General features: G+C 41.0%; 1 protein-coding gene and 1 long non-coding RNA gene across 5 annotated transcripts; one reads left to right on the plus strand and one right to left on the minus strand.

Annotated features, from left to right (window-relative positions):
• Window positions 1-27,342: 27,342 nt before the first annotated feature.
• On the plus strand, window positions 27,343-54,890 carry LOC309614423. Its single transcript, XR_014236169.1, has 2 exons — window positions 27,343-42,729; window positions 43,067-54,890. It is a non-coding gene; the product is annotated as an uncharacterized lncRNA (long non-coding RNA).
• Window positions 54,891-59,484: 4,594 nt separating this feature from the next.
• Window positions 59,485-68,928, minus strand: PFDN4 (prefoldin subunit 4). Of its 4 annotated transcripts, none has more exons than XM_082362744.1 (4): window positions 68,674-68,928; window positions 62,491-62,598; window positions 61,521-61,661; window positions 59,485-59,876 (listed from the first exon to the last, which is right to left on the minus strand). In XM_082362744.1, exons 1-4 carry the CDS (start codon window positions 68,695-68,697, stop codon window positions 59,745-59,747), a joined length of 405 nt encoding a protein of 134 aa, XP_082218870.1. In that variant the 5' UTR covers window positions 68,698-68,928; the 3' UTR covers window positions 59,485-59,744. The 4 variants fall into 4 exon arrangements, with proteins under 4 accessions (XP_082218870.1, XP_082218869.1, XP_082218868.1 ...); XM_082362743.1 differs by lacking the exon at window positions 68,674-68,928 and adding an exon at window positions 67,963-68,246; XM_082362742.1 differs by lacking the exon at window positions 68,674-68,928 and adding an exon at window positions 67,508-67,637.
• Window positions 68,929-72,089: the final 3,161 nt, after the last annotated feature.

A 72,089-nucleotide genomic window follows, 5' to 3' on the forward strand; every position in this document is an offset into this window, starting at 1 on the left:
CAAATTGCAAGACATTAAAATTATACTTTATTAGAAGAACAAGTGTGGTTAATACCTGATCACATTTTCCTACTGTGAGCTGTGAACAAAGGATAAATGCTAATTTGTCACAGTAGATCCATATTGAGTGGATATACGCATTTTCTCTTGGAGGAAAAAACGTCCTACAGAACTAGAAATTAATTGGATTAATATGTTCCTATTGACAAAATTCTTTACTTACATCAGCCTAAACAGATGTTAAGAAAAAGAATCAAAAGGAGAGATTAAATTATGTCATCACTTCTTATAGGAAAATCTAATAAAACCTGTGTCTATAAAATCGACTTTATGTAAATTAAAATGAATATTTGCATCCTATCAGATTTAATTATCATTATGGAGTTGAGTACTTACAAATAGGAAAGAGAATATAATTTAGATATTTCAAATCAATAAGTTTACCTTTATCTGAGATATTTTTAAAACATTATATTTGATTTCAGCTTTTAAAGTCAAGAGGTCTAATCCAATCTCTTTCTGCTTTAAAATTCCCTGCTATCCTTTCTTTTCAAATCCTTTGTTTAGGCTTGGTCTAAAAATAGTATTCCCAAATATTAAATTGCAATTCCTTGTCTCATACCCTCTTTGAGTTTTGCAACAAAGTGTAACCCTTCTAAAAAACCTTTTGGTAAGTATTATTGTCCAAACCAACTTATCCTAATACTCAAAACAGCTGGAATTCTGAAAAAAAATTCATTTGTTCACAGCTGTGTCCCTGTCCCCAGTACAATGCCTGGCACAATTAGTCAAGAAAAAGAAATAAAAGACTTCCGAATTGGAAAGGAAGGAATAAATTGACTCTGTGTACAGATGATATAATGTTATATATAGAAAATCCTAAAAACTCCACCAAAAACCCTATTAGAACAAATTCAGTAAAGTTGCAAGATACAAAATGAACATGCAGAAATCCATTGCACTTCTATTCACTAACAATAAAATATCTAAAAAAGAAATAAAGAAAACAACTCCTTTTGTGGTAGCATCGAAAACTTAGGAATAAATTACTTAGGAATAAATTTAACTTAGGAAACACTTAGGAATAAATTTAACCTAGGAGGTGAAAGATCTGTACACTGAAAACAATAAGAGTTTGATGAAAGAAATTGAAGAAGACTAATAAATGGAGAGATACCCCATGTTCATGGATCAGAAGAATTAATACCCAAAACCATCTATTGATTCAATACGATTCCCATCAATATTCTAATGGCATTTTTCATGGAAATAGAAAAACAATCCTAAAATTCCTATGGAACCACAGAAGACCCCAAATAGCCAAAATAGTTCTGATAAAGAACAAAGCTAGAGTCATCACAATTCCTGATTTCCAACTATATTACAAAGCTATGATAGACCAATGGAACAGAACTGAGAGCTCAGAAACCAAACCATGCATATACAGTCAATTAATATTTGACAAGGGAGCCAAGAATATTCAATGGGGCAAGGATAATGTCTCTAATGAATGAGAAAACTGGATAATCACATAGAGAAGAATGAAATTGGACCCCTGTCTTACATCACTCACAAAAATTAGCTCAAAATGAATTAAAGAGTTAAATATAAGACTTAAAACCTCAAAACTCAAAAAAAAAAACAAACCTCAGAACTCCTACAAAAAAGATAAGGAAAAAGCTCCTTGCCATTGGTCTTGGCAACAACTTTTTTGGAAGAACATAACACCAAAAGCACAAGCAACCAAGCAAAAATAAACAAGTGGGACTACATCAAACTAACAAGCTTCTGCACAGCAAAAGAAGCAATCAACAAAATGAAAAGCCAACTTACAGAGTGGGAGAAAACATTTGCAAGCCATCTATGGGATAAGGAGTTAATACCCAAAACATATAAGGAACCCATACAACTAAATAGCAAAAAAAGGGAAAAAAATCCAATTAAAAAATGGGCAGAGAACCTGAATAGACATTTTTCCAAAGAAGACATACAAACGGTAACAAGTACATGAAAAAATGCTCAACATCACTAATCATCAGGAAAATGCAAATTATATAATAATATAATTATAAAACCACAATGAGATATCACCTCACACCTGTTAGAATGGCTATTATCAAAAAGACAAGAGATAACAAGTGCTGGTGAGGGCGTGGAGAAAAGGGAACATTTGTGCACTGTTGGCGGGAATGTCTTTTTGTACAGCCACTATGGAAAACAGTATAGATATCTGGGTATACACTCCGCCCTCTGTATCCATGTATGCAGAACCTATGGATACAGGTGTCTGTTCTTTGGATTCTTCTTTGAATGAGCTGTAACTTCTTTATTTGTTCCATAATTAATTAATAAGTGAAATAAAATCTTTGACACATCTTCATTTAATATTTGTATGAGAATAAAGATTTTGCCTTTTCAGGGGACTTCCCTGGTGGTCCAGTGGTTAAGAATCCACCTTCCAATGCAGGGGACGTGGGTTCGATCCCTGGTCAGGGAAATAGATCCCACATGCTGCAGGGCAACTAAGCAACTAGAGAGAAGCCCATGCGCTGCAACAAAAGATCCTGCGTGCTGCAACGAAAGATCCTGCGTGCTGCAACTAAGACCCAACGCAGCCAAAAATAAAATAAGATTTTGCCTTTTCCAAACATTGTCCTTGAACAGCAATAAACACCCTCCATGGTAGCATGATATGCTCCAAGCATTCAACCTGTCACCCAACTTCAACATTCATTTGTTGGGTTAATTAAACCAATTGCCATAAAGCTAACCCTATAACCTTGCACACAAACAACCTCAGAAAGCAATCTCTAAACCGATATTTGTAAGGTCTGAACTACAGAACAAAGCTGCAACAATTCCACGTTATCCTCTTTTATAGAAGATGCTTTATGCCTACAAACCACTACTTAATCATTTCTCACTGTCCACACCCAGGATGACACACCCCCAATCTTGCCTGCTCTCTCTAAGGGATCTTAGCGGAATATAGGAAAGGCATACCTAGAACAAAGGTGTGCAAACTACCAGAGAACAGCACATACGGAAGAGGGTCATGCAGAAGGTTGTTTACATACAAACACCCAAGCTTCCTTTTCTCAGTTTTTAGAGAAGAAAAAAAGGCATGAATAAAATGTGCTTAGTACATTTTGATAACTAGAGTCCGCCTCTCTGCTTCACTGTCACCTGACCTTGTATCTCTTTGCTCATGGCCTCTCTAAACAGCATCTGCAAAATGTAAATTACCCTGCTGAGGAAGGACAATTTTCAAGTTTTAACTTTTTTAGGGATGACTTCAGAAGCACCTAGACATGCAGCAGACGTTGGTCTAGCCTCCAAGGACGTTAAAATTCCCATGAGAACTTTTTAGTGTGTTTTACAACTACAGGGTCTGCTAGAACTTCTGAAGGTAGGTCACCCATATAGCCTAAGTATATTCAGGGCTCTAAGGAAGTGTAGATTACAGCCAATTACAAACCTATTTATTTAAAATGTGCTAAGAATAATGATATTCAGCAAAGATATGTTTGAATCACAGTTGGCCCCTCTGCACTTCTGGGTATTTTCAAGACCTTCTCCTGAATCAAGTCAGCACAAGGGGGGCTGTGTGACCTCATCACATTCCATTATTTCCTCTCTGGCCCCCCACTTCCACTGCAGACTGTTATACTAAATTGGATTTACGATCTCCACAGGTATTTAAGAGAGAACCACAGGTATTTAAGTGAAATTTTCTGTATTCTCCTACTAGAAAAAGAGATGTAAAAATTCCCCCAAGAACATGGTATATCTTTTGAGCACTGGAAAATTTTTAAATTAAGGTAAGTAATTTGTTTCAATTTTCTCATTACCTGCTGGAAGCTCAGAGCCAAATTTGTACCTCGGCTACAAATGTGTAAAACGGTATGGATCAATAATAATAAATGAATAAGAGTATAGATCAGTATGTTCTAGGGCTTTTTTTGCATTTTTTTCCTGGCTTCTTCTTACCACAGACTTTTAGGTTTTGCTATTTTTCTTCACCCTTATACCTTAAATCTTTTCTGTAATACGATAGTGTCTTAGGAAAACAGGTAGGGAGGGAAATAGTTAAAATATTAAGTAAACTGACAAGTTCATCAGCTGTATTAAGCAATAACCTTGATTCTGCTTGCACTACATAATCCTGAAGGCATACGTTGTTATTTTCATTGTTAATTAAAGATATAAGTGTATTATTTAAATTAAGATTTCAGATGGATTTTTTTTTAATGACGTAAGTATACATTCTAGCCGCATATATGCAACACCTTTTTTCTCCTGTAAATTTCACTTTTCAGACTGAATTAGATAACTTCAATGTTAAAAATGACAAAAGCAGATTATGTTGCGAAAATGTACTAATAAGGACTCTTGATGGCAAGTAACAGAAATCCGGCTCAAAATGGCCTAAGAAAAAACTGGACTATATTGGCTCATGTAGTAAGAAATAACCAGCTTCAGGTATAGTTGTATCCACAGGCTTAATTATGTCATCCAGTGTTATCAATCTCAAGGCTCTGCTTTGCTTGTATTGGCTTCATTCTCAAGAAGGCTTTTTCTGTCTAAAAATAATGTTTGCCAGCAATTTCAGGTTTATATCTCATCCACTGGTTTAACAACCCCACTTCTAAACACCAAATTACTCGTAGTAGAACACATTTATAGAATCCTCATAAATTAAAGTAACTCTATTAGAGAAATCAATGGTCTTATTGTCATTAAATACTGTTTTGATTGTTAAATGAATATTTAGCAGATTAACAGACAAAAAAGCATCATAATATATTTCCAAAATCAAAGTCTCGATGGAGAAGAAGTTTCTTTTGAAAAGCAAATTATCTCCGCAGAAGTTCTACACAAATGAGGTAGGACTTCTTTTTTCTTTAGTCAGTTTCACTTAACCTCTGGGCATTTGGCCACCTCTACACAATCAGTGTTTTTGTTTCTCTTATGTTTTCAGTTTCAAGTCACTGAGCCAAAGCCCATGATGAATGACTATTCCATGACTTCCTGGCTTCAACTTTGGGGAGATAAACAATACTAGGATTTATAGTTAATATATTTAAGATATTATAGGAAAGCACAACAGTGTGAGGAGGGCCAGTGAGTTCTGACAATGAGAGATGAAAGAACTTGGCAAATTCTTTGGGTCTTGGCCAGGAGGTATTTGGCTCTGAGTAGGGCTCATACCTGCCAGGCTAAATCAGGGCAATCACAGTGATGCATTTATAACAGCAAAAGCAGTTTCAATTCACAGAACAAAATCTGGGATAATACACATTGCCCCTGACAACAATCATTTTATAATTTTCACTTTTACTAGGTAACTATGGAAGGAAAAAAAGATTTATTTGTATGTATATATACATCCATATACACATATTATACCTATACCTATATTGTATCTACATCCATATTTATTCCATTTTCTTTTGGCATTGAGGTAAAAACAGTAGATTGGAGGTAGGGCAAGAAAGGATCTAAAACCATTTATTCTCTGAATTTCGACCACATCTCCCAAATCTGAACATGCCTGCTTCTTATCGAGACCCCAGCAAAAATATTCTTATTTTGGAGAATATGAAGTGAGGGGAAGAGAAAAGAGGGAGAACGCAAAGGTGGGAAAGAGTCAACAGAATTGTTTGCGCTTCTCAAAAAGAGGGGAGTGGAACTGAAGATGCCCCAAGCAGCAGTAAGCAGGTATACCGCGGGTATTTTTTGAGCACTCACTATGATATGTATCTGGCTTTGTAAGCTTGATCTGATCGGATCCTCATGGCAACGTGTGACGGACATTATTGGTGCCCCATGTCACATCCCTTTGGCTTCTGATTACACCTGCAGCTGCAGTGGCCAGTTCTATGCAGGCTCAGGTTCACCTTGTTCCAACAGAGTCCAGCCTCAGGGACATCAGAGTCTTTGCTTCTGCCCCCCGGGAGCATACTCAGCACAAGCCATTGCAGAAGAATCAACGCTACTGGGGACATTCTTCAACCAGTGGGGACCCTGCCTCCCATCCTCCCACTGGACAATTCTGGGAGGTATTCCCTGTGCTTCTCAGGAGGTCCTTCATCAAAGACCCTTATAATGACTTTTCTTACTCTTCCCACCACCTCATTCCCAATATCAAGGATCCACCCCCAGGGACTTCCCTGGTGGCGCAGAGGTTAAGAATCTGCCTGCCAATGCAGGGGGCACGGGTTCGAGCCCTGGTCCGGGAAGATCCCACATGCCGCGGAGCAACTAAGCCTGTGCACCAAAACTACTGAGCCTGCGCTCTAGAGCCCACGGGCCACAACTACTGAGCCCGCTGGCCTAGAGCCCGAGCTCCGCAACAAGAGAAGTCACCGCAATGAGAAGCCCGTGCACTGCAACAAAGAGTAGCCCCTGCTCGCTGCAACTAAAGAAAGCCCACACACAGCAACAAAGACCCAATGCAGCCAAAAATAAATAATAAATTAACTAATTAATTTAAAAAAAAAAAGGTATCCACCCCCACTTAAACTACCTCCACCCCTGTCCTAGTGTCTCAGGCGCTGTTTTCAAGGGAATCCAAGCTAAGACATAATCTTATTACAACCTCCACTGGACAGTTAGGGAAACTGAGGCCCAGAGAAATTCAGTCCAGTGTTACAAAGCTGGTAGGAAACACAGCCAGGATTCAAGCCTTGATCCGGGAGGGCTCAAAAGCCCTGTGTTCACCCCTGCCCAATGCTGCCTTCTGAGACACAGTTAACCCTGTGCTTCACCTCTTCCTCTTCCTCTACGAATCTTCAAAAAGATAATAATTCATCAGGCCTCTGTGCTACAACACTTCCTCTCTATGTCTTTGAGGAGCTCTGTGAGAACCCACTTGCCCTGCTGGAAAAATCCAGCTCAGTGCTGGCTTCTATAGAGCTAACGACGTTGGGAAATTCAGGTCCATTCAGTGGGTCAATCAATATTTATTAAGAGCTCACAACATGCTCTCTGCCACGGGGCAGCTGCTAAGTAAGGGTAAATTAACGAAGGGCGGCCCCACCTCTCAAGGAGATTGCAATAGAGGAAAAGACATATGTACATCAACAATGTTGAGCGTGGCTACTGCATGAAGCAAGCAACTAATCCAGCTAGAGAAAGCTGGAGGTGAGGTGGGGAGAGGTCATCAGGAAAGATTTCTAGAGCAGCGCTTCCCAAACTTTTATGTACATTCAAATCACCTGGGGATCACGTCCACATGCAGTAAGTCTGGGCCAGCAGCTGAGCTTCTGCATTTCTAACGTGCTCCCTGCCGATGCCGATGTTGGTGTTCCTGAGCCTGGACCACACTTGGAAGAGCAAGGTTTCAAACGCCCCCTGGACTGTGACATTAAGAGATTACGTTTTCTTAAGGAAATCTAGTTAATTGTGGTTTTCAGGAAGAGCCATCCTATCGTCAAAAACACTGGGTAGAATGAGATTAAAATCTGTGAGAACGTAATTCAAATAGTTCATGATTGGGTATTAGCTTGGAAATAAATTTACAAGGAAGATAATAAAAATCTAAATATGATGCTCATGCTAAGCACTTCTTCACAAGAAAGAAACACATGAAACAGAGGGGCATGAACTGCATCTTTCCTTTTCTTGTAGTGATAACTCAAACTGATTTGCAAGGGGAAAATTTCTCAGAGTAGCCGGCAGACTTTAAGTCCATGCGTCCAGAGGCCATGTATATTTTGTTCCCTGCCTGATGTCAAACACAGGGATGTTGTTCCATAAATATTGATAATTAAAAGAATAATGGCACCTATTTTTTTCAGAGCTTACTATGTACTAGCACTTTATATATAGTACATGATTTAATCCACACAATCCTACTAGTTAAATGCTATAATCATCCTCATTCTACAAAGAAACAGAGGCTCATACTTAGGTAGACTGGAGCTAGGTAACTACGTCTATCTAAGTAAATGGTAGAGCAGACAACTAGCTTTGAATCCGGGCAATTAGACTCAAGAGTTTATTTTAGCATTCAAGGATAACTTAAAAGGAGATATAATCATGACATACAGTTAAAAAGTAAACAAGTGTCAAAGATTTTACTTATTAGTGAGAGAACCAATAGCTTTTACAATGGTTCAAAAAGAATCAAAGTGCCACATTTTTATAATCAGATAAGGAAAGCTAGTCACAAAACTAGCAAAACCGTTCTATATCCACAGCCTAATAATCAACTGCATTCTACCAAACACAATTTGCTTTTTTATGGACAGGAGTGCTTTGCATTACTATCAGCTTTCTTAGCTGATAAGAGTTGTGAAATGGATGAGACAAAGACACACAAAGGCAGGGAGAAGCTTTATGGATGAGCTAGTTGGGACACCCATGAAATTTCAAAGTCTTTCACAATATTCCTTATACTAGTAATCATGTTGCTATATTCTGTCTCTCTACATAAGAGAATGAAAACTAAGTGGCAAATATTTAGAGGGCAGAGCTCAGGGTTCTGATGGGAACAGTAATTTCTAACACTGTCTTCCAGTGCGTGGTGAAACTGTACAAAGCAACCTGAGGTCTAAGTAAATACTGGTTGATGTTGCTTTGTTAATTCAGAAACCAACTGACCAACTGCCCCAGGCTATAATCTCTCCGTCCTTGGCCCTGGGATGGGGTATAAGAAAACGGTAATTGTGATGACAGAAAAACTGAGCATAATTGGCAATTTCACAAGTATTTTTGGCCCAAATATTAACTCGTGGCAAATTTCTAATTAATTATTCTAGGTGACACATTCTGCTCATAACAAAACTCCCAATTTAACTTAGGTCTGTCAGTTATATTTACTTTTTACATCTTGTTAGAGTACAAAGAACTTGGTCCAGTGAACCACTGAAGGTCAGACTTTGGTGTCACCCCAGTGGACAGTCACCTGCATTGTGATTGTGGCAAGTGGTCTTCAGAGTTAAGGGGTCACATTGCAACAACGTCCCTTGGAAAGCCTTTGTTTCCTTGGCCCATTTCAAAGATATGGGCAATCTGACCTGTTAGAAGCCTCACCCCCCTTTCCCGGATCTCACAGAGAACAGCTTTCTTTCCATGAAGGTATTCCTTTCCACGCACACAAACAAACATGGTGCATAGAAGTCAGGTGTTTTTAGAACACTGATCTCCCAAGACTGGAACAAAAAGATTCAGGAGGCTCTCAACCTTCCCAGACATTGCTTAGTAATGTTTCCCATTAAGTACGCCATCATTGGACACGGTCGTTAGATTTTGTAATTAGTATTTTAAAATGCCTAACTAGGTGACAAATTACCTAGCTCAAATGCTCTTCATTTACAACCCACATTAACTATTTAGCCACAAACAGATGCAACACAACTTGATGGCGCCAGCTAACTACTGCCCCCCACACGATTTTAGATGACATTTGCATGGTCCAACTGTAAAGAATTAACTTCAATACTGACATTGAAAGTAAGAAATATTCACCAACACAAATGCCAGTTTATGTTGTCCTGGAATTTACAAACTATAACGATTGAGTCACTAAAACATATGACAAAACAGTACATTAAAAGGTAGAAGCTAAGGGGAAAATATTTCAGAATTCTAGCTCAGTCTAAGGAAACAGAATCCAAGGCTAACAGAGATCTTCTAATCTAGTCATTCTTTTGATGCATATGTTCCTTCTATAGCAGGTTCCCAGATGGGTGCTTGGGAGGCTGGATGTAGGAAGTGAGTAGTTGCGCAATGAGTATGGATGTGTGTATTGGGAGGTGTGAAGGGGAATACCCCGTACTTAAGTTGGGGAAGCTCCACACACTCTGCAGTGCAGTTATTTAGATTCTCTACTGCTCAGCTCCCTGGAGCGTTGAAAATGCGAACAGGTTGTGAAAATCTCAAAGAACAACCAGGGGATCAAGTATTTCCCAGACTAGATTGGTCATTTGTTGGAATCATTCATTAACTTTCTTCTCCTGGAATGAGTGTCCTTTGGAACACATTTAAAAAATGATCCCTCAGTATGCCCAATAAGAGGAAACAGGTAAGGGCTGTTAAAATATGATATATGGTTAGACATCATAGAAATCTCCAAAGTGCCCTCCAAAATGGGGCTGTCAATTTATAGTCTCACCGCCAGAATATAAGACTACCTGTTTCCCAAACCCTCATCAACACGACAACTGTATATCTTCCAAGAGAGTGAATCGCCCACCATAAGAACTCGACCCACCATTTTCACATCACCTTCATTTTTCTCAGCTCATCAGGTGAATCTGTTTTTCACTGAAATAAACATGACAATTAAAAATTAACCTAGCCACCTGGTGAGCTGCTGCTCATGTGTCTTTCTGACAAGAACAGACTAGCAGAACTCATCTGGGAAGAACTCAAACTGGGAAGCAGTTTATCAGAAATGATAAGTGGCGCTTAACTGGCTATGAAGAGAATGGAGACTTTATTCCCTGTTCCATGATGGTGATGTCTAAGGGAGAGAACTCTATTGGCTTTCAGACAAATTTAACCAAACCAAAGTATGATCAAAACATAATAAAATTTAGGTTCTATTTTATATGTCGTCCCCACCAATGTATTACTAACTAACAGAATAAAACAGACTGTGGTTGAGTAAAAACAGCCACACTCCCTTTTTTGTAATCTTTTTTTTTTCATTTTTATTGGCATATAGTTGCTTTACAATGTTGTGTTAGTTTCTTGCTATACAGCAAAGTGAATCAGTCATACATACACATATATCCCCTCTTTTTTAGATTTCCTTCCCATTTAGGTCACCACAGAGCACTGAGCAGAGTTCCCTGTGCTATACAGTAGGTTCTCATTAGTTATCTATTTTATGCATAGTAGTGTACATATGTCAATCCCAATCTCCCAATTCATCCCATCCCCTCTTCCCTCCTTGGTATCTATAAGTTTGTTCTCTACATCTGTGACTCTATTTCTCCTTTGCAAATAAGTTCACCTCTACCATTTTTCTAGATTTCACATATAAGCGATATTATACGATATTTATTTTTCTCTTTCTGACTTACTTCGCTCTGTATGACAATCTCTAGGTCCATCCAAGTCTCTGCAAATGGCACTATTTTGTTCCTTTTTATGACTAAGTAATATTCCATTGTATATATGTACCACATCTTCTTTATCCATTCCTCTGTTGATGGACATTTAGATGCTTCCACCTCCTGGCTATTGTACATAGTGCTGCAGTGAACATCAGGGTGCATGCATCCTTTCAAATTATGGTTTTCTCCGGATATATGCCTGGGAGTGGGATAAAGCAGCCACATAAAGCAGCCACATTCCTTTGTAGTTCCTCTCATTAAGACACAGAAGCTATTTCCCCACTGCCTTGTACATGACTGGCCTCGTGACTTGCTTTAACCAACAGAATACAGTTGACATGTAACTGCCTGATTCCGGAGCCAAGGCTCCAGGAAGCGTTACAGCTTCTGCTCTCATTTCCTTGCAATACGGTTGCTACACGAACAAGTACAAGATGACCATTGGAGAGGCAACACACAGGAGCATGGGGAGCCCCAGCCAGCTGCCAGAGTGTGAACGAGGCCATCGGGGTGCAGGCGGCCCCCAGTTTACCTGCAAACTAAATGCAAGTGCCCGACTGAGCCAAACCAACGCCATGTGGAACAGAGAAGAACCATTCCAGCCAAGCCCAGCCCCAACTGCTAGCCCACAGAATAGGGAGGGGAAGAAATTGCTGCTTTAAACCACTAAGTTTTGGGGTGGTTGGTTATGCAGCAAAAAATAACTGATAAAAAGTGGATTTTAAGTAAATTTCAATATAATCCCACTAAGGGTTCTCCTCTCTGAAGTTTCAAATACTATTATGACAGAAATGTTTCTAAACATTTTGCACCTGATTCTTCTCAATTACTTGTAATTGAGAGAAACACTCATTTCAATAAAAATGTTAAGTCACTGAGTCACGTCCAGGTTGTTGCCACACATATATATTTTTTTCCTCTAAGTTTCAGCTAGGTAGGGCCATCCATGTAGAAATTTCATTTAATTCTTACAGCACGAAAATTCAATTTATTTTAGGAGATTTTGTCTTTTCTCTCAACTGCTATAACCCCAGCACCCTTGCCTGGTACAAAGTAAGCACTCAATAAATGTTTATTGAATAAATGTGACAACGCACTAATACTTGAATAAAGGACATGAAATTACCATTTTCACAGCAAATCCAGTCAATTTTTTGGTCTCTGAAGTAAATGATAAAACAATATTCAATCTGTTCAAGAAATTTCATTTGTTTCATGAGAGTGATTATAAGTTCTTCTGCAGGTAGTTATCCTAATAACCTGAGGAGTTAAGTATAATTAAGGTATATCACTCCGGGGAGCAAAGCTAATATCTTTTTCTATCTCTGCATTTATGTTCTATTCATTAAAACCTTACAGTCCATGAGCCCATTAATAACCACAGAGTGTATAAAAACGGTGATGTATGGGTGATTCGGTATTCCATATTACTTTCCTGGTGAAAGCATTTCGTTGGCAAAGGGACACAAGATGTAGCCACTACAACAGCAGAACGTTTGCTTAAAAAGAAAGTTAAAAAGTAGGCTTAAAGCTAGTGATTATTGGTATGCTACTGCACTCAGGAAAATAATAATATGTAATTAAAAGATGTGATCAAGAACCAAAATAGAGTCATATTCGGCTTCCTTTGTTGTTGTTACAATAAACACAAAGCTACATGATGAATATTATATAGCTATATAATAAATGTTCCAGGATACATACATTTTTGCATTGTTTGAGGGATATTTTATAAGATATTCCAAGAAATACAAATTTGGGACATTTTCAGTTTTAACAGCTAATGCCAAGTACCGTCCCTGAAGGATTTATTAACTTGCACTCAGTACTACAGAATATCACACAACCACTAAAAAGGTCCTCTCCATCTATTATCTATTTAAATACCAAGAAGTTTGAAGCTAAGTGGATCTAGGGTTTGTTTGGAGTAGGCTCCTCTGCTCCCTGTTCTGAGCAATTTAATCTCTGAGTCTCAGTTTCCTCATCTGTACAATGAGAATCCTAAAGAAACTTACTCCAGTGGACTGTTAAAAGATTAAATGAGATATCTAAGATGTGTTAGATAAATAATCAGCAATCTGCTAACTTTGTGTGTGTGTTATGTCCTGGAAATTTATTATCAAGATGGCTCTGTACTGCTTGAAACAAAGACTCTGAAAGCTAAGGAATGATTTTTGGCATTCTAGCCGTCTGAAATCCCAGTCTTAACAATTTCCCATGAAACGCATCTAGAGCACAGTACCATTTCATCTCTCTTTATAGAGAAAACAACAGCCCTTATCCATCAGAGGCAATTATTTGGGTGGCAATACCAATCAGATCATCTTGATAGATTTTAATAAATGCTTAACTGTTTAATCTGTCCAGCGCTATTCTTCAGCTCTGGCCTCCATCTGCAAGCTGCCCCTTTGCCTCTTTCTGAAGTGATTTCTTCCTCAAACCACCATCTGTATGACTGCAATAGGAACAGCTGTGCTATAGTAACCCATCCTCTGTTCATTGATCCAGAGGTGGGCTCCTGATCCAGACCACACCAGGAAGGACCTCCTGGGCAAACTGAGAACTGTAACTAAGAAAGAAGCCGGACACATGTTCTAGACTAGAAGCTCTAAAGCCCAGAAAAGCTCCTCGAGACCTGGAAATGGCCAGGGTTACCAGTAAAGGAGCGACCAAGAGAAAACTAAAGTCGATGAACCAGATGTACAGAGAGAAGCAGGACAGAAGACCAAAGAGCGTAACATCTACAGCGTATGAGTCTCTGATTCTAGGCACGCCTGAGGCAGAGCCACACCCTTGTCCTGAGACTGTGGGAGAAACACCTCAGGATCCTTACCATGCATTCCTCTTTGTGCTCAATTCATTCTCGATCACATTCTGTCATTTACAACCCAAAGAGACACCCAAGCTGTTGGAAGTCTCAGCCCTATTATTTCCCATTAAATACATCTGTACATCAGTGGCATTCCATTTCTCTTTATAGAGAAACAGCAGCTGCCATCTGCTAGAGGCGATATACTTTAGGCAGGACTTCAGAACACAAATTAATTCTTCTTGGTAGATATATTCAGTGTGAGAGAGAGATTTAAAGCTATCTTGGTATCGTCATAAAAATCAACAGCTACATAAGCTCGTTACTTTCCAAAACACATGCTGGTATTTGGATGCTTGGGTTTAGCACGTGAAAAATTGGGAGACAGATAATATGTCTGTGTGTGTGTGTGTTTTGGGAGTTGAGGGGAAAGGTGGTCAGTTCAATGCCAGGTCCAGCTCATTGATTATTTAGATGATAGTACCAAGGTTAAAGGTAAAACAACCCTAAGGAAGGTCAGGAGCAAACAGAAGTAGAGAAGACTAACTTCATTCATTCACTCAGGACACATTCATTGAGGGCCTTCTCCATCTCGGGCGCTGTACTATAGCTTAGGTACATCCATATCCTCTTCTTCAACAAATATTGTTGACCTCTTTGCATATGTAAGATGACCGTGTAAGTCACTTTGGAAAATAAAGGCTTTGGAAGGTAGAACCTCAAGGGTGTGAGGAGGAGGAGAATTCAGAAGAGTTATAACTAGCATTACCGTACACTGAACACATAGCATAATAGCTCTCCCTCCTTAATGAAAAACTGTAGCAAGGAAACAAAAGCTTCCATGTATGAAGTCCCCACCCAGGTTTCTCTGCTCCTCGGTAGAAGGGCAGGGTGGCATAAGAAGCTAAGAACATGGGCTGTTATTATTATCTACAGTTTACAGTTATTTTCAGTCATTTATTGGCTGTCTGCAATTAGGCTAGTTATTTGACTTCTCTGAGCCTCAGTTTCCTCATCTGCAAAATGGAGATAAATAGCAATAGAGTTGACCTCTTGTGAAACTAAGAACTCGTTGTGAAAACTAGAGGAGTTCCTCCATATAAAGCAATTGAAGCGTTGCCTAGAATACTGCTGGCCCTTACATAACATATGCTAATTATCTAGTGGTGTTGTTACCATGATAAATGCTCAGACCAGGTACAGTGCCAATTACTTCACATACACATTTCATTTAATCTTAACAATCCAGGACCGGGGCTGGGGGTGGGGGTGGGGGGAGGGGCGGTGGAGATTATCCCTTCTCAGAGACACTGACCTGCCCAGTAACACACAGCTGCTAACTGCAGAGCAGAGATACAAACCCAGATCATCCTAAACCCAAAGAACACACGCTTCTCCTGTGCAAACACATGAATCACAGAAACAACCAATGCTACCAGACAACAGACAAGAAGCATGAGCTCATTTGTTCTAAGACCCTAAGTGGATCTCTGAATCACCTAGAACACCTAATTTAGGAATTCCTAATCCCCACCCAAACACCTGAGTTTGCACATCATATTAAGTGAGCTGCAGAACTGTATGATTTTAACAAGCATCTCAGGACTTTTGTTGAAGGGGGTCTGCAATCAGATTGATCCGGATTCAGATGTCAGGTTCGAGGTTGGCCTGGCCCTGGGGTTTTTCGGAGGTAGCAATGCCCAACTCCATCCTGAAGGGAGGATGGACCTAGATAATGGAGAAGGTGGAATATTTCAGGCAGGACCCATACCCTGAGCAGAAGTAAGAGATACAAATGCATGAGGTCACCAAGGAGTATCAAGTGATCTTCATCCACTGCAGTGGTGAGACGAAGCAGAAAATCAAGCTGGGGAAAAAGGGAGGGATCAAACAGTTGAGAGACCTCAGGCCATAATGAGGTTTATCCAGTAGGATAATCATGCTTAGCTTCCAGGCAGCTGTTTCCATGCTTGGGGCCCCATCATTTACTATTGTGATAATGCATTAGCTTCCTAAATGCTCCTCCCACTTCACTTCTTGATCCTCTATGTCCATCACCCAAACAATAGCGCCAAAGTCAATATAAATAACCTAAACCAAATCATATCCCTGCCCTGTGATGGCCCCACACTGCCTTAGGACCAAAATCCAAACTCTTCACCATAGTCCGCATGCCCAGATTCCTGCTATCCAGCCCCCCTCATCATTCAACACCCACCCGTGTCAACAGGCTCCAGTCTTCCTTTTCCCCAGTCGTTCCTTCCCCTGTCAAGCCCTTCATTCAGTTCATCACTGGGGTCTCAGTTTAAATGTCACCTCCTCAAAGAGTGGGTATGCAACCTGCTAGCCTAAAGAGGATGGTTTAATAATGATGGTTTAATAAAATGAATGTTTATTCACACACCTCCCAGGCCCTCTGTATCACATCACCTGTTTTTTTTTCCTTCATAGCATTTAGCACCACCCATAATTGTCTTGTTTATCTGTTTCATAGTCTGGCCCCCACACCAGGATGTAAGTGTCATGTGAGGCGAGGCCTTGAATATTTCACTCACTGCTCTAACCCCAACACCTAGAACAGTGCCTAAACCCAGCACCTGCTTAATAAATATTTGTTGCATGGACAAGCGATGACAGTGACAGCAAATGCACTGGAGAAGTGATAGAAGCTGGGGATTAAAAAAGAGGAACTTCCATACTTCCTAGTTGCTATTGTAACGACCATGATTCTCCCTATTAGGATCCTTTTTAAAATTGAAGATGCAAACTCTGTTTTGTTATGTTAATGGAATTTAATTAAACTAATGAGGTATGACTTCCAACTATCTCAGGCCAGTCTACTAACCTTTTCCCGGCAGTTCAAATAACTCTAAAATATGAGAACACATTTACGATGATTCTGGCAAAAAGAGTTAATTAAGAGCAAACTTAATCACACTTTTTGAGCTCTAATATATCAGTGCTGGATGTCATTTTCATTAATATGCTCCCATATTTATATTTCTTAGGACTGAAAGAATGTTGCTAATGGGATAGAGAGGAAGAGATCATTTTCTTGCTGAACAATGTCCATATGATTAAGTACTCAGACTGCGGTAAAAAATGAATGCGGCAACCCTTAAATCCTTTCCATGTAGACAAATGAATGTATTTTTTCACAATAATGTTGCTGCAACTCAAGGCAGCCTAGTGGATCACAGAGATTTCACCTGTGAATGGTAGATTTACCTCGCAAGGCACCAGGTGAGGAGAGATGCTATGGCATGCTGATAAACAAACTAAAATAATATCATTTGCACTGTGTCACATGGACCCTGGAAGCCTACAGATCACTCCAAAAATTACCCTGGGTAAATCCATTATAAGCTTGAAAGGAGCTGCTATCAGAACACTGAATTCTGGTTTCGCCTGATTCTGGTTAGTAACATGTAACAGAGGGTTTTCCAGACTCAACATTGAAAGAGGAAAACCCCATTTCCAATTCCGATGGGAGGTGTTGAATTTTCAATCTGTCACCAGTGTTGCAGTTTCATCCTAGTTGCAAATTTTCTTGCAGTTTATTTTGCTTAAGTCTTAATTGCATGTTTAATCCCAGGAATTGCAAACTACACATGTGGCAAGGCAGACAGAACAACTGGTGAGCACTGAAAGTGTCCAAGAGGGACAAACAGAAATTCAGCATCTCTTTGGAAATGCAGAGAAGATGAAAAGCTGGGACCAATAAGGAAAAAAGAGGAAGACCGAAGCCATTTGGGTGCCCCCCACACACACACAGCTCATTGTGATTGCCACCATTTCTTCTGCATTGCTTCTTATCTAAAGACTCCTAAACCAACTTTATACTGAAGTTATGCACAAATGAAATTACATTCAGGTGAAAGTTATTTAGCAGAAGGCCATTTGTTTCCCCAGCAGGCAAATTTACCAAAGTTTATAACCACCTAGAAAAAGAATCCGATTTTTAATGATTTAAAAAAAAAAAAAATCCCTCAAACAGCAGGAATCTTATCTCTCAGCTCTCTGAACCTAAGCTTCTAAAATTTCTAAAATGTTCCAAGTCTAGGGTAGATCTGAGCTGGGACCAAAATTAAACAAAACCAAACCAAAAAACGGAACATGAAAGTTTTCTCCAAACCATAATTAAGCAAGACAATTGCATGTCTCTTATATCTACTCTTTCAACAGACATTTATTGAGTCCCTATTTACCAGGCACTGAAGCTATAACAGTTAACAACACAAATCAAAACCTCTACCTTTGTGAAACTTACGTTTTAGAAGGAGATAGACAATAAACATAAGTAATGAATAAATAAATGTCAGAAGAGGCCAAGTTCTATAGACCAAGAAAGAAAGGAAGAGAGAGAGGGAGCCAGAGAGATGGTAAGAAAAGAAAAAAAGCAGAGGAGGGAGGCTGGGAGTGTCAAGGGCAAAAGCAGGGTGCAGTTTGCAATGGCTGGTAAAGTATCTACTGCTGTGTAACAACCTACCCCGAAACTCAGCAACTTAAAACAACAAGCACATATTACTCTACAAGCAGCTTTGCTGGATGTTTCTGGCTCAGGATCTCTCACACGGTAGTTGTCAAGCTGTCAGAGAGACTACAGTCATCTCAAGGCTCAAATGGGACCAGAAAATCTGCTTCCAAGTTCACTGACATTTTTGGTGGGGGGGTGGTGCTCAGTTATTTGCTGGCTCTTGGCCAAAGAATCTGTACCGTAGGATTATTATTGGTCTCTTACACACTATCTTTTTCAGTAACTGACTCATAACACAAAGGTGAACTTTCATAGTGAACTAAGCACATGTTTTCAAGAAAGTTGACACACTCAGGGTGTAGCCTAGGATCACAGTCCAAACCAAGGACGGACGGCGGCAGCTGTCATTTTGACGGCTCACTACTGGCTAAACACTGAACAAGTCATGTATTAGCTCTAGCGAACGTGACCACAGAAGCCTTCCTCAGAGAACAATTATTTCACTTTAAAGTAAAGCAAACTGAGACTTAAAGATGTGAAGCTTATTTGCCAATGTCACATGGCAAATAAATGTTGGCACTGGAACTCCAAAACCATTGTAACATACCTCCTTAAAAGAAATGTATCTAGTTTCCATGGGATGCGACTGCTTTTTCCTTAAGTAATTTACCCCAACAGAGGCTTTTAGCCAACCAATAGTTAAAATAAAAGCAGTAGCAAAATAAAATTTCCACAATTAATATATACATAAATATAAATTATATATTTAATAATATATAATTTATAACACTTAATATACTAATATGATACACTGCTATATATTATATATTAATTACACATATACATAAAATCAGCAAAGATTCAAGGAGATGAAGCAAGATATTAGAATATCCTGGAGATGATACAAGTCCTGCAACAAGAATTTCAAATTAAAAAGGCTCAAGCTTAAAAGAAATTGAGCTCATAATTCATTGTGAAAGAAGAGATATGAAACCTTGTAGCATTTGTAAAGAACACTTTGGGTGACAAGTACAATTTAAAGGATCTTATCAATGATAAATTACTCTTGTTGACAATTAAACCTGCCTTTCTAAACAGTTGGCTGGGGCATGGTACCCACATTAGGTGACTGATTTAATTGTGAAATGCATCTGGGTTCAATGCAGCAAGAGGAAACATAAAATGGGCCCAACTACGGAGACATCTTATTTCTATTCTTTATCGATACCTCTCCATAAATCACGCATTGCTCTGCTCAGCTGCACCGTTCCTGACTCATGAGAGAATCAATAACTTGTGGAGATAAATCATTTCTTAGCACAACTCCCATTGTACATACGATGTTTATGCAACAAAGGCTGCAGATAAATAACCAGTTTGGACCTCCTGAGGCAACTTTTCCTTTAAATCATTTCTCAGTAGTTACCAATCAAAGACAGAATTTATGTCAGTGCAAAGATAGCAATAGAAAACCTTGAATTCACAAGGAAGGTAGTGCCGGGGAATCATATGTCACACTTGTGTCAATCATCAGACTACTTGGAAGTCTCTACAACTCAATTATATAACGAGCCCTAGACCTGATCCTAGGAGAGACACCGAGAAGTAGGAGATCAGTTCGAGTTAGCGTCATGGAAAGAGAGCAAGCTTTGCCGCCTGAAAGAGCTGGCTTCCATTCTGGTCCAGCCATTCACTAGCTGAGTGTAGCTTTATTAAATGACTACACCTCCCTGCGATTTCCTTTCTTCATATGTAAAATGGTATTCATACAAACTACTTTAGAGGGTATTTGTGAGGATTAGAAAAAAGAGAAAAAGACAGGCAGACAGAGCCTGGCCTAGAGCGTATGCTGCACAGAGGCAATCAGTGTCACAGGCCTCAGCATAGTCCTTGGCATCCCACATCTGGATATGCATCAGGTATTTGGGGGCACCAACTCTGTGCCAGGCAACAAGCTAGACACCGGAGAGGGTGGACCAGGCAGGTGACATCTTACGTTCTAGATGGAATGCAGCTTACATTCCAGCAAGGGGGCCTTGCCTTCCACACACAGGGATGTCAACTGGAGTCCCTTGCCGTCAGCAACCTAGAATAGGAAAGCTACATTGTTTTTTTCTAAATCAAGAGACTAATAAGCAAAAAATTCAGAATGGTAAATAAATTAAGCAGAGGAGAAGAGATCAAAGAGGGACACACAAAGGCTCTAATGATAAAGGTGGTGCTTTACCTCTTATATTGGGTGGTTAAGGTCGAGGCTGTCCATTTTATTATCAGGCTTCAGAATTCAAATATATTTTGCATATATGTTATTTTGTGCATTGTGTCAAAGCAACAGGTGACAGCCAATAAATGATATCACCACTGCTGAGAGGTAACATATCTTTACGTATATACAGCATTTTACAATTTATGGTGGCGTCAACTCTTTAAGGTGGGTATAAACAGGAAACTATTTTTTCCCCACAATCACTCCTTTTCTCTGAGTAGTTGAAACTCTCTTTCTAAATCGCTTAACAGTTTTGTGCAGATTCAAAAAGTCTTGGTCACTTTGGCTGCTAAGACTTTGTCCAGTACCACTTGAAACCTCAATCTCACATCAATTCCAAGTTCACCTCTCCTAGTGCGCGCTAGACTTGTGGCTAGAGGCGTCTGGGGTGGGAGAAGGGCTTGCGCACCGCCGTGCACGCCTCTCCCATCTTCTCTCATCGCCGTCACACTCTGGTGTCGGGGCTGGAACAAGGACTAGGAAGAAGGGAAGCCTCTCATTACTGAACCGCAGCCTCCATCCCCTCCTCAGTGGTGGTTGCTGCCTCTCTGACGTCCTTTACTGGCCGTCAGCGCCTTCCAGGTGGCAGCACCTAGATGCCGCCTTCCGTGGCTCACAGGGAGTTTCGCAGGGTTCTGTGGGGTCTTCCCATGCCACCCAGTCTACCTACCACTTCCTGTAGCTTCTTTGTCCAGTTGGCAGCCCTCAGGGAGACACAGCAGTGAGAAAGAGCCAGATGGGCTTCCTTACTACTTAAGAGACTTAAGAGAAACCTCCACATCTCTGCAGCATCACACACTGGACATAAAAGACCACCCCAGGCTCAGTCCAAGAGTTTCTTCCAAACCCTTCATGACCCTCTTCAGGTAGAGACACAAAACCAAAAGTTTACTGCCTGAGCAGCATCCAAACAAGAAATAAAACAAGGGACTCCTCTTAGGTGCAACCACACCTTTCATGATTCCCTTGAAGAACTCACTTGTTCAGGTTGAGGAAAGAATAGGATGGTATATGGCAACTCTTGTTCTCACTCTGGACCTTAGACACAGTTGCAGGGAAACAGGAGAAGTCAGCTTCCCTCTCCATAAAATGGGACATAATAAAGTCACCTTCCTTGTGGAAGTGATGTAAGTAATAAAAGAGAAGATGCCTAGAAATTTCTCATATATAGTGAACTGGGGGAGGGGGAGGGGGAGGGGGAGGGGGGAGGAGGGGGGGAGGAGGGGGGAGGAGGGGGGAGGGGGGGAGGAGGAGGAGGAGGAGGAGGGGGGGAGGGGGAGGGGGAGGGGGAGGGGGAGGGGAGGGGGAGGGGAGGGGGAGGGGGAGGAGGAGGAGGAGGAGGAGGAGGAGGAGGAGGAGGAGGAGGAGGAGGAGGAGGAGGATTTGTCCAAAAGTCTAAATTCAACTCTGTTCTCTTCAAATAGCTACAGATCCCAGCTTAAAGCAGAGGTGAGCGAAATACTAATTTTCATTCCACGCCACTCCAATAACTATAAATCCTAACAGCACTTCCCCCCCTCCACTTCTTCCCTCTCTAGTGCAATCTCCCTGACTACATGTCAATGTTCACTTTGAACTTGGGAATTGCAAGTAGAGTTAAATGGAAAAGGAGAACAACAACAAAAAATAAAAGGTAAATAAAAGTTGAGGGGTAAATATCAGAAGGAGAGGAGAAAGAGGTTTGTTGGGGATGATCTTGCCATTTGTTGGGCTGGATGCCTCATCTTTAAGGGCACCCAAATGACGTTAACTACATTAGATTAGTAAATACTACGTTTCAACTGATGGAAAACAAGGAGAGACAACACTCTTTATGAACTTCTATTTATGATGCCCACGTGCAGGGATCTCTCAGCAATTGGCTGCTTGCCGTGATTAAATAAAATGAAATGAGGTGAAATAAAAACACGTGTCACTTTTTATCCTAAAAGCAATCTTTCCCTTTTAGCAAAATGGCATATTCAATTATCTCATTCAACAGATAAAAATGATTTCCACCTTGAAAATAAATATTTGCTTCTGAAGATCACATTACTGAAAATCAAATTACAAGCTTGTTTTTTATTATTAACAAGTATAAGTTCCAGAGCCCTTTATGCATTGTACCTGTCACTCTCCATAACCTACAATCAAATTTCCCTTTAAATCTCATCAAATAACTCCCAAAGTCATTGAAGAGGCAATAAACGAGGTTATGACACAGTGCTCACAGAGAGCTAAATGTCTTTCTTATATCTTTAAGTGGTTATTAATCTCTGAGTTAGTTTAGAATACATTAACCTTCAAGGTAAATTAGATCAATCAGGCAAATGACTCTCGCAGCAGCAGAACTGTCTTTTTTTGGTGGTGGTGTTTTGTTTTTTTTTTTTGGTGGTGGTGTTTTTACATCCAGCTTATGTGCCAGGATGTGGCTATGGCACTGGTCCTATCAGCCACCCTAAACTGGTGGGGCTCCAAGGGAGTGGGGGGTGCTGTTTTGGGTCTATTTCTTCCTACGAGGTTGCCCACCTACACAGGAAGACAGGATGCACAGACGTGAACACAATATCACCACCTGAGTGTAGGCAAGACGATGTGACCACTGCCACCAGGGAACTGCTCATCTAGCCCCCCATTACCCTTGTGAGTCGCCATTTTACAGCTCTCCACCCAATAACTGCCCAATAATGGAAGAAAACAAGAAGTAACACCTTTTAAAAAATCAAAGTAATTGCTCTTTTCTTTAACTTTATTTTTTTATTAAAGCACAGTTGATTTACAATGTTGTGCCAGCCTCTGCTGTACAACAACCTAAATGTCCATCGACAGATTAATGGATAAAGAAGATGTGGTACGTATAGACGACGGAAGACTACTAAGCCATAAAGAAGAATGAAATGATGCCATTTGCAGCAACATGGATACAACTGGAGATGATCATACTCAGTGAGGTAAGTCAGGAAGAGAAAGACAAATACCATATGATACCACTTATAGGTGGAATCTAAAGTATGGCACAAAATGAACCTACCTACAAAACAGTAATTACTCTTTAAAAGTCCTGAAGAAAGTGAATCTGAAATCTTCAACCTTTTCTTTTGAGAGAGAGACAGAGAGAGAGAGAACCATCTCAAGAAAGTAATTAGAAGTGTAGCAAAATAGCAGAAATATTGCCTGTTACTTTTCTGTACAATAGGAGCCTAATGATGGTGATCATCATTTTAGCAATTATTCGGTCTCCAGTGGACAGATATGGTTGGTTCTCAGGCTTACTATAACTTGGGATTCTCAATTACATTGTCAGTGAACAAAAAGATACAGAAGCAAAACTGAGGCATGGGGAGGGCACCCTCCAAGCTCTTTACTTAAATGATACATTTTGACAAGACCAGGAGCCCTGAGTTTGGGATTTTGCCAGACATCTTGTTGGTGGTTTGCTCCCCTTGGGGTCCTGTAGTTACGTATTAAATTCAGAGTAGATGTAAGTCTAACAAATATTATTGTCAGGTGCTATGTAAGCTGTTGTGTTGTCACACAACATCTCAAATATACACTGAAGATCACAACGTATCTTTCCAAAGATTTTTTTTCTCTCTTTTCTCTAAACTCTACAATGAGAGAAATAAAATATCACGGAGACAAAAACTGCTAGAAGAATCTTTGTGGATGGTTTTTAGGACAGGGGGGAAAAAAAATAACACAACTCTTTGGTCAGTGCCTCAAAGGATGACATGAAGTTATCCATTAATCCTTCAAAAAAATACAAGATGCTGGTAAAATAAGCCTGAGGCTCATTAAGTTGCCTAAGTTTGGGAAATCTGAATTTTGGAAAGGTGATTGTGTCAATAGGTGTGATAAGACCTTCACATAAAAGCGATTACTGAGATTAATTTAGAGCAGTTAAAAGAAAGAAATTTTTAAAAGAAAAACAGGGGCTTCCCTGGTGGCGCAGTGGTTGAGAGTCTGCCTGCCAATGCAGGGGACACGGGTTCGAGCCCTGGTCTGGGAGGATCCCACATGCCGCGGAGCAACTGGGCCCGTGAGCCACAATTACTGAGCCTGCGCGTCTGGAGTCTGTGCTCCGCAACAAGAGAGGCCGCGATAATGAGAGGCTCGCGCACCGCGATGAAGAGTGGCCCCCATTTGCCGCAACTGGAGAAAGCCCTCACACGGAAGCGAAGACCTAACACAGCCATAAATAAATAAATAAAAATTAAAAAAAAAAAAAATAGAAAAAGAAAAGGAGAATGAATAAAGTTCAAGAGATATTTGAGAGAATTGGCGCTGCTTACATGCTACACTGATCAGCCTGAAAGAATCATATAATCACAATATCCAATACAGAAAAAGGCGTGGAGATCAGTCTTAAGTGGAAAGACAGTGAAGTGGGGCCATTTGTTAATCTCTTCATGAAATGTTTCTTTTTCTTTTGTAAAAATGAAGCCGCAGTTCACAAAAATGAGAGAGCAATTCAAATAGCCATATGGTAGATGAACCTCCACTTTCCAGAAGATAAGCTATCCCATTATTTTCTTTTCTCCCAGCTCCTCTCAAAGGAAATTGTGGGTTGGGGGCCTTGCCTTATTTAACAATGTATAAGACAAATAATCTTTTAATGATTTTGTTTCCAATATAAATACAATGACTGACAGTGTACTGTAATTAAAAACAAATAGGACATTTACTTGAAATAAATCATATTTTAATTGGCACTTTAATTGAAGGGACGTAAATATAATGACACGATGTTATCCCAGATTGTACTCTTTAGGCAAATTTCATGCTACTGTTTGTTTGTTTTAACATTTGAGCCGAAGATGTTTTTTACATTTGTTTTTATTCAAAAATAACTGTCAGTTTTTCACATCTGAAATGGAGGCATGCACTGTAATATTAGTAAACAGGTCTTGCTGAATTATTTCCTGTGACTGTTGGGTTTCTCACTTTCTGGCATGTGAGAAGCTTTTGTTTCAGACTATCTTTTCAAGGATATTTGTAAAGCAGAAGGGCTTAGAAGATAGAGACTGTAGATGCCTTGGGGGCAGAGGGCAGATTTATTTCCTCACCAGTATAATAAAGACAATTTCTCCCTCCAGTCAAAGGTTTGCTAGCAGCCCCCTTATAAAAGAATGGGGTTTCCTGGACTTCCCTGGTGGCGCAGTGGTTAAGAATCGGCCTGCCAATGCAGGCGACATGAGTTTGAGCCCTCGTCCAGGAAGATCCCACACGCCACGGAGCAGCTAAGCCCTGCGCTCTAGAACCCGTGAGCCACAACTACTGAGCCCACGCGCCACAACTACTGAAGCCCACGCCTAAAGCCGCTGCTCTGCAACAAGAAAAGCCACCACAATGAGAAGCCCACGCACTGCAGCGAGGAGTGGCCCCCGCTCACCGCAACTAAAGAAAGCCCGCGCGCAGCAACGAAGACCCAACACAGCCAACAATAAATAAAATAAATAAATAAAAATTAAAAAAAAAAAAAAAAAGATTGAGGTTTCCTAAGCTCAGGGCTCCTCAGCTGCGATGTAACCCACCCCACCCCCAGAGTACATCATCTACTTGGCCTGCTTCCTATCGCTCCTGTAGAACCTGGGGAAAGGGAACTTGATACGAACACGGTGCTCATGCTACCTGCTATGCTGTAATAAACGTCCTTTGTCTCTGAGCCAGCAGTCTCCTGTTTTCTGCCAGCGTCTAAGAAGTTGCTGCGGCTAAGCTGTTAGCTTGCAAGCAGAATAAAATCCCAGACTTTTCAGAGGTCTTGACAGAAATGAGAGACTTTTGCAGAAAATAAAAGGAAAAAAAAAAAAAAAAGAAGAAGACATCACTGGCTAACCTGAAAAGTTACTGTATCAAATATCCAATCTTGGGAACGAGCAGCTAAATCTCTTCAAGGCAGGCAAAAGTTATAGGATAGAATATAATTGTGTTTCTTTCTGTTTCCTTCTCTGATATCTGCAGAACACACAACCTAATTCAGCCCCCTGCAGCTGTCAGCAGAGCTATACACTATGGCAAAAAGGGCTGCTCTTGAGAGATGAAACTCTTGACACCCCAAATGGATAGGCACTACTTCCTGTTTAGAAGCACACTGGCCAAGATCAAGATGCCCATCCACTATATTCCAATTCTTTCAACCCTGCTCTGAAAATCAGCTTGGATGACATTAGTAGCTGAGATTGCCAGGTTGAATGAGGAAGCTGGAAAGAAGGAGGACGTGTAAATGAACTGATGAACCGCTAACACTCTTCCTGCAACTCTGGAGAATACAGGGGAAGATGCACGACTTGGTCTCCCATTCAGGGAAGGAGATTCCATGGATTATAAATGTCGTGTGTATTTGTCAGCATACTGGATGCTCACTGAGGCCATTTTCCAGATTTATGTGCCTCAAGGTCATGGACTCCTAAGCCATGAACCCTAATCCCTAATGAGTTTCCTCCCACTGCAAGACTTTGCCTTTCCTCCAAAAGCCATAGATTATATATTCCACAGATGGTCAAGGTAACTTCATGCAAGGAGAGACAGGGTGTTTCTCTTTGCAAACCTTGACCAAGTTGCAGAAACAAGTTTCACCTCTGGCACTGGACTTTTATTTGTTTATGTATTTATGTGTTTATTTATTGAAGTACAGTTGATTTACAATGTTGCATTAGTTTCTGGTGTACAGCAAAGTGATTCAGAGATATATATATATATATATAGCATATATATATATAGTAACAAACATGTGTATATATTCTTTTCTATCATAGGTTATTACAAGATATTGACTACAGTTCCCTGTGCTATACAGTAGGACCTTGTTGTTTACCTATTTTATATATAGTAGTGTGTATCTGCTAATCCCAAACTCCTAATTTATTCCTCCCCCACCCCTTTCCCCTTTGGTAACCATAAGTTTGTTTTCTATGTCTGTGAGTCTGTTTCTGGTTTGTAAATAAGATCATTTGTATATTTTAGATTCCACATATAAGTGATATCATATGATGTTTGTCTTTCTCTATCTGGTTTACTTCACCTAGTATGATAATCTCTAGGTCCATCCATGTTGCTGCAAATGGCATGATTTCATTCTTTTTTATGGTTGAGTAGTATTCCATTATACATATATACATATATATACCACATCTTCTTTATCCATTCGTCGATGGACATTTAGGTTGCTTCCGTGTCTTGGCTATTGTAACTAGTGCTGCTGTGAACATAGGAGTCCGTGTATCTTTTTGAATTATAGTTTTGTCCAGATATATGCCCAGGAGTGGGATTGCTGTATCATATGGTAACTCTATTTTTAGTTTTTTAAGGAATCTCCATACTGTTTTCCATAGTGGTTGTATCAATTTACATTCCCACCAACAGTGTAGAAGGGTTCCCTTTTCTCCACACCCTCTCATAGTTTCTTGGCAAGGATATTTTCAAGCCACTTGTTCACTGTTTAAAGGTTAAAATAGGAATTTAGGTATTTTGATTCATAAATCCACTTAAATAGCTCATATAAAGACTTTGATCTGTTTTGTTCCTGGTAGCTCTCCTGGTTCTAAAGCAGCCAGGAAAATAATAGGTACTGAATAAACATTTGTTAAATAAGTTTCAAAATGACTATTTTGCCTGCTGTACAGAGAATGGATTTCAATGGAGTAGGAATACAAATACAGAGAAAAGCCAGTAGGCAATAGCCATTGTTCTGGCAAGAAATGATGGGATTTGGACTGGGTAGTTAGGATGGATAAAAACGGAAGAATTCAAGCCATGTTTTGGAAGAAGAGCCAGCAGAATTTAGTGGTGGGGAATAAGAAAGCGGGTGGTGTCAAAGAGGGCTACCAGATTCTGGCTTGAGTTACTGGTTTATAGTGGTAGCATTTGCTGAAATTTGCAAGAGTGAAGAATGAGAGGAGAATGTATATATAATCTATCACAAAATCCCAATGGCTCTATCTTAAAACTCTACCCAAAGCCCATTTTTTTCTCACCAAAATCTCTGGTACCATCCTAGTTCAAAGCACCATTGTATTTCACCTGAATTTTTACTGCAGCCTCCTAATTAGTCTTCCTACTTTCACTCTGGCTTCTTATAATCTACACAGCATTTATAGGGAACATTTTTAAAGTCAGGCTTATTGAGCTCTGATTTACATACAGTAAAATTTACCATTTCCAGGTGTCCATTCCCATGAGGTTTGACAAACACGTACAGTTATGCAACTACCACGGCAATCAAGGTATAGGATATTACCATCATATCTAAAAGTACCAGATGGAGTATTTTAAAACATAAATCAGATCAACCCACTAAAAACTCAAAACTCTCTACTGGCCTCCAATCCTTCTAGGAATAAAATCCATTTCCTTTAAGGCCCAGAGTACATGGTCTTGACGCAAGGTATCTCTCTGCTCTAGACTCTTACGGCTTTTCTTCCTGAAAACTGCTTTAGTCAAACTGGCCTCTTTGTTATTCCTGGACATCTCAAGCCCATTCATACCTCAGGACCTTTGCACCACTTCCAATGATCTTCCCCCCTCAAGCTTTTCTCCCTGACTTCATTCTGGTTTCTGTTGAAATGTCACACACACCCATATACACACACACACCTCCATCAAGCTTTATCCCTTTAGCAAGCTTTATCTTCCTTCTTGCCATTTATTCCTACCTATATAGCATATGCTTATTATCTGTTTGTTCATTATCTCTCTCCATCCCAACCTCCACTAAAATGTAAGCACCAGGTAAACAGGACCTTGTAAATTTTATTCTCTGCTGTGTCTCCAGCACCAGGGACATTAACAGGAATTCAATTAACATGAATGAAAACATGGACGGGTGAGTGGATGGATGGATAGATGGATGGATGGACAGACAGATGGGAGCAACAGAGCAGTCAACTGCTTCGTTCATTAACAAGGCTGTATAAGCACTGCCACACTCCTCAGTCCAATGATGGGGTCAGAGGTGCACTTTGAAACCCTTAGGCTGCTGAATAGCAAGTCTTCAGTATTATTAAGACTCACATCAAGGCTATTAGCTGGGTAACATGCAATCTAAACATAGTGTCTTCGCCGTGAAAAAAAAAGCTTATGTTCTGCAGTACCAGATATTGTAGCTGTGGAAAAAATTTATCTTTAACACGAAATGTGCTTACACTTCATTTATCTGCTCTTCACAGTAACCTCTTTTGCTTTTAAATTGATCTTCTTTTAATATTATACCTCTCGGAATTTGCACCTCCAAAAACAGGCTCCCTTAGAAAAGGGAACCCTCTTGCACTGTTGGTGGGAATGTAAACTGATACAGCCACTATGGAGAACAATATGGAGGTTCCTTAAAAAACTAAAAGTAGAACTACCATACGACCCAGCAATCCCACTACTGGGCATATACCCCGAGTAAACCATAATTCAAAAAGAGTCATGTACCACAATGTTCATTGCAGCTCTATTTACAATAGCCAGGACATGGAAGCAACCTAAGTGTCCATCGACAGATGAATGGATAAAGAAGATGTGGCACATATATACAATGGAATATTACTCAGCCATAAAAAGAAACGAAATTGAGTTATTTGTAGTGAGGTGGATGGACCTAGAGTCTGTCATACAGAGTGAAGTAAGTCAGAAAGAGAAAAACAAATACCGTATGCTAACACATATATATGGAATCTAAAAAAAAAAAAAAAAACTGGTCACAAAGAACCTAGGGGCATGACTGGAATAAAGATGCAGACCTACTAGAGAATGGACTTGAGGACACGGGGAGGGGGAAGGGTAAGCTGGGACAAAGTGAGAGAGTAGCACTGACATATATACACTACTAAATGTAAAACCGATAGCTAGTAGGAAGCAGGCGCATAGCACAGGGAGATCAGCTCGGTGCTTTGTGACCACCTACAGGGGTGGGATAGGGAGGGTGGGAGGGATGGAGACGCAAGAGGGAAGAGATATGGGGATATATGTATATGTATAGCTGATTCACTTTGTTATAAAGCAGAAACTAACACACCATTGTAAAGCAATTATACTCCAATAAAGATGTTAAAAAAAAAAAAAAACAACACAAAAACAAAAACAGGCTCACTTTCCCCAAACTGCTATAATGAGGCTCATTTTATTGACTATTTTGGAAATAGCCTCCATAGCAGTCCGCTTAATTAGGTCATGTGGTATAGTTTGCATTCAGCATTTCACAGATTATGCCTTTTTATTTTCCCCAAAATTATTTTTGTGGAGATTTTAAGAAAGACATTCTGTTGGCAAAGGGCCGTTTGCTGACTATAATTGCCAAATTTCCCTATCGAGTGCCCCTCTGAGCAAATATGTTCAATTCGAATGTTGTTATTATTATTGGCCAGCTTTATTATTTCTGGCCAGAAATGTGTAAAGTTAGGTAGATGTATTATTTGCGTGAACTGTCCAATGCTCAACTATTTCAAGGAAGGGAAAATAAGTGTTATCAATAAAACTTAAACAATATGACACCTTGGAAAGAAGGAAAAAGAGGAGAAATTTCTATCTACTCATTGTGAGTGGGAGAGAAGCATGTTGTTTATTCCTCATCTACCAAGCACAGGAGTTGTCCTAGGGGAAATGTAAGGAGAAGAGAAGACAGCTGGGATTCGGGGGGGCATAAGTCTGAGCCATAACTTATGTGTTGCCAATCCAAACATCTAACCTTGAGGCCAAACCTCTGAGCTCAGTTTTTGGGGGACTGTATTTCAGATGTTATAGAAATGGAAAGCTGTCACTTTCCTAAGACTCTTAAAACCTCTGTGCTCCAGAAGGAAACTGAAAATGTTGTTATTTTCCCCATTATCACTGAACATTTACGGAGACGCCAACTGCCTGAATCAGGTTCCCAGCTGACATAATTACTACATCCAGATAATTAAGGCAATGTCTCTAAAAAGAAAAATCTAGTGATTTATTTGGCATTTTTTTATTTTCTATTTTTTTTGGAATAGGGTTGTTGGATTTTTATTTTATTTATTTTTTTAAATTTATTTTATTTATTTATTTATTTATTTGGCTGTGTTGGGTCTTCGTTGCTGCGTGCGGGCTTTCTCTAGTTGGATATAGGATATCCAATGGATATATAGTGGAGAAAAGACAGCCTCTTCAATAAGTGGTGCTGGGAAAACTGGACAGCTACATGTAAAAGAATGAAATTAGAACACTCCTTAACACCATATACAAAAATAAACTCAAAATGGATTAGAGACCTAAATGTAAGACCAGACACTATAAAACTCTTAGAGGAAAACATAGGAAGAACACTCTTTGACATAAATCACAGCAAGATCTTTTTTGATCCACGTCCTAGAGTAATGGAAGTAAAAACAAAAATAAACAAATGGGACCTAATGAAATTTAAAAGCTTTTGCAAAGCAAAGGAAACTACAAACAAGACGAAAAGACAATCCTCAGAATGGGAGAAAATATTTGCCAACGAATCAATGGACAAAGGATTAATCTCCAAAATATATAAACAGCTCATGCAGCTCAATATTAAAAACACAAACAACCCAATCAAAAAATGGGCAGAAGACCTAAACAGACATTTCTCCAAAGAAGACATACAGATGGCCAAGAAGCACATGAAAAGCTGCTCAACTAATTATTAGAGAAATGCAAATCAAAACTACAATGAGGTATCACCTCACACCAGTTAGAATGGGCATCATCAGAAAATCTACAAAAAACAACTGCTGGAGAGGGTGTGGAGAAAAGGGAACCCTCTTGCACTGTTGGTGGGAATGTAAACTGATGCAGCCACTATGGAGAACAGTATGGAGGTTCCTTAAAAAACTAAAAATAGAATTACCATATGACCCAGCAATCCCACTACTGGGCATATACCCAGAGAAAACCATAACTCAAAAAGACACATGCACACCAATGTTCACTGCGGCACTATTTACAATAGCCAGGTCATGGAAGCAACCTAAATGCCCATCGACAGACAAATGGATAAAGAAGATGTGGTACATATATATCATGGAATATTACTCAGCCATAAAAAGGAACGAAATTGGGTCATTTGTAGAGACGTGGATGAATCTAGAGACTGTCATACAGAGTGAAGTAAGTCAGAAAAAGAAAAACAAATATCGTATATTAACGCATAGATGTGGAACCTAGAAAAATGGTACAGATGAACTGGTTTGCAGGGCAGAAATTGAGACACAGATGTAGAGAACAAACATATGTACACCAAGGGGGGAAAGTGGCGGGGGGTGGTGGTGGTGGGATGAATTGGGAGACTGGGATTGACATGTACACACTAATATGTATAAAATGGATAACTAATAAGAACATGCTGTATAAAAAATAAAATAAAATTCAAAAAAATGATAAAGGGGTCAATTTATCAGTAGGTCATAAAATCCTAAACATTATATACTTAGTAACAGAATTTCTAAATACATGAAGCAACAACTGATAGAACTGCAAGAAGAAATAGAAATCCACAATATGGTCAAAGATATTAATACCCTTCTCTTAATAATTGATAGAATAAGTCAACAGAAAATCAGTAAGAAAAATCCACAAATATTTTGAAATTTAATAATATACCCCAATATAACCCAAAGACCAGAGAAAAAAATTAAAAGGGAAATCAGAAAGTACTTTGAACTGAATGAAAATGAAAACACAACAAAAATATTTGTGAGATGCTGTTAAAGCAACACTTGGAGGAAAATTTATAGCACTAATTGCCTATATTTGAAAAGAAGGTAGGTCTCAAATCAATGACCACAGCATGGGTGGATCTCAAAGTAATTATACTAAGTGAAAGAAGCCAGACCAAAAAAAAAAATATATATATATATATATGATTGTACGAATCAAATTTTATAAAGTTATAGAAAGTATAAACTACTGCATAGTGACACAAAGTAGAAGAGTGGTTTTGGGGGGCCTGCAAGGGGTGCAAGAAGGGATAATGGGTACTGATAACAAACAAGCACGAGGAAATTTTCGGGAGTGACAAATTAGTTCATTATTTTCATTTTGGTGATGGATTTACAGGATGTATCAAATTTTACACTTTAAATATGTACAAGTTTATTGTATGTAAATTATACTTCAATAAAGCTGTTTACAAAAAAACCATACAAATTAGATTATTAACCTGGGTCAAATAGGAGTGTGGGCAGGGCTGATATCTGAGGATGAAGGAGCCAAAGATCAAAGGGACAGAAAAAGGCTAAACTAACATAAAAAGGTATATGTGAAATGTTCACATGTATGGATTTATGCAAAATTATAAATACATAGCTTTTAATGAAGAAAAACATTTTTTAACCATTTTGTTCTAAAAGTGACCAACCATGCTTCTAAACAGCCCACACCCTCCTGAATGATTGACAACATAATAATGAAAGTAGCAAACCTCCAGGGCCTTTTATGAAGCAGGCATTGTGCTATGTGCTTTGCACACACATTTCTCATTTTATCTGCACAACAATCTTCTGAGGCAAGTATTCATACTATCCCCATTTTTTCAGATGGAGGCAGCTACTAAGCAGCCCCGACTTTTCTCAGTCACTGACTTCTTACTTCCTTCTGCCATCTGTTCAGTACTTACACAGCATCATCTAGGTCTACGGATGCTAATCCCCGAAGGAGATACGCAATGTGCCAGGACATCACAGGACCACCCCCCTCCCCAAATAATGCAAAACTATTCTTAGTGAAAAGAGTTAAAAATTAAGTAAAAAAGCTTTGGGGCCAGAACATAAACTTAGTATCTAGTTGAACGATCCAATATCTATTCATTTATTATGTTAGCTAGGTATCCATTTGAAATCATCTATATAAAATAATAAAGTCAACTTGAAATAGTTTCCACTCTCTGATCACACAAAACAACTCAAACTCTTCCCACATCAGAGTCATATTTTGGGTGATCTGACACCTTGCTACTCAAAGTGTCATCCCAGGACCCATTTTGGAATCCCCCAGGAGCTTCTTAGAAATGCAGACTCTCAGGCCCCACCCCAGACCCAATGAATCAGAAACATCATTTTTATAAAATCCCCAGATGCTTTCTGTGCACATTCAAGTTTGAGAAGCACTGCTTGAACGTAGTGACCCAGAGCAGAAGATCTTCACTTTTATCCAAATGAGGGATGCTATTCCTCGAGGTGGGATCTGGAGCCCTAAGTGACCAATCACACACGGTTAGTGAGGTCACGTTTCTCTTTCATCCTGCACGAGTACCACAGCCTATTAAAGCGATCGTTAAGTGGCTTGTTTACAGCGGCCACTAATTACAATTGTGAGCTCCTACTGAGAATAATGACCAAGCCTGCGTCCATGTCTTTGCCTCCTTTTATACCTATGATGACGGGCGCCGTCTCCATGCACACCCCACTAGCACTGATTGCAAACATCTCAGACAGCAGGGAGGCTCCACCCTAGCTGCACCTGGGGAGCACTGACAAAATACCACTTCTTTGCCTCCACCCCCAAATGATCAATCAGACTCCGTGAGACTGGGGCCTAGTCAGCCATAGATAAAGAAAATCAAGTGCTTTTGATACAACCAGGCTTGAAAACCACTTGTACTTGACTTGGGCTTCACAATAGAATCACGTGGGCCACACTCCAATGTCCAGGCCACGCCTCAGACCCATCAGACTGGATCAAATTCTCTGGGGGTGGGGCCTGAGCCTCTGTCATTGAAAAACAGAACAAGATTCCCAGGTGATCTTTATCTGCAACCAAGGTGAACAACAAAGAGCTCTCTGTTATTCAGAATAAAACAAGGGAATGAGCTCTCTGAAATATGAGAGACTTTGGAAGGACTTGAAGTAACATGACGCCCTGGGGTGAGGGGAACGACAACAAAAAAATGCCTGATCTTTGGACACATATGACAGATAGTTGTATGCGCCCAGAAAACTCTGTGGAATCAAACAAAGAAGATCTTATTAATTCTCCTTGGGGCATCGGGGAAGTTTGGAGGACTTTTATGTTGTAATTTCTACTCCCATTTTCTGTTGACGGTTTTAACCACAAGTATGTACTATTGCGCTTTAATCTTAAAAGGACAAAAGAAAGGGTCACCTTGAGCGGATTGGATTCTCTGGGTTTCCCTCCAACACACCCGTCACCCACAGCTTAATCTTCCTCGACAACGCCAGAGCCTCCGTTCTTCCCCAAAACAAAATCAGCTGTGATCCTCACAATTCTTTCACCTCCTCTGCTCTCCTGCTTTGACATCTTTGAACACTTTGCAATTAACCTCACACCTCCATCCCTTAATTCCCACCTGAGATACTGGCAACTGTCACCTCTCTGGTTAAATCCTCCAGCCTGGACTCTGAGATTGGGACCTTCTACAAACCGCGTCCTACCAGCCTAGGAAAGTTGATCTCTTGAAACCTGGGCCAGATGTGCTGGCAGTGTTGCCATACCACAGCTCACTTAGTAAAACGGCTTTAAAAAATTGACAATTTCAGTGTCAAGGACACTTAAAGCAGGTGGTACTATCATGCGTTGCTAGTGGGAAGACAAAATGAAATAGCACAAGCACTTTGGAAAACAGTTCTGAAGTTTCTTACAAGGTCAAACACGCACTTACCACATGACCCAGCAATCCTACTACTAGCATTTACTCAGGAAAAATGAACGTCTACGTCCACATGAAACCCTGCATGTAATACTTACCACAGCTTTACTCGCAACTTCCAAAAACTGTCAGAAACCCAAATACCCAACAACTGGTGAATGGATAAAGCGCTGTGGTCCTCCCATACAATGGAACAAAACACAATAAAAGAAACTACTGATACCTCGAACAACACGGATGAATCTCAAAAGTATCAGGCTACATCAAAGAAGCCAGACACAAAATGCCGCTTACTACTATAGGATTTCATTTGTAAGATATTCTGGAAAAAGCAAAAGTACAGGGACAGAAATCACACCAGGAGATGCCAGCGCTGGTGGTGTGGGGAGGGCAGAGGGTTGACTGTAAATGGACACAAGGGGATTTTTAGAGGTGATGGAAATTTTCTTTATCATGACTGTGGGTGACTACATGATCCCAAACATTTCGTCAAAACTCTTAGAACTGCAAAGGATAAATTTTACTGTCTGTAAATTATACCTCAATAGATCAGACAGAAAATACTAGTTAATACATGCTTCTTGCAAAAAATTAAAATGCACGCTAAAAAATAAAAGGTTCACTGTTAACTGTGTGTGTTTAGTTTGGTTTTGCTACGGTTGCACCACTGCGTACATTTGTCCAAATGAATAGAACTATGTACTTTAAAAGGGTGAATTTTGCTGTGTGTAAATTTTACCTCAATAAACCTGACTTCTAAAAAAATTTTAAAATGCCCTACCGAGAACTAAAGAAAGCAGAAACCACTTCAGGAGATTCAGCAACTGGATAGAGGGTCTGCATTTCATTAAGAGCTGGATAACTGCTTATGGTCAGAAACTTACAATTTAAATCCCATCCTGCTACCTACAGAGCCATGGAAAATCCACAGATATTGAAATGCATCCTATAACTTTTTAAGAAACATATTTTGGCCCGATTGTGTCATTCTTAGGCTAGCATCAGAATTCACTGAGCAGGGCTGAATAGCCAAGTGGCGAAAGGGAAAGTCAGTAAAATCAGCCAATATTTTACTAGAATTAAAAAAAAAAAAGAAAGAAAAGCTGCCTGAGGGTGTCAGAGGGGCTTCCAGGAAGACATGATGCTTGAGCTGGGTTTTGAAACATAAGTGGAAGTTTATCTTTTAGGAATTGCTCTTTGGTGGAGGTTCTTGGTATGTGATTTGAAGCTCACATTCACACAACAAAATATATATTGGGCACCTACACTGTATTAAGCTTTATATTATGGCAGGGTTTCTCAGCCTCACTGCTACTGACATTTGGGGCTGGTAATTCTCTGCTGTGGGGCCTGTCCTGGGAACTGTAGGATATTTAGCAGCCAGTAGCACCCCTCTCCCCCAGTTGTGACATCCAAAAATGTCTCCAGACGTTGCAAATGTTCCTTGGGGAACAAAATCAACACCAGTAGCCCCTGAATCTCTGCAGTAGGGCACTGAGGACAAAGATGACTGCGACTCTCTGACTGTAGAAGCTGACGAGTGTGTGCGTGTGTGTGTGTGTGTGTACATTTAAAATGTAAACTAGGCCTGCATGGCACATGCTTAGGTATGCAGGATTTAGAGATGCAAAGACAGGCTTCCAGGGCTTAAATCTGAACTCTACCACTTAGAAAACATGCGATTTGGAGGGGTCATCTCATTTAACCTCGTATGCTCGTTTCCCTGTTTGAGGAACATGGGGCAGAAGACAGAACCTATATCCATATCAGAGGATTGTCAAAAGCATTAAGTAACTAAAGATTGAAAAGCTCAGTGTTTGAGACATGGTAAGAACTCAATAAATGTTAGTTGTTGTTTTAATTCTTCCCTACTTAAGGCTAAAAGCTCCTCAAAAGTCTGTCACAAGTTGTACATACTGTACCTTAGGTACAGTAGATGTGTTACCGAGTCCAAGCTCCCTCTGCTTGCCGCACGACAGGCCAATAAATCGGAGAGACGAGCTGTTGAGGCAGGGAAGACGACTTTATTCAGAAAGCCAGCAGACGGAGAAGATGGCAGACTAATGTCTCTAAATAACCATCTTACGGGGTTTGGATGCCAGTTTCTTTTATAGCACAGAGAAGGGGAGGAGATGAGGAAGTAAAGTAAAAAGGCCATAAGGTTTGCAAATATCCCCTGGAATGGCCAGCCTCGGGGCGGGGATGTGTTAATTTCTTCTTTCTTGCAGCCAGTCACAGGTGCACAGGGTCCGGATGTTTCCCTGAACAAAGGCACTTCGGTTTAACATTCAGGCAGAGGGGCAGGGCTCCCCGAGGCAGGCCATTATGTATAGACAGTATCCTTTTAGTGAACAAAAGCAACAGGAAGCAAAGGTTAAAGTGAAAGAAACAGATGGAACATGTAGTCAGATATGGCTCTTCCCTGTTACAGATACTTCATAAACATTTGCAAGAAGGAGGGAGGGAACACATAAATTAAAATACTAGCTGGCTATAAGTTACTGTGATCTCAAAATAAGCCTATAAGCATCTACCTAACAGAGTGGCAGTGAGAATAGAATCTTCGAAAAGTACTCAGCGCTGTGCCTGATACTAAGGTATTCAATAAATGTTTTAGTTGTTGTTATTGCTGTTATTATTGTGTCATTTCACAACGTCATCAAGAGATTATCAATCCAAGAGATCTTAACTGGGTAAGGGTCTTCTGGAAAAGATCTGTAGATTCTGAGATTTTCTTCATACACTTGATCTCTCAGAAAGGTACCAGGGGAGTTCCCTGGTGGCCTAGTGGCTTTCATTGCCATGGCCCAGGTTCAATCCCTGGTCGGGGAACTGAGATCCTACAAGCTGCGCGGCATGGCCAAAAAAAAAAAAAAAAAGGTCCTAGGAAAGGTCCCCTTGTGGTTTCTAAAGTCTGCCAGGGAGCCGGGAAGATGTGACATCATTTAAGCTGAGAGGGAGGAAGAGGGGGTGGGAGAGACGGCAACTGTTTTGGAATGAAGCTAAAACACTCACCCACCAGACCATCTGTCTGCTCATGTTCTGGTTTCACTGAACACCATGGAGACAAAGAATAAGGTAGATGGAAAAAAAAATAAGCCCAAACACGGGAAATTTTTCACTCTGTATGGACGGCTGCCATTCAACCCAAGCATACTCTCGATGTGTCCAAAGGTCCCGGGTTTCCTTATCTGAGGGCGGGGATGGAGGCAGGGGCACAGTGGGAGGACAGGTGGGTGTACCCACAGTGGAGGGGAATGAAGGGGGAGGCTGGTGTCTTTGTGTGTTGTCATTTCTGGGTTTGAGATATGAAATTGATCTCAGCGACAGTCAGAGGAGAGTGATGATGGGGAGAGAGGAAAGCAGAGACTTCCCTCTTGGAAAACTCTCCCTTCAGCCCTGTTACGGACTGGATGTGTGTGTCCTCCCAAAATTCATATATTGAAGCCCTAACCTCCAACGTGGTTATTTGGAGGTGGGGCCTTTGGGAGGTAACTGGGGTTAGATGAAGTCATGAGGGTGGGACCCTCAGGATGGGATTAGTGCCTTTCTAAAGGGAGATACCAGAGAGCTTGCTCTTCCTCTGGGCCATATAAAGGCACAGCAAGAAGGGGGACCGTCTGCAAGCCAGGAAAAGGGCTCTCACCAGAAACCAACCATGCTGGAGCACTGATCTTGAACTGCCAGCCTGCAGAATTGTGAGAAAATAAATTTCTGTTGTTGAAGCCACCCAGTCTATAGTATTTTATTATAGCAGCCTGGGCTGATGCAGAAACCTCCTCTAAATCTCAACTTAAAAAGCTAATCCTTAAAAATTCTTTTTTTAATGCAGTAGATTAGAGAAGGGCCTTCAGCTACATGCTCTGTTGAACCTTGACTTTTTCCTTCATTGTTCTTTATGATGTGTGGGAATGCTCCATGAACATCTATTCTCCACTCGCACTGACCTGAAATCTCCACGAGGACAGAACCATGTGTGTGTGTTTGGGATCAATCCTTTATACCTAATACCACTGTGATAGGTTAATATGACATATATTTGCTGGGGGGACATGGAGGAGCAAAAGACTGATACACTACACCACTAAGATGTCCAGCCTTGCTTGCCCTTTTACAACTGCTGTATCAGAGGCTATTTCCACATGAAACATCAAATTCTGGGTCATATTTGCTATCTTCAGTCTTCTAGAGCTCTTGCCTCAACCCATTTCAGCCTGCCTTGCAATTTCCATGTCACCACTGTCATTAGAATTCAAACCCCCATTTCTTTCTTCACATTCCTTTTCCTTGCATTTCTTTCTACATATTGCGGTATGGGGAAGTCATTCTGGCTTATACGTGATTTGCCTTGAACGTGATGCTAATTAGAACAGCCTGTCTATGGCCTGTCAAACATGCATTGTACATCTGCTTTACCTATTAAAGAAGAGAATGCATTTATAAATTAAAATAGAGTAACTGTGGTTACTTTCAAAATGGAGCAAGGTGGCCATTGTGGATGTGGTTTCAGACATGTTCCTGCATCACTGAGGACTTGAATTTTCTGAAATGTATCAAACTCTTGGACACTATCATCCATTCTCAAAACAATATCTTCCAGTAGCTGCCAGCTGCAACCTTATGGTCTCAAGGTCTCCCCTTGTAACTATGCAACTATTTCAGACCCCAACCGACCCTTACTTAACAAGTACCCTTACTTCTCACCAGCTGCAATTATAATTCTTGCTAAACAACTCATGAAGCTAGCTGTAATCTTGCAGCTTTTGCCTTTATAAGCCTCCCCCATTTTGTAGACCAGCAGAACATAATTAAAGTGCTCTTCAATCTGTGTCTCCCAGGCTATAGTCCTTGGTTTGGCTCAAATAAAACTCTTTTCTATCCCTATTATAGATTGTTTATTGATTACTTGTGTAGACAACAAATATTCTATCCGTGAAATTGTGAAGAAGGAAAAAGAAATTCGTGCCAGTTTTGCTGTTGCACCTCAAACTGCAAAAGTCACAGTCACATTGTGTGGTAAGTACTTAGTTAAAATGGAAAAGGCATTCAATTTCTATAATATGATATTCTGAGAGAGAGATACTACATTCACATGGCTTTTACTACAGTACATTATTATAATTGTTCTATTTTATTATTAGTTATTCTTGTTAATCTCTTACTGTGCCTAATTTATAAATTAAACTTTATCATATGTATGTATGCGTAGGAAAAACACATAGTATGTACGGGGTTTGATACTATCCACAGTTTCAGGCATCCACTGAGGGTCTTGGAACTGAAGGGGAGACTAGTATACTACTTGTAATTTGGCTCTGTATGGGTAGCTGACCTTCAACCCAAGCATTCTAAATGTTAATGCACCTAGTACCAGAGCTTCAAAATATATGAAGCAAAACTGATAGAGAGTTGAAAGGAGACATAAATCCATAATTATAGTAAGAGATTTCAACATCCCTCTCTCAAAAACTGATAGAATAAGTAGACAGAAAATCAGTGAGGATACAGATGACTTGGGTCAATTATCAACCCACTGGCCCTAACTGACATAGTAGAACACTCCACCCAAGAACGACAGAATACACATTCTTTTCAAGGGCACATGGAACATTTCAAGAGCGCAGGGAAGTTCCAATAGAAGTCAAGGGGATAAGAAAAACTTCAAGAGGTCCAAGTTGGAGCCACTACCTGCAGGCATGATTTTTACAGTCCAAATAAACTCATTTCAAATCCCACTGTAGTCAAGCGGTGATTACCTTTAGTAAAATAAATAGCAGATAATGAAGGAGATAATGAAGGAGATTTAAAAGAGAGATAAAGATGCATACAGTGAGGAATTGTGCCAGCAAGCTCATCATCAATTCTAAAAGGAGGCAGAGAAACCTACTCATTATAATTACAAATAACTTTTAGTTTTCTCTGAATTAATGTATTCTTTAAGAAGTCATTGCATTCCTCGATATCCAATTAGACAAATGGCACCATGAAGCATCTTAAAACCCTTTCAAGGTTTTCAATGCTTACGAAAACTCAGTGTAAACATTCAAAGACAGGATGGTGCATTCGCGCCTGTAATTCTTGGTTCATCTAATTTGTTAATAGCCCTATGTTTCCTGTTTATTTTACAGAGGGACTCAGCCCCAGTGGTATACATACAGATTCTCTGCGTGTGTATGTGTATCTGAATTTGAATGAATTCTGTTCCTTGAAGATAACCATTTGGGGAAGATAAAACTTGGAGATAAGAAATTAAATCTCAGAAATAGATGTTTATGTACAGATCGTTTTCATATATTTTTTCCCACTCTCTCCCGGTCAATTTCCTCTCTCATCAGCTAACCTTTACCCTCCGAAGATATGATCAATTACTGCTTTTTGTCTTACATCAATATGTCTCACACAAAAAAAAGGAAAATTGGTTTTTCTTATGGATTCTAAGTCAATTACATTAACTGTGTAATACAACACACTCACATTCTGTTTAAATGTGTTGTTTAAAAGATTGTTATAGTTGAACCTTGAATAACTAGAAAATACAATAAAATACGATTGCATTTTGTGAGCTCCAGCCTATTAGTTCTTTTTTTTTTTTTTTTTTTTAAATTTTATTTATTTATTTATTTATTTTTATATTTATTTTTGGCTGTGTTGGGTCTTCATTTCTGTGCGAGGGCTTTCTCTAGTTGCGGCAAGTGGGGGCCACTCTTCATTGCGGTGCGCGGGCCTCTCACTATCGCAGCCTCTCTTGTTGCAGAGCACAGGCTCCAGACGCGCAGGCTCAGTAGTTGTGGCTCACGGGCCCAGTTGCTCCGTGGCATGTGGGATCTTCCCAGACCAGGGCTCGAACCCGTGTCCCCTGCATTGGCAGGCAGATTCTCAACCACTGCACCACCAGGGAAGCCCCAGCCTATTAGTTCTTGATGGACAGCTAAAAACATTAGATTTTTCTTCCTCACATCGTGTCTCCTTCTTAGGGAGTATTCTTCCTGACATCAGAGATGTGTTGAAGAAAGTGATGGTTTAGATGTTTTGTTTTAAGAGCATGACAATCCCTGTTGCCTTCCTGACCTTTCTGTTCATTTCTGGGATTGTTTGCGAATGTACCTTGTGAACACTGATGATAATGCTCAATTATTGATAAATGTTCAACCATAGCTTCTTTTTACCTTTTCCTTCTTCCTACTTCCCTACATGTCTCATCACATCACCATTTCTAAGCACAGTCTGTCTCCTCCCCCTCCTTCTCCCCCCATTTCTCCTCATCCCCCTCCCCAACCTCTTCCTTCTCCTTTTAAATTCACATTTTAGCTGCGGATGACTTTCCATTTCCTAAGCTTTTTTTGGCATTTTAAGCTCTGTTAAGGTTTTCCTTAAACTTTAATGCATTGCATTTGGAGGATAAAATAAAGCAATTTTGCCATCTTTATGAATAATTAGTGACTTAGAAACAAGCCTTGAAGTTAGTGAAAAATTCACTGTAAGGCAGTGAAATGATAAAAGTACACTGAAGCATATACTTTGATGCACTTTAAAGAAATCATCACAGACTAATAATATGGTATCTCCAAGGAACTGATCAGACTGACAGGAAAATTACTTTTCAGGAAACAAAGTAGTTATGACATTTATAGCAACCTTTATAAAGGTTTATAGCTTAAGAAAAGGAGGAAATTTAATTCCATTACTTCCATGTGCCTTATAAGTAACCGCAATCAAAAGGAAAGTGCACACACACGCACACATGCACACACACACATTTTTAGAAAGAGGAACACATTTTCTTTGACTCCTAAGCATAAATAAGAATGAATAACTTTCTAGCTCCTCTTACTCCTTCCTTTCCTAGAAAAGCCAGACTTTGAATAGAATCAAAAGCATGTTAATATGCCAAAGTGAAAAATGGTACAGTTGCCATGCGTTAACCCATTTATACAGCATTTTTCATCTCTATAACCCCACTTTCTATAACACGAAACACAAGTTTTTCTCAAATTGTACAGCCTTTGTTAATTTGTTCAGACATTTCCAGGTTGCTTCCTTTCAGTTTTCCTTCAAGATACCTTATTTGTATAAAGCTCTAAAGTGAATCTTATGAAATTGAAAGCCATTTCTTCAGTAGGTGAATCCACAGTTGTCTCTTTCTTTCTACTCCCAAAGTATAACTAGAAGTCACCAAATACTAAAAAGTCTTTTCAAAGGAAATCAATAATTCAGCTAGTCCTTTTTTTTAACTCAAACTGGGTCAATATGGTGCACCAGACAGAAAAAAAATGTCAATTCCATTTTGAAAAATAAATGCTCACACAGTCAACGCTGGAATTTTATAAAAGTACTCACCTTATAAGCCAGGTTCTTTCGTTACCTTCGAGATTAAACTGTCCTATAATGCGGTCCTCTTACAGCGAGGTGAATGGGCAGCATTCTGAGACGGTCCCCAGGGAGCCTACCTTCCGGTTTCCCAGTATTTCTCCCCACAGGTAATGTGCTCCCCTTGAGCGTGAGCTGGACTCACTGACTTGCTTCTCAGGAACACAAAATGGCAGAAGTGATGGGAGGTCATTTCTGAGATTAGGTTACAAAAACCTGTGTCTTCTATACCGGGCGCTCTCTCTCACTCTCTCTTGCACTGTTTGCTCTGGGAGAAGCCAAGTGCCATGTTGAGAGGCAGACCGGTGCAGGGGCCATGTGAGTGAGCATGGAGGAGACCTTCTGAGGCCTGACAACAGCCACGTCAGTGAGCCTGGGAGCAGGCCCATCCCCCATCGAGCCCTGTGATGACTATAACCCTGGTAGATGCCTTGGTCACAGTCTTGTGGGAGACTCTGAGCCAGAGGCACCCAACTGAGCTGCACCAAGATTCCTGACCTTCAGAAACTGTGAGACAATCGATGTTTGTTGTTTCCAACTGCTACGTCTCAGTGCGATTTGTTACACAGCCACAGATAACTAATACAAGATGTAACTGAATCCCTTATACGATATCCAAGACATGTCAACCGTACAAAGGATTCAACTACGAATAAGCCGAAGTGTGGTTATCCACTGAGTTGGTTTCCAAAGGGATGCAATTTTGTTGGGTACTCACTTCCTTCTGAGGCCAAGAATTCATCTCATTTTTCTCTCCTTTCAAAGAGATATAAATACAGAAGGAGAGAAAGCTGTAAGACACTTGAAAAGGTTAAACAAGAAAACTAAGGGGTAATTATAAAGTCTACATGTCTGCACTGGGCACATTTCCAGAAAAAGCAGTCAATTCTTATTTTGCAGGTATATTTAAGAAAAGATTTGCTACAATAACTTACTGTAAATGTAGAGTTGTATAAGAAAGCTGACTATTGAAAATCACGTTCGAAAGAGAGTACACAGAACAAAAGGAAGGATCAAAATGATGCAAGGCTCATCTATTTACTCTCTGTCTAAAATGGATTAAAATAAATTAATTAACTGGACTGGTTATGGAATTTATAGATATTTCAAGGCTTCACCACTTTGAAGTGAGCATCCTTCATCGGCCTCCCTGATATCCACTGCCACTTCTTTGGCCATACAGATGGCCAAGAGGCACATGAAAAGATGCTCAACATCGCTAATTATTAGAGAAATGCAAATCAAATCTACAATGAGGTATCACCTCACACAGGTCAGAATGGTTATCATCCAAAAATCTACAAGCAATAAATGCTGGAGAGGGTGCGGATAAAAGGGAACCCTCCTACATTGTTGGTGGGAATGTAAATTGGTACACCACTATGGAGAACAGTATGGAGGTTCCTTAAAAAACTAAAAATAGAGCTACCATATGATCCAGCAATCCCACTCCTGGGCATATATCCGGAGAGAAACATGGTTCAAAAGGATACATGCACCCCAATGTTAATTGCAGCACTGTTTACAATAGCCAAAACATGGAAGCAACCTAAATGCCCATCAACAGATAAATGGATAAAGATGTGGTACATTTGTACAATGGAATATTACTCAGCCATAAAAAAGAATGAAATAATGCCATCTGCAGCAACGTGGGTGGACCTGGAGATTAACATACTAAGTGAAGTAAGTCAGACAGAGAAAGACAAATATCATATGATATCACTTATATGAGGAATCTAAAAAAAAAAATGATACAAATGAACTTATTTACAAAACAGAAACAGACTCAGACTTAGAAAATGAACTTCTGGTTACCAGCGGGGAAGAGTGGGGAGGAAGGATAGATTGAGAGTTTGGGATTGACATGTACACACTGCTATATTTGAAATAGATAACCAACAAGGACCTACTGTAAAAAGTAAATAAATTTTTTTAAAAAATAATAAAATAAAATAATAAAGTCACTTGGAAGAAAAAAAAAAATTCCCACATCTTTGGATAGTATTCCCCTTCTTGTTCTCAGTTCATGGACCTGGATGTGGCTTCCGCTGCAGCTCTAGCACAAAGCACGTGGCCTAGGCCTCGCCCATCAAACCACCACGTCTCCCTGACTCGGGTCAGAGACGGGCATGTGACCTAAGCTGGTCCAGTCAGAGTGAATCTCTGTTTTTCGTGAGTGCCACCAAGAAGGCTTTTATTCTCCCCAGTGGCTTAAACCTGTAAAGATATGAAGACGGAGCCACCGAGGTCATCTCTCCGTGATGACAGAAGAGCATGCATCGGAGATGCTGGGCACCACTGCCTGGAGCCTTAGAATAAAGCCAGCACACAAGACGGCATCGGGGATAAATCCAGGTGACACTGTGTGAGCCCCGAATCCAGCCTGCCTGCAGCCAATCCTGCCTCTGAATGCTCAGTTATTACACACCAATAAATTTCCTTTTCAGCTGAAACCAGTTAGAGGAGAAATCTAGGGCCAGTTATTTGTTTTGCATTTTTTTTTTATATCATATTCAATAGAAAAGTATCTTAATACCTTCAGGTACAAACATTTAAAAAATATTCACCTCCTTCACTTGACAGACACCCTAAAGGATTTGAGTGCTTTGGGTGAGCTTTCACCAAAAACTCATAAAATCTTTGTTAGATACAGGATCTGCTGCTGCCAGCTAATGCAGCAACAGAAGTGTATCTTTGATAATCATCATCATCATCAGCATCATCATCACCATAGCAACCACATATTGAGCACTTAAAAATACCAGATACTGTGCCAAGCATTTTACATATGTCATCCCATTATTCTTCATTTCTCTAGGAACAGGAGAGTAAAGTAGTTAAAATGTAGACTCGAGAACCCAAACATCTGAGATGTGAATCATTTTTCTGCCGATTTTTACCAGTGTGACCTTGTTTAACATCTCTGTGCCTCAGGTTCCTTGTCTGTGAAAATGGGACTAATGCTACTGCCTGCATCATCAAGTTGTGAGGACTAAATAGGTTAATATCCACAAAGTGCTTAGTGCAATGCTTGGCACACATAAAGCACTACTTCTGCTAACTTTTCTTGTTTCTTACAACAGTCCAACAATGTAGGCATCGTTATATTCATTTTCCCAACAAAGAAATTGGTCTTTATTGGTCCTTACAGAAGTCTTTTTGTTTCCCACCAAGATGGCCATTTAAAAATGTGGTTCCTATTACTGAAGCAAAATTCTGTGAGAATAAGGACTCTGACACTCTCATCTTTGTTTTTCGGACATTGCCCAGTACAGAGTCCTGCCAGTGACCGATAATAGGATGTGGACAAAATAATTGAAAAAATATACACAAAGAATATAAAGAAAGGCAGCCAACTGGACTAAGAACTGTGGCCTAAAAGTCAAGAGTCCTGGGACATTGTATTAGTTATCTATTGCTGTGTAACAAATTTCCCCAAAACTGAGCAGCTGAAAATAGCACACAGAGATCACCTCTCAGTTTCTATGGATCAGGGATTCATCGCTTAACTGGGCGCCTGGCTCAGGATCTCTCATGAGGCTGCAACCAAGGTGTTGGTGAGGATGTGGGTCTCATCTGAAGGATCCAATTCTAGGTCCACTCACATTAGTGGGATTTAGTCCCTCCAGGGCTATGGGCCTGTGGGCCTCGGTTCTTGACTGGTTGTTGGTGAGTGGCCTCCCTCAGTTCTTTGCCCAGCTACAGCTGGCTTTATCAGAGCAAGCATGTGAGAAGAGCCAGAGAGAGAAAGAGAGACAGAGACAGAGAGAGAACCAGTGAGAAACAGGGCAAGCAAGATGGTAGCCACAGTCTTTTGTAACCTACACAAAGGTGACATCCTATCACTTCTGGCATATTCTATTCATTAGAAGAATGGCACTGGGTCCAGCCAACATTCAAAAAGAGAGGATTACACAAAAACATGAATACCAAGAGGCAGGGGTCACTGGAGTCGATTTAGAAGGCTGCCTACCACAGACATGGAATTGAAATGGATTCTGTTTTGCTCTTTTACCCTGACTGAGTCAGCTGCTCTGCACCTTGATTCTCTTCTCCATAAAAGCTGTATTAAAATTCCCCAAGATCCCTTCCAGCTCAACCTGTGATTCTAGGAGGTCTTGAAAAGAAACAGAAAGCACACTTTAAAGCCACATTTAATTTCAAAACAGCTTTACAAGCTCACCTGCAAGAATAAAAAAAGGTTTTAACCTTTCTCCCTTCTGTTAACATCACATCTCATGGACTCCTGTGTCAAGGACTGCGGTGAAGGAAATGCTAGAATGTGCCATTGGCTCTACGGCCTAAGGCAAGAGGAGATTGGAGAAAAAAAAAAAAAAAAGTGGCTGCTGCAGTTTTATGCCCGTTTGCAGCATTTGAGAAAGAGGGCACATGAGTTTCCAAAATTTAATTGAAATGGAGAGTTTTATTAGTTTACCCTGAAGTGTCAATAAAAAAATGGTGCATGGCAGATGGTTTTTCTGTGATCGCAACAGCACCTGTCTTGAGGTTAATAACCCTTTTGCTTTATTGACTTACTGGTGAATGCTCTCCGGTGGTATTCAAGATTGTTTAGATGTTTTCTTGACCATTATTAAAAAAAAAAACAAAATTCTGTCTGCTACTGCTTTTTCATCTACTGAAGAAATGTCATTTTTTGAACAATGTTTTGAAATCTCTTTTAACCCATCACAGAAACTAAAACCACATTTAAACAACTTAGTGATGTTGTAAAAAATATCCCTGCCATATATATTTACTAACTTTTTCTTCCGGTTGAAGAAAGGGAACACATTGTTGAAGAGTGTCCAAACTCTGGAGTGTAAACCTCCAAAGGAAAAGATGAGATTTTCTTTTCTACTATTAGTTAAAGGGCTTTTGTCAGCCCTCACAGAGCCCTACTAATTGATGTTTCCATTCCCCTATGAATTGGCTACAAGTTGGTGGTCTGTGGACTGGGGTTTGCAGATGTTGGTTGTTTGTGCCTTATTGTTCTGTTCTTAACGGATTTTAAATTTTTGAATGATTTGGAAACATTTAAAATTGGAAGACTTCAAGCTGAAAGAAATTCAGTTTCTGGCTTTTTTTGGACAATCCGAAGCCTCAGCAACTCTTGCCCAAATTCCAACATGACAACTGCTGGCTGAAGCCAAGGGTCATTTCTTCCTTGACATGGGGCACGTCCTTGACTGTCACTGACACCTCCCTACCTCCCAAGTGTTCTAACAACTACAGTGTTAGCCTAAAACAAAAGACGACTAGAAATCCCTCTTCCATAAAAGCCTCAGGGACTTGACCACTGAGGAGACAATAAACTGTGGTGAAGTAGGGAGTACTGCCACGTCTAACCAGGGCAGCTGCTCCTCGCCCAGCCTGCTTTGTTCATTCGTGGGAGCTCCATGGGAGGGAGACATCTGGGTTAGACCCAGGCCTAGCATTTCTGGTCTGAACACACCTTGGTTCGGGGTAAGATTATCTCATTCACCATGATGAGGACCAAAGGCATCAGATAATTGCGTGATGGCTTAACCCATTTTCTCTGCCTTCACAATGGCTTTCCTCTTGGTCTCACGTTCATCTGTTCTCACATTACTTTGTCCTTAGAGCAATTACACCTGCCACTCTTGACAGAATAGTACGTTATTGTCTTTGTGCTGTCTTGGTTTTGTGTTAATAGCAGCTGTAACGCCAAAATTAACCCATATTTTACACTTATCCCTTGTCCTGCAGCGGCACACAGCTGTCATTAAGTGCACAGAATGAAGATGTGTAAGCACCCTGTTGTGTAAAATTTAGAACTTGTGCAGTGCTTTACTTTAGTTGCCCCATTCCTGTGTTTGTTTCCTTTTAAAGACCTCCATAAAATGTTACAAACACCAGTTACTAGTTAAGAGCAATTCAAATTCCATGGACAAATACCATCTAAGTTGCTTGAGGGATTTTTTTTTCCTTCCATGGTTTTTCAAAGGCCTTCTAGAATGGTCCAGACTCAAGGCAAATAGGTAATTTAAAACTTTCAGGGAAACCTGTATTCTATGTGATACTTGATGCTATCAGTCCCTACATATTTATATTGGTTCCAATAAACTATTATTTAACCTGAAACTAGCATCTATACTTTGAAAGGCTAAAAGCATGACTCATTATTTACATCAAGGCCTATTTAAACTCTAGTGTTTTATAGCATTTCATCAATTCCTCCTCCCCACCCCATTCCAAATCAGATAAAATGATACAAAACACTATTTCTGTGAATGGCGGTCTCTTTTTTTTCCTTTGGATTGTTTTCTGCTTTTTTATTACATCAAAAAGTCTTCACTATCATTTGAACTCAAATGTCATGTCATGCTGATGGCTGAATATTTTACAGTAACCATGGCAATTTAAAAAAAGAAGTAGAATCTCTTCCCATCAAAAAAGAATTCTGTCTTCAAGTGCATTTTTCTCCCTCACTCCCCCAGAGAAACCCACCAACTTCATCACTAGCACCTGACAATCCCATCTGCATTCAACAGAGCCCACTTCTCCATTAGGCCCAGTGGACATAATGCCTGGGCCCCATACGGTACCTTAGGAGCCCATGAAAACATTTTCATTTCTTTTAAAATCAAAAAAAAATACTGAATGTACTAAACCAGCTTGAGTTACATTTGTTCTTATGCCAAGGCGCTCATAAAATATACTTTTCAATATGTCTTATGGAGGAAAAGGTTCAGGAAGGCAAAAGTGCTCAGCGACCGTGAAAATCACTATATGGTGCTGCATTCAGGGTAACTATGGAAGTCACTTAGAATCAATCCACACAATAGAATTCACGGTCAAAACTGTACAAATGCAACGTTACTTAGTTATATGGCCTTGAGCAACCACTCTGACCCTCCATTTTTTCATAGGACGAATCATAATAGACACTATTTAGTGAGTCCTTACCCTGTCCCAGGCCTGTTGGGGAATGCCTGGCGTTTGCTATCTCATGCAATCTTTTGGCCCAGCAGCCCCAGGCAACGGTTGTGATGCAGCAGCTAATATAATTGTCAGGACAGAACAAGATCACGCGGAACAGCAGTGGACTCGGCGCTGCACTTACCAGCAGTGTGGTCTCAGCAAGGGGTCCCTACTCCCAGAGCTTTCCTCATCTGACAAATGGGGATCATAAAAGAATCAATGTCACAGGGTTTGCGGAGGGTGTGCTAGTTAAGGCATGTCAAGGGCTCTATCGGGCGCCTGTGGTTTAGTAAATGCTCCCTAAGTGGTTCTTATTATTATCCTTCTCTAAAAGGTGACCCTCCCCTACCCTCCACCATTGCTAAACTTCCTATCAATGGAATCATATACAACATACTCTTTTGTGTCTGGCTTCTTTCACTCAACATTATGTCTGTGAGATTCATCAGTTTTCTTGCATGTCACTGTAATCTGTTCTTTTTTATTGTTGTGTAGTATTTCATTGTATGACTAGACCATAATTTATGTCTCCATTTTCCTGTTGATGGAAATTGGGTTGTTTCCAGGTTTTGGCTATTAAGAATAAAGTCATCATGAGCATTTCTGTGTATGCCTTTTGATGGACACAAACTCTCATGTCTATTGGATCCCTACCAAGGAGCGGAATTGCTGGCCCATAATAAAGACTGAGCACTAGGGTGTGCCAGATTGCATGGTGGGTGGGGCTGAGAATGTAAGAGTGAGCACAAGATCAAAGTGGTCCCTGACGTCATCTAATGAGGAAGACATACCAACAAAATGCAGCACAGATTAACTATCAGTGTTTTAGCCACATGTGCTGAAAGGAGAGGCGCATGGGCTGTGAAGGTAACTGGGGGGATTAGATCTGGCGAAGGTACGGGTCCCATGACCGAAGGGAGCATGACAAACCTGGGGAACTGGAACCAGGCCAGTGTGGTTAGTGCAGAGGTGAGGGGCAATGGAGAGGCAGGCAGGGTTCACACTAAGCAGGCCAGGTGAGTTGTTTTCTTTTCTATGACTCTTACTGAGAAGAGGATTTTTTTTTTTTTTTGAGGGGAAGGGAATCAGATTTGTAGTCTGAAAAAATCTATCTGGCTACTGGGTAAAAAAAATGAATAGAAGGGAGTGTGTCAAGAAGAACAGAGGGGGCTTCCCTGGTGGCGCAGTGGTTGAGAATCTGCCTGCCAATGCAGGGGACACGGGTTCGAGCCCTGGTCTGGGAAGATCCCACGTGCCGCGGAGCAGCTGGGCCCGTGAGCCACAATTACTGAGCCTGCGCGTCTGGAGCCTGTGCTCCGCAACACGAGAGGCCGCGATGGTGAGAGGCCCGCGCACCGCGATGAAGAGTGGCCCCCGCTTGCCGCAACTAGAGAAAGCCCTCACACAGAAACGAAGATCCAACACAGCCATAAATAAATACTTTAAAAAAAAAAAGAAGAACAGAGTCAGGGAGACTCATTAGAAGAAATGAGCAATAGTCCACATGAGCAATCATGGCCACTGGACCAAGGTGGTAGAGACCACCATGGAGATGTGGACCAAATCAAGAGTCAGCTTGGACACAAGTGTCATCATATTTAGGGGCTAGTTTAGTTTAATTATAGTCCTTTTGCCACTGCCAGCTACTGCAATTGGGACTTCATAAGTTTGAGCTGAATGGTTTAAGATAATAATTAGTAGATTATTCATTAAATCCAAGTTTTCCACTGCCAATTGTTTTCCACTGCAATCACATCCTGAGGAGGATTTAATTCCATTTCCTAGTACATCTGCTCATCTACATCTGTGCCCTCATGGGTTTTGTTGACATCTACCAGACAAACTCTACCAATAATTCCAATGTACCGCAAACTGCGATACGATTGTGAATGTTAGACATATTATTACAAAATAAATGAAAAATTATGACTAGCATTCACTGTCCCTTTCCAACAGAAATGACCCTTCCCCATGTACCCAATATTACTGTGCACAGTGGTGCACAAGGCCAAGTTCAAGATTCCAGATGTCCTATAGGCATAACCAGAGACCTTCCTTCACCTTACAGGACTGCACTGAAATGGGTTCCCACTGAAATGGGTCTTCTACGATGGCTCATACACCAAGGCCATCACTACTCTGCTCTCTAATTCCTACCCATTTCTAGGGGAAATTCTGAATTTGAACTTACCTATGGGCTGTCCTTGGATCTAGAGGGATTGCTGGAAGATTCTACACTTGCATATCAGGATTGCAATCAAGTGTTTAGGTGCACAGATTGAAGCCCCACTGCCTGGACTTGAGTCTTGGCTCCCCTACTAAAGACTGTGGGGCCTTGAGCAGGGCACTTAATTTCTCTGGGCCTCCTTTTTGTCGTCTGTAAAATGGAGACGGTGAGAATAAAATCCTGTTCCTTACAGGGTTGTGAGGACTAAGTGAACATACATAAAGTGCTCAGACCATGCCTATGGATGTTGGCTCGTTATCATCAGCCTCTCTCTGATTTCCTTCCACTGGATTGAGGTTAACTATTAAGTTGCTACAAGAATTGGCCACGTGAATTCTGCTCCTGCATTTCTTCTGAAGCAGGTGTTGAAGTTAACATCTACTCCACTGCTCAAAGTCAATGACCAATAGGGGAAATTTTTTTTTCAGGGTTTAATCCTTTGAAAAACGTTTTTTTTTTCCTTTCTCCTGAGATACTGGTATGTATCACTCTTTCTAACGTGGTATTTACTCATCATTTTTCTTTCTTTGCCTTAGCTGCCAGAAGCTCAGAGCATGTTAATCTAACGTGCGGATTCTGGGCCAATTTATTTACTTTTCTCTTTCTTACTCATTTCCATTCTTTCTTTTCCCTTTTCTTTTAATGTTATGTTTATATTTTATATATACATACACATATACATTTACATGAACATTTGAGAAGCTATCTGAAAGTCTTTTTCATCAGTAAAAGGACACAAAATCACCAAAGAAAAGAAGTCTCAGCAGTACAGTCTATGCATTCATTAACAGCCCATTTGCTAGCTAAGCTGTGAGACTTGGGGCAAATTGCTTATCCTCTATAAACCTTTTACCACACCTGTACCATGAGGGGTAATAAGAGAATCTATTCCAAAGAGTTATTGTGAGAAAGGAATTAATACATAAAAAGCATTCAGAACAGTGCCAGCATATAAGCCCTCAATGCTCGTTCTTAGTATCATTAGAATTAATCTCAGGCATCAGAACGCAGGCTCTACAAGAGAACTAGTTACTGAGAAACACCTACAAACAAACAAGCCCTAATTACTGTCCTCCAAAATTTTTATACCAAATCTTTAAACCAAATTTCAAGTTCTGCCCAGTACGGGTGTATGTGCATGTGCATTTGTGTGTCTGTGTATCTGTGCGTATCTAATCTTTCATAAAGAATTGTGGTTTTAGTTGTTACTGGTTTTCTACCTTTAAAAATGGAGAGTTACAATATTAAGTTCTATGTCAAATGACACAAAAAAATGTTGAAAGTGATGCAGTTAAATATCAGTAACAACCTCACAACACACACTTCTTTCTAGTTTATTTGTGCCATAACTAACACAGTTTTATAAACACTTGTTATTGTGAGTGATTTCATGTTAGCATGAAGGATTCCCACTGAATATAACATATTGAAAGTAAACAGCTATGTACCCATGACCCAGCCTCCTGTCTTTGCCTCCCCAGTCATATCCTCTTCCCCCTCCAGAATTAATCACTATTCTGAATCTTTTTTCTATCATTTATTCCTCAAGGAAGAGCTTTTATAAAATGTAAACAGAATTGTGCGTTTTCCCGGTTTACTGTTCATATAAGCACCGTGTCATCCTTTTCCTTCACACGGACCCTTCCCCTGCTGTGCTTCTTTATCTCTTGTCCCTTGATTTTTCCATCATTTTCTCTCCTGGATTCCTTGCCATCTACTCCTACGTGGACTCATATATTCCCTGATCTTAAAAGCGAAAACAAACCCAAAAAACGTCCTTCCATCGACACAGTAATGGCACTAAATGATAGTCCATCTCCTTCCTTCCACTGTTAACTTTCTTGTAAAGATCCTTTTCATTTCTGCCTCCAAATCTCAATCACCACTGCTTAATCTTTTATAATCTGCTTACCACCAGCAAGCAGGACACTTCTAACTACCCTCACCCCTAAGCAGGATGGGTCAGTCTTCTTTGATGCTCCGGTATCTTGTTACTCTTTTCCCCACTAAAACTGTGCATTGATAATTCTCAGTTGGTGTTTGGTTTCTCCCTCCCAACCCCACACAGACTGAATTACTGGAGCCGGGATAGTTCGTTAGCTGAATCACAATCACCTGGAGGGCTTGTTAAAACACTGGGTTCCACCCCCAGTTTCTATAAATAGTTGTTGAAGGCAACTATTCTATCCCTCATCTCCCTCAGCATCATGCCCAATGGAGAAAATGACTTTTCAGGGTTTAGTCCTGCGAAAACCTTTGCACCTGTTAAGATGTGTAAGATTCTGCAACCCCCTCACTACTGCAGCCTCTGTCTCCTTTGCTGGTTCTTTTTCTCCCACCTGCATTCTTTCCTAAGTCCTCTTCTCTTCCATGACAAGCTACCTGGGCTGTCCAAGGTATGGCCCACGGACCAGCAATATCAGAATAATCTGGAAGCTTATTAGAAATGCAGAGTCCCAGGACCCAGCGCGAACCCACTGAACCAGAACCTGCGTTTTAACAAAATCCCCCAATAGTGTGTGTGTACTTGAAACGTTAAGAAGCGCTTCTCTAGGATGAAAATGGTCCTAAAATATATCTCCCCAGTCCTGCATGGAGTGGAGACGGCCCCAGGCTCACGTGGAATCTGGGAAGTAGGGGCTCAAACACAGACTCCCGCCTGTATCCTATAGGCCTGTTCCCCTCTGAGCCCCGACGGCGCGTTGCTGCCGGGGCCTGGTCAGCCGTCTTCCGCAGGCCCCAGGACGGGTCGCTGCAGGCAGGGTTTCCCAAACCCGTTCTGGCTCCCTAGGCCTCGACCTCGGCCCGCCTGTCTTCCCAACTTTAGCGTTCTGCCGCCGTCTAGGGGCAGCTCTACCGGGAGGCAGCAGCGCCTCGGGTTTAGCCCCGGGAAAAAGAAGTTTCAACCCACCTTTCCAACAGCCAAGTTTACATCGGCACAGGGCTGGCGTCCTAGCAACTCCAAGTGTCCAAAGCCAAACTCAGGCTCTTCTCTCATTCTCCCCTTTCCTGCTGGATAGACCAGACACTTCCCACTTTCCTGCCTTTGTTAACCATTCCACAGGCTTCCAGGGGTGCCACAGGCTTCCAGGGGGCGCACAGGCTTCCGGAAGTAGCAAAGCCGAGTGTGGGCGGACGCCCGGCAAGTATGCAAATGAGGGGAGTGGGCGGGGCGAACTGGAGAGCTGCTCTGTCCAATGGGTGAGCGGCTGAAGATGCCAGCGGGAAATGTGGTCCCAACATTTGGCCAAACTGCATTTATGTGAGAGCTCCTGATTTTAGTGTGGCAAGACACTTAAAAAAAAAATTTTTTTTTTTAATTAGGAGCGCCAAAGAAAACCTATTGCAGGCTGTACTTGGCCTGTGCTCAAAACCAAGTTCTCTTTGGTTTCTCCTCCTTCCTGAACCTTCATCTCTCCAATCACTGTCAAGACCTCCATCTCTCACCTTCTCTCGAGGTCCTAGCTTACTTTTCTTTCTTTTCCTCTGCCAACTGGATCTATGCACCAAAGAAAGTGCAGTAACATCTGGTATCCCTTCCTCCATCACTTTGTAGTAAAACCCACCAAACAACTGCCAAATTATTCTAAAATATTGTTCCAATCATATATACCACCTTTCTATTCAAAGCCCTTGAGAAATTCCCCCTGGCCTCCAGCTGTCAAAACTCTGTATCAAATGGCATCCCTCCCCAACACCCTCCAACTCCCCATCCCTCCCCTAATTAGTCGTGGTTTTGAGTAGAGCTCTTAAGGCTTGGATAAGCCTAGTGGTGGTTGTGGAGATAGAAAGAAATGGACAGATTTGAGAAGTATTTAAAAACTAAAGTCAGCAGCACGAGCTCCTATGACCCTCACTGCAGAGCAAATTATCTATTATTTACTTCCTATCAATGCCTGAATAAGATGTAGCATATTGTGCATATGAGTTTGCAAGCCAGCAGCCTGATGGTCAATTTTGTTCTACAAATATCTTTCGTTTAGCCTGCATTGCTTTAAAAAAAAAAAAAAAAGTTGCACTTTCTAAAACTAGTAATTGTATATAAAAATCAGGATTACTGTCCAAAAAAAAAAAAAAAGTAGTGACAAATCCAGATCAAAACTTCTACGTGGCTGGATTTTATCAAATGCAGTACATTCAGTTCACAGCCTTCACCTTAGCCCAATTAATTTACTAATAAAAATAAGAAAAGGCTGACAGACACTTTAGGAATGAATTTAAAATGAGAATCAAATATTTCTGACGTCCTTCGTAAGTTTACTTCACAGGTACACTTTAAAAAAAAAGGTATAAAGTTAGCAATAATGTATCCCCCTCCCTCCCCCCATTAGATGTTTGGTTTTTTTTGTATTAGGCTTATTCGCTAATGTGGTTACAAAATTTTCAGTCCTGGCCAGTTTATACAATTCAGTTTCTGGCACATAAGTCAGGTGAGCCTTCATTGCTAACATTTCTAAAAGGTTCAATTTTAGCCAGCCTCTGCTGGATCTTCCAACTGGCCCTCCAGATCCATCCATTCACCTCCCCCTGGGCCCCGCAGAAGACCGACCTCTATGGACTACCTCTGGATTCCCAATGGGTTTGGCCAGTGGTGGACACCAGCTGGGCTTTGGAGGGAGAATGAGGTCAGGGTGTCCAGTCCCCTGGCTCTGTCACTGCAGGTATGTCCCTGTCTGGCTGTGCCCCTCTTCAAAGGAAGTCAGCCCTTCCCTGGGTTCCAGAGTGAAGGGGGTGGGGGCTCCCTCCCCGCCAGCCTCTGTGGGTACAAAACACTCCTAGCGCTTACCCTCCATCTTTGGAATCCTGGCTCCAATTTTCTCCAACTTTTCTAATTTGAGGGTGTTACCTATTTCCTGCTACAATACATTTCCCCAGTCTCACACTTCTAACCAAATGCACGAAGAAAAAATATCCTTCTAAGAGTCATTTTCTAGAATTTGAATATCATTCTTTGGGAAAATTTGCAGCAATTTAAAAGTTTGCCTTTAAGTCGTGAAGAATTTTAGAATTATATATTCTACCTTTAAGCCTGAATTGTTTCTAAACGTTTAACCAAAAGAATACATATACAATGCTTAGTCTTGAAAGTGAAAAAAAATGACATTTCCTCTAAAACTATGGACATTTAATCCTGGAAGTATCCTCACTTGGGTATTACGATTCCTCCATTGGTATTTTGGCATATCAGTGCCACCTGCTGGTAAGTTAATACAGTCAGGTCTTCTAAATCCCAAAACGGTTATCTTTTGTGGGGGCAGTAGGGAGTAAATGTACTCTTTAAGGAAAAAAGCCTTATTTTTAAACACACAGCTGCTTAACTTCCACATCATTATCAATACAAACCCCAGTTAATTACAAAGCACTAAAATAAAATGTAAAACTTATAATTAAAAAAAAACCCAAACATCTCTTTCTATTGGTGTATCTCTGTTGTTCTGCTCTGTGTATGAAGTTCAACATGCCTCACTTGCCTCAGCACCATCTGGACTCTCAAACCAAGATCTATATGTGAAATACATATGCTTAGATGTAATATATACTACACATATTTAAAGAAAATATATACATATGTTTTAGTATATGACAAAGTTTTAGTTGTGAAGTGAGTAAAAGTGGACAGATGTAGGACCGGATCTTTCTGTAGTGCTTTTACCATCTCTAAGTGGCAACTGAAATAGACATAGTAGATCAACAACATGACACATGTTAACTGTTAAATTTTCTTATAATAAAAATTGCACATATATTCTAAATGATAATATAGAAACGTAAACGATTGCTTAACTGATTTTAATAACATGACATAAAGCCCCTACACTTGATATAATTGTTATGCAAAATACATAGATGAATACTGTCTTCTTTTAAAAATATAAAATAAATAAGCAAGACATGTGAAAATAGGCAAGTTTCCATTAAATAAATGAAAATTTTAAAAAAAGTTTTGCTTTCCATATCATTTGAAGAAGGGAAATTATCATTTTAAACAATATTCAAGTTTATTAAACAAATTAAAAAAAGTATTATAAAATGTTTAACTTTCATCAGCTTCAAGGTTTATGTTACTCCCAAATTTTGCATATAACTGAACTTTCAAATCTGCTAACACCCGCTGAATTGATTCCACTCTGGATTCTAAGGCATCAATTTCTTCTTGCAAATTTTTCTGGAAAAAAAAAATTAGTTTAAATTAATTCTATTCAATTGGATGATTTCTGAGCATCTGTGGATGAAATAATATTTCGGAAGAATTTTAGGTCAAAAACTTTCTAAACTTGGACAGGCAGCTAAATAACACTGATAATTAAATCTAAACCAAAAGTCTGAATGTGGGGCATTTTTCATTCATGATCTATATTTGCTTATTATAGAATAAATCAAGCTTTTCTCAGTTTTGGTTGACTTAAAAAAACAGAATAAAATAAAAGAAAATTAATTCCTAAATTATCATATCCTAATAAAGAAAGAATGACATTCAAACATTTAGGGTAAACAGTTCACCACGGGCCTGGCTTCTGACACAACCTTTTCCAACTTCCCACAAAAATAACTATGGAACTAGAGGAAATGATAAAAATTCACACACTCACCAATAATTAAAAGTAACAACTTATCGTCAAAACCTGGCAGAAATTTCCCTAACTACAAGGCCCCTGGAGTTAGACTTTGAAAGAGCAGTAATGAGAGCCTCATTTATGAAAGAGCAGCTTTGCCACAAAATGCATGGAATGTCAGAAATTCCTTCCTGGCCAGGATCAAAAGGATTTTTCCTAAACATGACAAAGAAAAAAATGGAATCACACAAATAATATATGTACCCATTAATATCAGCAACAAAAGAAGAATGCCTAGTATTGACAACATTATTATTTTAGAAATCTGGCCAGTGGTTCTCAAAGGGTGACCCCCAGATCACCTGGAAGCTTGTGAGAAATATGAATTCCAGGGCTCCACTCCAGGCCTCCTGAATTAGAAATTATTGGGGTTGCGCTCAATGATCTGAATTTATAACAAGCCCAAATGTTGTCAATGAACCCATACTCTCACCCAGGAATTACACTTCTCTGATTATTTCCTTAAAAGAACTTCCTACATGTGAACAAAGATTTAGGTTTAAGAATGCTCACCACAACACTCCTATAGGAAAACAGCGAAAACAAATTAATGTAACAACAGGAGGACAGTGGGCTGAACCAATGTCCACCAACATGACATTAAACAGTCATCAAAATTGATGTTTTTAAAGCACGTGTAGCTGGCCTAGAACAGGCTCCCAGTGAAGATCTGCTGGATAAATGAACATTAAATGGAACAAGATAATACCCAACTAGGACATTAAGTGACCAAAACGTGAAGCAAAAATACACAGAGAAAGAGGAGGAGAGAACATAAAAGAAATACATGAAAATGTTTATTATGGATGATTATCTCTGGGTAGTGGGATTACAGGTGACTTTTCTACTTTATAATATTCTGCACTTTCTAAATACTATTAACTTAGAACACAGGTTCTGGAGTCAAAGATCATTCCCTTTGTCACTTCGAGGAAGTCCCATAATCTCTTTAAGCCTCTATTCTTCTTTAACTCTCAACTGGGATTCCCAGTATTATCCCAGAGTCATCGTTAGGATTAAACAAATCATGCTTACAAAACATTCAGAGCAGGCCTGGGACATTGTAAGAATGCATGAGATATTAGCTATCATCCCTTATTTTCCCTACACCTATAATTACACATTCTTTATAATGACATAACTCCTAATTTAAGACTTAGATAGACTTCATCACCCAGGGAGAGACTCCAACATACCTTTGCTTCTTCTAACATTTCTTGTGTTTCTTCTTGAGAATGGCTAATGAAAACATCGCCAATCTGATAAGGTACCATTAAGCAGTCGTCGTCTGCAAGCATGATGTCCTCACAAGCATCTTCTAAATTCTGGAGTTGTTTCTGTAAATACAAAAGTGAACGGCAATGAAGAATGTATTCAAAATTCCCTAATAGAGGCTAAAAGCCAATTTTAATTTGGGGACCTCAACTCTTTGAGGGACTCTTTCACACAGGTATCATCACATTAAAATAAGTTTCTTACATTTTTAGATAGCATTTCATAAGGAAGCACGTAGCTCACTAACACACTGTCCTCTAGATAGTTCCAGATTGCTATAAGCCCCCTGTGGTGGACAGTGGAGGTATCCATGGCCACTCAAAATGTCTCCTACTTTGTTTCCCACCTTGTGACTTCCGCCTTCCTATAGTAGAATAAAAACACGAACACAAACACAAACCTGCATTTCTCAGCTTTGCTTGATGATAGGATGAAAGCAAATAATAACATAAATTCCACTAATCAAAGACACTTGAACTGGACTTCAACCCAGGAGAGCTGCATGAGAAGAGGCTGGGCACAAGCCTCTGACACACAGGCTTGGGCACGGCGGCAGCCCAGTGTTCCGAGGACCGAGGGGCAGCGTCCCCATGGTGGAGGGGGCAGCTGGCTCTGGGATCAGTGGCGACAACAGCAGCTCCATCACCAGCCAAGTCTCTGGTTCTGGGACCTGCTCCTGGACCCTCAGCCGAGGGCCACACCCCTCAACAATCTGTACGCTATCTCACCTCCCTTAACCAACGTCTTCCTTCTTAAACTAACTAGAGTGTATTTCGTCATCTACAACAAAGAGCCCAGACAGATATAATCACATATTACTGAATTTAGTTTTAAAAAGCTATAGCATGAAGAACTTTTATTTTTCTTAAATAAGATCCGTATTTTCAATACCTTTTTTACTTCTATTTCTTCCTTCAGCTCTGTGATTCTACTTGTATTCCGTGCAAATTTGTTTATCTTTTGTTGATCTTCAAAAGTAACGTTGACATCTTCTGCAGCCTGAAAAAACATATACATTTTTTTGTAGAATTAATTTTAATGGAGAAGTTATAGGTTAGCTTTTAATATAACTCTGAAATAGCCCAATAAACTACTTGCCCTCAGAGTCCAGAATCACGAGAGGTACAGAATATCACAAACACAGGCCTTACTAAGTTTCTGCTCCACAAGCTTAAGATTTGTTCATAAATCTATAACCTCTTCTGATATGCTATGGAGTAATGCCTAATGTGCAAAAACATTTCAAATGTAAATAACAATTAAGAATAAGTCCTGAATCGACACAGAGCAAAACTGCACTACCTTTAAAACTATTCTCCACCAGCCTCCACAGACTGCTGAGGGTTGTACCAGAAAATCAGAAACAGGGAAGAAATCTTGAGAGGAACTACTCTCCAGGGACTGCAGGCTTTGTAATAAGGAAGTGACAAGAACAGGAGTGTACCCATTTCTGGAGATAAATATAACTCAATTCAAACTTTTGAGCTGTATGGCACAAAATAAAAACCCATGGGAAAAAAAAAAAAGAATAAGTCCTGAATCAAGTCAGTCAACTTTTGGCCTAGAGCAGAATTTTTTAAGATAGCCCAGGGAACAAAAGTGATGTGATAATTTTGGTAAATGCCTCAGACTAGTTTATTCTCTCAGAGTTAAAACTTGCTTAAGTTTATTGAGGCTATCAGAAGTCTGTCTCTATAATTTTTAATGTAACTGATATACTGGCTTGAGGGTCACTATGCATTTCAGTGACTATATTCCACACACACACATTAAAAATTATGTTTAATGCAGAACTTGTTTATGTGTCTTAATTATGAATAAGGTGTAATTCACTGTAAAATGATAAAAATTGAATATTTTTAAACTATGTGATTAAATTTGTAAATAAAATTAGACTACTTAGACAACAAAGTATCTATGAAACCATAGATATGATATAAATAACAGCTAACATTTACTGAGCATTTATTATGTGCCAAGAACTTTCTAAGTACTTTATTATCTCTGCTAATCCTCCAATCAGTCTTATTAAGTAGGAACATTAGTACCACTGTTCTACCGATGGAGAAAGCATGGCACAGAGAGGTTAAATAATTTGCCCAAAGCCACATAGCAGGTAAGTGGTAAAGCTCGGTTTCAACCCAGGTAATCTGGCTCCAGAGTCCAGACAGGTCCATGAGCTCTTGCAAATTAAAGGCAGAAGTGTGTGTGTGTATGTGTGTGTGTGTGCGCACACGTGCGCACGTGTGTTTATACACACAATCATGCATATCTAGAAGAGGAACAGGAAGTCCTTGGTTTTAATCAGATTCTCAAAGGGGGACCATTTTTTTTTTTTGGTTCCTTCCCCTTTTCATTTTTTTTTTAATTTTATATTGGAATATAGTTGATTAACAAGGGACCATATATTTTTTAAACATTTTTTTTAAATAACAGACTTCCTTAGAGTTTCCCCTCATTTATAAAAGAGGAACAAGGGCACTTGATGATAATTTAAAGCAGGAAAGAGATAGACAGATATAGCTTCAACAAGGACTATTTAGGGCTCTTTTGCCAATAACAGTAATGGTTCACAATAACCACACCCCATCCTTTCACCCGTTCTCTCATGACAATTGACTTTTATTTCCTTTATTTGAGGCAACCTGTTGTCTCAAGCAGTATGGAGCTTGGTGAGCAGAATATAAATGCAGACACCGAGAATTCAGCCTTCCTCTGACCCAGGCTCTCATCACCCAATAAACACGCATCAGCCCCATCATCAGACACCCAGCAGATGTCATGAAAAAAAATCCTTTACAGTGGGATATACGTATAGCTTTGAATGTTCACCCTGGTGCATAATTTTTACATATATGGAAGTTGGGAAACACTGAGCTATGCTACAGAAGCCAAAGCAAAGTCCATATGCAGATATGTTGGCATTCAAGTCATTTGCCTGCACAAGAAGTCTCAACTCTCTAAGCCAACAGGGAACAGAGACTTCTAGAGTTCCTGCTCCTGCAGAATTTAAATATTGAGTCCTTGAAAGCCTGAATATGTATTTATAGATGCACTTGTCATGGTGAGGCTTTATCGGGGTAATCCCCATGAAAGCACCCAGCACAGGGCTGTGTGAAACACAACTGAGCCTTAATCCATTGTTTCTGAATTTGAATCTAAATCATGTTCCATCAGACTCACCGACACAGGGTTTCTGAAAAGTTGTGGAGAGTCTGGCCACCTGCCTTCTATCTTTCCAAAGCAGGCGTTTCCTGCTGTAGCCTCACCAAACGGCAGCCCCCAGCGCACGCTGCACCCTGGAGTTCATTTCCTTAATGGTGGTTCTCTCCCTGGGGTTAAGGGCTCAAGTCGGGGTGTGAGGCAAACACAAGCGCTGGTTAAACCGCGTGCCACCCAGGGGAGGGCTGTTTACTGTGGAAAGTGAGAAGTCAGCACCCTCCCTGATTACAGCGGTGGCTTCCGTTTTAATCTCACTGATCTAGAACACTCCTATGTTGCTGGAAGCTCCATTTGGCAGGGAGGGAGTAATTCTAAACTGGGAGTGCACCGACTGTCAGAGGTCCATTTACCCCTGAAACTATGCAAAACGCTGTGTATTATATGTGCATTCTTCTGGAAAGGTCTTCATGGCTTTCATGAGATTCTTAAAGGGACCCACGCCCCCGAAGGTTAGGAGAGAAGCCAGATGTAGTTAGTACCGCTCACGAAGCCAAAGTAACTCAAGGAGGAAGGAGTTACTTAGTAGTACCAGAGTGGTGGAAACAGTAAGAGTGGATTAAATCCAAGCAAGCAGGAACCTTAGGCAAATTGCTCAGTTCTCTGGAGCCACCGCAGGTTTGTCATCTGTAAAACGGGGAAGCTATTCTCACCTTGCAGAGGGGATAAAACGAGAACCTAGCATAGGGCCTGGAGATGGAGTCGCCTTTCAATAAACGACAGCTAAGTGCTTTATTTCCTGAATAACGTTTACCAAAAATCATTACAAAGAAGAACAGACCCAGACCCAGAGGAAAATTCTGCTAGGCTTAAGAGAAATATGATCGCCCAAGATTCAAGGTGAAAGTTAAAATTCCCTGCACTGTGATTGCACCCTTATCTGGAGCATCAGCCCCTCACGGGACCCCGGGAGGAAAGCGACCCACCCTCAGTCATGCCCACGCTGACTCTGGGTTTCACCAGCACCATCTGGACCCACAGCAGGGTCCCTCAGGTTCTAAAAACCTAGGAGGAGGTTCCGGCCAATTGTAGTCTGCTTCTATTTTTGTTTTTTAAAGGTTATCTACCCAGTTTCTACAATATAAAACTTTGCTTTGTATTTTTATTCACCTTCCCTGTGAACAGTCATTCATTTAATAATTACTTAGTGTTTCGTATGTACGAGGCACTGTGAAAGGAGGGTATTCATGAGTCCTCGCCTCAAGAATACTGGCACGCTTATATTCTAGTGGAAGAGGTGTGCAAAAAGCAAGGGTTTCGGCTAGATGGTGATACATGTGACAGTGAAAGCAAAATAGTGTAGGGGGTGGAAGTGTTGAGGGGCTGGGGAGTGAAGGGAAGGTCAAAGGTGGCTTCTCTGAGGAAGAGACAGTTGTACTCAGGACGATAAACAGAAATCGGACTGTAGTACCTTTCATGGCCAAGAACCAGGTCTGAGAAAGCAGAACTCTGGAGATGACAGGACTGAATCATCTCATCTTAACTTCTCACCAGAAAAAGTCATGACCCACTGGGAGGTAATGGGTTACAAAGCACTCCAGACTGCAAACAATTTTTCTTAAACTCCGAGGGCTATCCTGTGATATTTCACTCTCACACATCGGCATGCCTCTGTTTTCTCTTACAGTCGGCAGAGAAAAGAGGCACATGTCGCTAACCTATCAGAAATTATCCACAGCACTGGAAACCTCTACAGGAAGATGTTGCATCTATGATAGTCTTATTAAGATAAAGAAGAAAATCTTATGTTTTGGCCGCCACCTACCCCTCTATAAGTTATTTTACCACCATGGTTCAACCTGCCCTCCACCCCGATTCTCTGTCATCTTGGCCGTCCTTTTATTAAATGCATGCTGGGCCTTTGCAGGAGGTACTCCAACTTTCTTTTCTGCTCCTCATGGAATCCTACAGATCACACCTTCTCAGGAAAGCCTCCCCTGACCTCAAAGCAGACCTTATTCCGGCCCTCATTTCACAAGCCCCTTTCTTTCATAGTTCTTATCGGAGCTGCAAATTTTACAGTTTTCTGTGTGACTACTGATTAACGCCTGCCTCTCCCCAAGAGCGTAAGTTCTACAGTGCTATAAGGACAAGGGGATAAAAACTTTGTTATTGTTCACCATTCTTATGTCCATCACCTAAAACTGAAACTGCGCCGTAGACCATGCTCAAAAAGTTTGTTAAATGAATGAAAGGAAAAAATGTTGGTGATCAAGAATTTTGCGATCAAGCCCAGGGTTCAAACCATTCTTCCACCATTTCCTCAACGTCTACTTCATCTCTCTGTACTTTAGTTTCTACATCTGTCGAATGAGTGTGAACCACAACTAGTATCTTCCATGGAGTGAAAGGCCATACCTGACAGAGGGCCCAATATAAAAACAAAACAGAGGCCAAGTGACTCTCACATAGTTCCTGTCTGAATCATCATGGCCCTAAACCCTACTCTGGTACCTGATTAAGAATTTGTGGATGACAGACCAGTAGGATGAGCAACTCACCCCGGTTTGCCTGGGGCTTTTCCCAGTGTTAGCACTCCCTCCATCTCAGGCAAACCTGGAGGGATTGGTCACCCTACAGCAAGAGCAGGTGGCTTAGACTGTGAGGTGCCCTTGAGCAGGAAAGCAACGGAAGCACATTCCCATGTGGTCTTAGAAGTGGAATGAAAGGAAACACACACGAGACCTACAGAGCAAATCCCTTCAGCCAGGGGACTCTCATCAGACAGCATGGAAGTTAAAAACACAGGCTCTGGAGGCAGAACATCCATGTTTATTTATCTATATCCTAATTTTGCCTCTGTGCTTCAGTTTCCTCATCTGTAAAATAAGGTGAAACACAGCATCACCCTTAAAGGAGTGTAAGATTAAAATAAACAATGTATACAATGTGCTTAAAACGGTGCCCAGCACACAGTAAAGCCTCAATAAATATCAGATGTTATTATTTCCTTGCCCCTCTCTATTTTATTTTCTTTCTATCTAGATTTCTTTAAGCATCTGGGTAGACTTAACGAATTATAAGCCCTGAAGAGGCGTTCTGCTTGTTCAGTAGGATAAAAGGTGGGCTTTGGGAAAAACAAAATAAAACCTGAGTTTGCACTCCACCTCTGCTTATTAGCTGAGTCACTTTGAAGCCGCTCACCGCTCTAAGTTTCTCCGTCTGTAAAGTGGGGGGAAAACGTGCCCTTGCTAAATTGCTGGAAGGATCCGACATAATAATAAACGGACGGCTTCTGGGCCCCGGCCCATCGTCTATCCTCAATAACAGATGGTTTTAGCCTGGAGGGCGCAGGGGCACCGAGTGTAGAGTTGAGTGGCTCAGGGGCCAGATAATCCGGGGATGCGGATTCCTGCTCTGCTCCTTACAGCTGAGTGACCTTGGGCAGGTGACTCCACCTCTCTGGGCCTCAGCTTCCTTGCCTGCAAAGAAGGGTACCAGAGCGCCCACCCTTGTGAACTTGTAAGGGTTAAACGTGACGACCCAGGTAAAGCACCTGCGTTATGGCCAACCTTAGTCAACTGGACCCTTAGGCTTCCCACACCCCAAGGACATGCTCTGGGCAGCGGGATCCTCAGACTCTCCAGGATCATCCTCAGCACCGCCAGAGGCGACCCAGAGTCCTCTAAGGGTCCCAGCCGGGGTGCCCCCACGGCCAGCCGGGGGCCCAGAAAGACCCCAAGACGCCGGGCGCGGGCAGGCCTCGCCCCGGGGCCGCCCTCAGGGTCGGGAGTCTCGGCCCCGATCCCTGCGCCGGGCTTCAGAGCTGCGCGCCCCCGGCACCCTGCGGCCGGCCCCCCGCGGCCGACCCCCGCCCGCCGGCCGAGCATCCCGCACCCCGAGCGCCCCACTCACCGCCTTCTTCATGGTGGCCGCCATCTTGGGACTGGACTACGGCCCGAGGCGGGGGAGGGCTGCTAAGGTATGCCTCGGCCCCGCGCCCTCCCTCGCTTCCCGACGACGCAGGACTCCCTCCAAACACAAAGTGGTCTCTACTTTCCCTCCGACTGGATCTTCGATCAGTGATTCCTAAGGTCTGGGACTCGGGGAGGACATGTAACCTGGAAGGACTTGGTACGTGCCTATTAAAGGGACAGGCGACTCCCTGTGGGCCGACAGAAACTGGCGTGTGTGTGGCGAGCGGCCGCAGCTCCAGCAGCGGGCAGCAGGGGGCGCTCAGCGCGGCGGGGCCGCGAGCGGGCGGAAGGGCCGTTCCTTTCCACCCATCCCACGAACCGTGTAAGAAATCCACCTCCCTAAAAAAAGAGCTAAGAACGAATGACCTTGGCAACAGCATGAGAGATGTATGTGCCCTGATAATTCAGATGATAAAAAGGAGGAAGTACTCCTAGTAGATAATTTTTTTCAACAATATTATTCAGCAATTACTGTATACTCTGACGCATGTGCCTCCCAATTCTTAAATTCTTTTGGTCTCAGGATCCCTTTACACTCTTAAAAAATGTTGAGGACCCTGAAGAATTTCTGTCGTATATTCTTCAACATTTATCATATTAGAAGTAGAATTTTTGAATGTATTTATTAACTTAAAATAATTTTAAAATCCATTTCATGTTATTGTAAGCAACATTTTAAAATTAAAGATAACCATATTTTCCAAGACCAAAAAAAATATTAAGAAGAATGGCAGTTTTACGTTCTTGCATATCTCTGTAATGTCTGGCTTAATGGAAGTTTGGATTCTCATACCTGCTTCTGCGTTCAATCTCTTGCAATACGTTGTTTAATTGCTATATATGAAGAAAATCTGATCTCACGTAGATATGTCGTTGGAAAAGGGAGGCCCTCGGGGATCCCCTGAATAGATCTCAGGGACCCCAGGGGTTTGAGAATTGCTCTGGACAAGTCTCCTTTCTCGAAGTCCCAATTTCCTCTTCAGGAAGTGAGGATAAGGGGGCCTTATAGCAAGCACACCCTGCCATCTCTGCCACAGCCCTTAGCCCCACGTGGCATGGCCTGCTCCGTCAGGGTTCCAGCTCCAGAATCCAAGCCCTTTGCATTAGGTCTTCCCTGTGCTCAGCTCATATGTGCTCAATATATATTTGTTGAACGACGATGTTTTTTTTCAGGGTTGGATCTTTTCACAGGATCTGGCCTAGAGTGGAATCTCCATCAATGACACTCATTCATTTAAAAGATCACTAACTAGCCAAATTTAAAGGCGCTGCAGAAACAGACAGTGGAGGGGGAGATAGAACACAAAAGGGCAAAATCATTACAAATGGTGCCAAGCACCTGACGGGGGAAACAAATGAGGTGCCGAGACAGAGAAGAACAGAAGCGGGTGGTCCCGAGGGGGTCTTTGGAGGTGGCCACTGAGTGAACAGAGAATGGGAGGAAGAGAGGAGAGGAAGGGTCTCTTATGGAGGAAGGAGGTTCCTGGGCTGGACCAGCAGGTCAAAGACGTTGTCTTCCTGTGTTCAGACTTCTTTAATAAAATACCACAGACCGGGTGGCTTATAAACAATAGAAATCTATCTCTCACAGTCCTGGAAGCTGGAAGTCTGAGATCTGGGCAACAGCATGGTCAGGTGCGGGCTGGTTCACAGCCAGCACCTTCTGGCTGGGTCCTCACACGGAGGAAGGGGTGAGGGAGCTCTCTGGTGTCTCTTTTGTAAGGGCACTAAATCCCTCTCGTGAAAGCTCCACCCTCCTGAACTCCACACCTCCCAAAGGGCCCACCTCCTAAGACATCACATTGGGCATTGGGATTTCAAGCTATGAATCTGGGGAGTGCGGAGGGACACAAACATTCAGACCAAAGCAGAAGTTACGGCTCCCAGCTGGATATGCTGTCGTTCTTGGCCTTCCCTTTATCATCACAAGATGGCTATTGCATCCTCAAGCGTCACGTCTTTATCCAAGAGGTGCACAGGCAGAGGGAAAAGGGGTCAGCACGTACCTTATGCACGTCAGCTTATGCTTCCTCTGAGTCGCTGTCCTGTGCTCTCTCACTCTTGCTTTCTCTCGCTCTCAAGGAGAAATGTATTTCCCAGAATCTCCTAGCCCCCTTGCCTTTATGTCTGTCTTACACCCACCTCAACCACTGGCAGAAGCTACAGGATTAATGATTACCTTGAACAATGAGGACTAACTCCTCGAGGCTGGAAATATGGCTGCCGAAAAAGAAAACTAGGCTGGGTTTCTGGAAACAAGGAAGGGGAAGAAGGAAGTAAGGGCTGTTGGATTGGCGGCCAACGGTGTCCTCTCCTTGGGAGTTCAGTCATCATATGGGGCTGTTCAAAGGGCTGGGTCAGCTAGGGGCTGGGCAGATAAGGAGAGCGTCATTGAACCTGGACAGATGGACGGTGGGCAGAACCGCCCCCAACCTTAGTGCTGAATTGGCTCCCTCTGCTTCGGAAGTCTTCCTTCTTGCTCCATTTCCCGCCATCCCTACCCCCTTGGCTCCCCAGCCCACAGTATCCTTTGAGCTAATCTCCTTTCCTGCAGGAAAACCAGTGCTGCACGTGCAAGTGGGGACTTTCAAGTCTTCTACTAAGCATCCTCTCATTCCGTAATATTGAGTGTTTCCAACATTTGCTTCTGTTTTTTTTCTCCAGCTTGAGCATGTGTCCGTACTTGTTTGGACTAACGAAAGAAAGAAGCCTGGGGTACAAATGAAAACAACGGGAGACTGCAGGTCAGGAAGGTAAAGCCCAATAAGCACTTGAAAATACTATCCCCAAGGGATGAATGAACACATTCCCTTATACCAGGTTGAAAACTGGCCACCCAGTGACTGGATGCAAGATATGGGTTGTTTTCGGTTGCTTTTTTCTTTTGACCCATACAGTATTTTTTTTAATTGAACCAACATTTGAAACTTAGGAGATTTCACTCAACAATGTTAGAGTTTTTATAGAAACAGACTCACAGACTTAGAGAACTTATGGTTACCAGGGGGGAAGGGTGGGGTGGAAGGGATAGATTGTGAGTTTGCGATTGACATGTACACACTGCTATATATACATATTTTTTTTTAATTTATTTTATTTATTTATTTATTTTTGGCTGCATTGGGTCTTTTGCTGCTGCGCGCGGGCTTTCTCTGGTTGCGGCGAGCGGGGGCTACTCTTCGTTGCGGTGCGTGGGCTTCTCATTGCAGTGGCTTCTCTTGTTGCGGAGCACGGGCTCTAGGTGCGCAGGCTTCAGTAGTTGCGGCACGTGGGCTCAGTAGTTGTGGCTCGCGGGCTCTAGAGCGCAGGCTCAGTAGTTGTGGTGCAGGGGCTCAGCTGCTCTGCGGCATGTGG

This window comes from Balaenoptera borealis (genome assembly GCF_965194805.1).
Source record: "Balaenoptera borealis genome assembly, chromosome: 16".
Classification (NCBI taxonomy): Eukaryota; Metazoa; Chordata; class Mammalia; order Artiodactyla; family Balaenopteridae; genus Balaenoptera; species Balaenoptera borealis.

Coding starts and splice junctions, on each gene's coding strand:
- PFDN4 (XM_082362742.1), bottom strand. CDS start 67,588: ATGGATGTTCTGCCTCCAGAGCCTGTGTTTTTAACTTCCATGCTGTCT. Junction 62,599..67,507: donor TGGCTGAAGGGATTTGCTCT/GTAGGTCTCGTG, acceptor ATGTTTTTTCAG/GCTGCAGAAGATGTCAACGT. Junction 61,662..62,490: donor AAGAAATAGAAGTAAAAAAG/GTATTGAAAATA, acceptor TTGTATTTACAG/AAACAACTCCAGAATTTAGA.